This window comes from Lathyrus oleraceus, chromosome 4, assembly GCF_024323335.1.
Source record: "Lathyrus oleraceus cultivar Zhongwan6 chromosome 4, CAAS_Psat_ZW6_1.0, whole genome shotgun sequence".
Classification (NCBI taxonomy): Eukaryota; Viridiplantae; Streptophyta; class Magnoliopsida; order Fabales; family Fabaceae; genus Lathyrus; species Lathyrus oleraceus.
In genome coordinates, this window is record NC_066582.1 from 114,910,079 (window position 1) to 114,982,167 (window position 72,089).

General features: G+C 38.1%; 1 protein-coding gene and 1 long non-coding RNA gene across 2 annotated transcripts; one reads left to right on the top strand and one right to left on the bottom strand.

Annotated features, from left to right (window-relative positions):
- The first annotated feature begins 33,107 nt into the window (after positions 1–33,107).
- Positions 33,108–33,886, top strand: LOC127073870 (uncharacterized). The gene is made up of 2 exons (XR_007785886.1): positions 33,108–33,463; positions 33,593–33,886. It is a non-coding gene; the product is annotated as an uncharacterized LOC127073870 (long non-coding RNA).
- Positions 33,887–34,088: 202 nt separating this feature from the next.
- On the bottom strand, positions 34,089–39,683 carry LOC127073869 (pentatricopeptide repeat-containing protein At1g74850, chloroplastic). Its single transcript, XM_051015114.1, has 4 exons — positions 37,703–39,683; positions 35,423–35,737; positions 34,868–34,975; positions 34,089–34,616 (listed from the first exon to the last, which is right to left on the bottom strand). The coding sequence occupies exons 1-4, from the start codon at positions 39,526–39,528 to the stop codon at positions 34,280–34,282; spliced, it is 2,586 nt and encodes an 861-aa protein (XP_050871071.1). The 5' UTR covers positions 39,529–39,683; the 3' UTR covers positions 34,089–34,279.
- Positions 39,684–72,089: the final 32,406 nt, after the last annotated feature.

Genomic DNA, 72,089 nt, shown 5'->3' on the forward strand with positions numbered 1-72,089 from the left:
TTGGACATGTAATTTTAAGGAGAAAACCTTTCCATTTTTGACAATTTTGAATTACAAGTCACTTTCTATTTTTGGAAAGTTTTCATCTGACTTTATTTTCTTCATTCTTGATGTTTGAAATGTCAAATGAAACTTGTTTGGACATGAATGAAGTGTCTCTAACCCTCTCCCACATCCAAATCCATCAGTTGACCCTTGGTTGACTTTTTCTGACTGATAGATGACCTGGCTGTGCATAGATGACCTTGAGCCTCAAACTCCTGATGAAATGGCTCAATGATGAAACCCTAGCTTACATAAGCTCAATATAATCATATGATGATCCCCCATCACAATGAAGACCCCATCTCCTTACCAAGCCCTGATTGGCACAATGCAGATGATTAGGGTTGACCAGAGGTCAAAACCCTAATCCTGAGGTATCTGATCAAGCATAATGAATCTCTTGGTGATGATAATACCATGATGATGATGATGTATCATTTCCACCAAGATGAAGCTCAATCCCCTTGAGGAATCAAGAAACCCTAATTTGAAGCACAATCCTCAGATGGTTAATGATCAATCCAATGAATGAAACCCTTAGCTTGCATCTCTTAACCTCTTTATCTTCTGATTAAGACCTAGGAGGATGACTTGCTTGTTGTGGCCATATGATGTGCAAATATGCAATGCCTAATGACCTAAAAATGAAATTCAATATGCTAAACTAGTCCCAAGAGAGGAAGGCAAATTTTGAGGTGTTACAGTTGCCCCTATTCAATCCATTGTGAACCTGTCGATATGAATAGCCTCGGCTTTCAGATGACCAGGATGAAGAGTGATTGAATACCAAGAACAGACGAACAATTTGCACTCTGATGGGAAAATAATTAACATTGCCTGTCAGAATCGGCAAAGAAACAATCTTAGAAGAATCCGTCTGGTACGGAGAAAGTCGGCCTGAATACCGGAACAAAAACGTCGACCTGGATACCAAAATAAATGGTAACGCAGGGATAACCATGGCCTGAACACCATATCCGCTGGGGATTATTATCTCTTTTTAATGCTTTTCTTGAACCCCGAAAATTTTCTCTTTTTTCGTTTTCTTGTGATAATTCCGCTGGTAACGACGGAAATAACACCAAAACACCACTCTGATGGCGACATATCAGAGGACACTCGACCAGACATTGACTGATGACTGGGAAGAAACTCGACGTTTACTTGACATCGAACAATGATGTTTACTTGACACCAAAGAAAACTCGACTAGACATATACTGATGACTGGGAGGGAACTCGACGTTTACTGGACATCGAACAATGATGTTTACTTGACACCAAAGAAAACTCGACCAGACATATACTGATGACTGGGAGGAAACTCGACGTTTACTGACATCGAATAATGATGTTTACTTGACACCAAAGAAAACTCGACCAAACATATACTGATGACTGGGAGGAAACTCGACGTTTACTGACATCGAACAATGATGTTTACTTGACACCATAGAAAACTCGACCAGACATATACTGATGACTGGGAGGGAACTCGACGTTTACTGGACATCGAACAATGATGTTTACTTGACACCAAAGAAAACTCGACCAGACATATACTGATGACTGGGAGGAAACTCGACGTTTACTGACATCGAACAATGATGTTTACTTGACACCAAAGAAAACTCGACCAGACATATACTGATGACTGGGAGGAAACTCGACGTTTACTGACATCGAACAATGATGTTTACTTGACACCAAAGAAAACTCGACCAGACATATACTGATGACTGGGAGGGAACTCGACGTTTACTGGACATCGAACAATGATGTTTACTTGACACCAAAGAAAACTCGACCAGACATATACTGATGACTGGGAGGAAACTCGACGTTTACTGACATCGAACAATGATGTTTACTTGACACCAAAGAAAACTCGACCAGACATATACTGATGACTGGGAGGGAACTCGACGTTTACTGGACATCGAACAATGATGTTTACTTGACACCAAAGAAAACTCGACCAGACATATACTGATGACTGGGAGGAAACTCGACGTTTACTGACATCGAACAATGATGTTTACTGACACCAAAGAATACTCGCATTACGGGGATCGACACGACACTTACTAGTATCGCAAGGATTACATCCACATACGTCAAAACCAAGCAGACGCTTGCCGGGGACTAACTGGGAAATACTGTTGCTCCAAAATCACGAGGCTGAACTCCTCGGAGTGACACCTTCACCATCCAGCGAAACCAAATCTCAAGCGGTAACCACGGCTTGAATCGCGCTGATCGCGTAACATTTCCATCTCTGTCCGACGGAAAAGTCTCCTCCAGTATCGCACTACCGGGGAACACCATTGACCCAACGTCACAATGCCAAACTCCTCAGAGTAACATCTTCACTGACCGGCAAAACCCATTCTTGAATGGTAACCACGGCTTGGGGTTAACTTATGCTTGCAATGCTGATGTTGATCTACCAACTAGCGAAACCACCTCTCAAACGGTAACCACGGCTTGAGTAACACCTTCACCCACTGGCGAAACACAAATCTCAAACGCCAACCTCGGCTTGAGACTAGCTGATGCTTGCAATGATGCATGATTGATTTTTTCAGCGTAATGCTCCATAATCATGGAAATGCTACGCAATTTATTATGCAATATGCTATGCTTATTCTACATGATGAATGCATAACAAGTATCCCCCTCAAGGGACTCTTCTGGGGAGCTCGAGACACTCCGCTGAGGAACTCAACATCACTCCAACTCCACCCTGCTGGGGAATAGCGCTGCTGCTAGGAAAAGGCAACCCTTGCTGGGGATGACCTCCTTTGCACTCTGTGGGGAAACAACGGTCTCTGACTGGCTGGGGAATAACAATCCCGACTCTGCTTGAGAAACCACCGCATACAGATACCTCCGCTGGGAAAATTGCAACCTTCAGGCCTGGCGACTGGGGAAGCATCGATCTGAAACCTGCTGGGGATAACCATCCTGACCCTGCTAGGGAAGCCACAGACCTTGAATCTGCTGGGGAGTTAGTCCTCATAACTCTGCTTGGGGAGATGAGGAAATTCCGGTACCGAACACCCGTCGACTCGTCGAACCTTGGTATTCATATCCCACTCCCATGTCAACTTTCCAATTTTGAGAACTCCCAAACTCGTCTGGACTTTTCTGATTCATCACCTTGTATTCCCAACTGCTCCGCGCTCGACGGAGAGCAACCTCCTGGGATTTCTACAGACTTTTCAATCTTCAGACTTTGAAGAGTCTTCTTGATTAATTCCAAGGATCGTCGTATGTCTATCGTCGTCCTTTCACCTTTTCTCCATTCATTCGTCCCTGATCGGACTCCACGGGGATTGTTTCGTCAAAAGCTTCCACATCACAACCTGCAAGTGAGTGAAAATATCTAACAACACCTGCAAAAGAGAACGTTAGATAAAAACGTGCCCCAGGCGATTCAAGATTTCAACACTTGGGTCACTCAACCTTCCGAATAAGATTTCAAGCTTTCAATCTTATAAGCATGCATTGGAAGGGATCTCCATGTCTTAAAATGCAAAGATTCTTTATCAAAAATAACTGGATATTTTTGAAATCAAAGCGGTAATGAAAACAAAAACAAAATTATTTGACTGAATATGCATTCTAAAAAAGTGTGGCTCAAATGAGCAATACAAAGGAAGCAATTCCTGAAAAGAGGTAATTGCGCACAAAAGGAAAAACCTATCCTAATGGCAATGTGAAACCCGCGATCTCATCGAGTTCCAACCCGGTTACACCTCATATGTCCTCAGACTCTCCGCTTTCTGCCTTCTGAACAAGACGCTTCCGATTGATCCCTGCCGGGTATTATCCCTGTTGTATCCAAAGTGCAAACGATCATGCCAGACGCAGTTGTTCGTTTCAATCCCTCTTTTTCCTGGACCGCCCTTTCGGGTTTTCAGTCCACTGGGATACCCCTTTTTGCCCAAGTCGCCTTTTCAGGTTTTCGACTTGCCGGGTGTACATTTTCCACTTTATCCCTAATTTTTGCCCGAACCTTTTCATCACTTTTTTCGGTTCGCCGGGATGCCCATTTTTGCCTGGACTATTTTGTTCTTTTCGTCCAGCGGGTCTCTTTATACGAAGTATTTTTTAACCGCGTCCGCATTCACAGGGAATGGAAAATCCTCGCCATCCATGGTCGTTAACCACAAGGCTACGCCAGAGAAAACCTTCTTGACCACGAATGGACCTTCATAATTGGGTGTCCATTTGCCCCTTCGATCGTTTTGAGGAGGAAGGATCCTTTTCAGCACCATATCACCTACATGATACACACGAGGTCGCACCTTTCTGTCAAAAACACGCTTCATCCGCTGCTGGTACAACTGCCCATGACAGATGGCCTCCAGCCTCTTTTCCTCGATCAGGCTTAACTCTTCGTACCGGGTCCTTACCCATTCAGCCTCTTGCAATTTCACATCAGGACTCTCCATGATGAGGTCTGGACCTCCAATGTAGCACGACTTCCATCCCATATACCAAAGAGAAAGGCGTTGCCCCAGTAGGCGCACCGAGGTTCGATACCCAGGATACAAGCCTCGTTCTCAACCACCATTGTTGGTGCATTCAAATGCTAGTCAGGCAGTACAAGGAATGTGGGGATTTCTTTGGCGTAACCAAAGCAGCACCAACTCCGCTTCCATTCATGTTAATAGCCCCATCAGACATCAGAATCCGTTCGGATTCAGGGTCAGGCCCCTCCTCCGGGATCGGTTACTCTCAATCTTTCAATTTGAGCACCTCAAGATGTCCTCATCAGGGAACTCAAACCTCATCAGTTGATAATCCTCAATGGTCTGCTGGGCGAGATAACCAGACATTACACTCCCCCTTACTGCTCTCTGAGAGTATTACAAATTAGTCAACATTCTTTTGCTCTTTCTCAAACCCGTCCGGTCAATGCTGGCTTTTCAGATATGTACTTGATCAGATCCATCTTGGAAATCCACAAAGTGGTATGAACCAGCATATACTGTCTCAGTCGGCGAGCAGCCTATGCCAAAGTACATCAAGGTTTCTCGAACAGTGAATGCATTGTTTCACAGTCGGTAAACTTTTTGCTAAGGTAAATTGCATGCTCTTTTCGACCAGACTCGTCATGCTGCCCCAGTACACACCTCATAGACCCCTCGAGGGCTGTCAAGTACAGAATTGATGGTCGTCCCTCCACAGGGAGACGTCAGAATCGGAGGCTCCTGTAACTTATTCTTTTATCTCTCAATGCCCCTTGGCAATCATTATTTCACCTGACCGTTTGATCTCTTTTTTCAACAGCTTGAGTATAGGTTCACACGTGGCTGTTAGAGGAGATGTGAACCATGACATGTAGTTCAATCTACCTAATAGACCACGAACCTCTTTTTTGTTCTCGGTTCAGGCACTCCTTGTTTTTCTTTTCTTTTTTTTTTCTTTTTTTTTTCTTTTTTTTTAAAACAGGATCAACCTCGATTCCTCTCTTACTTACAATAAGCCCAGCAGCTTACCGGCCCGCACTTATTTGAATTCAACCTCAGTTTGAACCGTTTCAACTGGTCCACTCAGCTTGGCCAGATCTGCCAGATGCCCCTCTTCTGTTTGGGGACTTTGCTATCATGTCATCAACATAGCATTCAATTTCATGATGAATCATATCATGAAACAAAGTCACCAGGACTCTCTGACACGTGACACCGGCATTCTGCTTCTATAGAGGACAGTCTCCTCTCCATGATAGCTTGTGCACAACGGCATCGGTATCCGACCCTGGCATATCCTGACACAATCAGGCCAATGTATCCACATGCTCTTTCCACAGGGCTATCATTCTGCTTCCGACTCGCCTCTGAAGCGGCCCCAATTTTCGCTTCCTTTCTGACCTCGGCGGTATACAGGTTAACAAGCTCAACTCGCCCTTTGTGCAGCTGAATCACCTTCTCCTCTTATTTCAACAACCTGGCTAATTCCAGCAGATCACAATCTTCTTCGCCTTCTTCTTTGGCATGATAGATCGGATTGTCGAAGTCATATGAAGTGTAACCAAATTGTTATCAATGAGATCCGGAGAATTACTTTTCGAAGTCGAAACGAGACAAAGCAAAAGGAAAAGGGAAAAATGAAAACAAACATTGCCATTTTTATTTGTTTTTAAACTGCAAAAATAAATGAAAAACAGGGAACACCGCTTTTAATTTGAAAAACATCCGTTTATTTATGATGCAAAATGTTTGCAAAATGAAACACATGAGGTGGCCCTTACAATGAACCATTACGTGTCGGGCAACACGTATGGCTTTCATGCAGATAAAACTGAAAACAGAAATATTACTCTTCCGGATGAGTGACAGTGCTGATCTATTCAGGCCTTCCAGTTCTGGACTTCCACCCCTGGTACGCACGATTTTATCCAACCATCTAACTCGCAGTCACTGTCATTCTCTTCACCTACCGCAAAGGCGTGATCTGAATCTTCAGCAATGGCACCCACCATCGCCTGACCATGTGCCGGCATGGGGTTAGCATTAACATTCGGTGATGGTGCAAAATTGATGGCCTTGGAGTCTACCAGATCCTGGACAACATGCTTAAAAGCTATACAGCCCTCAATGTTATGCCCTGGTGTACTAGAATGGAATTCACACTGGGCGTTCTCATCATAGTTAGGAGGCCTCTGATCTGATCTTAACGGAACCATCGTCCTTGGTTGAACCAACCCAAGATCCATCAACTTCTTGAACAGAACAGCATATGTCACGGGCGGCTTATCGAACTGACGATCAATCCCTTTTCCCCTCACTTGGTACCCGGCTCTCTGTTGAGGTGGCTGATGTTGCTGTCGTACTGACTGATTACCAGCAGGGGTGGTTACCGCAGCAGTGTGCTGGTAGTAACGATCCCTACCGTGTCCTCTCTGGGCATACACAGCACTCGATTCACCCTCATTCTTCCTTTGGCCACTTCCGAAGGGCTTCTTCGATCCTGATGACGAAGCATTACCACCCTGGATCTTCCCCATTCTCAGCCAACTTTCGATTCTCTCCCCAGCCACCACAATGTCTGCAAAGCTGGTGACGGGACAACCCACCATTCTTTCAGCAAAAACCCCCTGCAGGGTACCCATGAAGAGATCAGACATCTCTCTGTCCACCAGTGGAGGTTGCACTCTGGCAGCCAACTCCCTCCACCTCTGAGCATATTCTTTAAACCCTTCACTTGACTTCTGAGACATACCCTGCAGCTGGGTACGACTAGGAGCCATGTCAGCATTGAATTGGTATTGTTTAAAGAAGGCATCGCCAAGATCCTGCCAGCTTTTGATATCAGAAGATTTCAGCTTGGTATACCATTCCAAGGATCCTCCAGACAGACTGTCTTGGAAGAAGTACATCCAAAGCTTTTGATCCATAGTGTAAGCAGAGATCTTGCGGACAAAGGCTTGAAGGTGAGTCTCTGGGCAGGAACTCCCATTATATTTATCAAATGAGGGCGCCTTGAACTTCTGTGGGATCACAATCCCCTCTACCAGCCCCATGTTCGACATATTGACAACTCCCGGAGTAGCATGGCTTTCCAGAGCCCTGATCTTTTCTGCCAGCACCTGAATTTCCTTGTTTGGCGGTTGGGCATCGTACTGACCGAACGGCTCATTGTGCATGGAGAACTGATCAGCTTCCCTGTCTTCCTCCCTATCATCATCAACCCCAAATAATGGAGGGAACAGATTGTCCTTCACATTGTTGCCCATCTGAACAGGTTGACCACCTGTGGCAGCACCAAAACCACCAGCATTATTCACTACACCTACGGTCGTTCTTTTTCCCCCATCTCTAGAACCACCCAGCCCCTGGTTGGAGACACCATCCAGGTTAACACCACTGTTGGCGGCTGAAGCCCGCTCGAGCTTCTCAACTTTGTCAGCCAGCGCTTTCTGACCAACTGCAAACCCTTGCATGATGTTGATCAGTTCGCTCATTTTATCTTTCAGCTCGAGAATATCTGTGTTAGGGAGATCCATCAGCCTAGGAGTGTTGCGTCTAGTGAAGTATCTGTGAGGGCGTGTTGAGTGCAAAGGTACAACTCTACGAGCACGAGCAATGATTCCTGCAGCAATCAAGCACGTTAGAACCCGACACCTGCAAAACAGCAAACAGGTTAATATGCATGAATGCAACGTCTATCCATACGAGGAAGCTTCTGTCTTTTGATCCTGGTTTCATCGAGACAGATAATATTTTGACAATAACAATCTGACATCAGGATGTCTCTCAACCAGAATCTTAATCGAGATTGTACCCCGAGTATGGATAGACATGAGTTAGATGCCGATGAATGCAAAATGTGGATGATGCTGATGCGTGAATGCGATGCACTATGCCATCCTCCAAGTCATCTGATCGTCTGTTGCACTGAGTTCCAGCCTCTGAACTGATCACCACCATCTGAAGGAATATGTAACCACAAATCCGACTTGGGAGTTCCGAAATAAACGGAATGGAAAGGTACATCACCATCATCATCACATAATCTCTGATCAGATAACCATAACAATCTCTGAATCGGCCCGGGGAATCCTGAAATAAACGGATCCCCACTGATAAATAACACGGACGGAACTCCGGCGTCTCGGAAATAAATGTCCATAAATCCGACTTATAAATAGGACTCTGATCAACGGAACCAATAGTCACCATCAAAGTTACCATCTGAACATGCATCTGTAAGAATCACCCTCCCCTCACAGGTAAATTCTAATCAGGTTATCCTAAGGCGGATAATGGTCTCGACAATCGGGCAAAGATACTCAACGGGTTTGCCCTTTCGGGTGTGCCATTGTAGCTCTCTTAAGATCGTCTAAACCAAAGATCCGGGAAAGATCGGTCACCGAAGTCAATAGCTCAAATGAAGTAACTCAACCAAAGTGGATACTCCACAAAGGAAAAGTTCCCTCAAAAGAACCTCGTCCGGCTTGTGGTACATCATGTTGCCAAACACATGTTGACCTAACATGAAGGAGGAAACATGAGACCACACTAATCCTAGGTGTGTACTCGGGCCTGGGTTTTAGCCCCACTCAGAACACCCACCCCAAAACAAGGAACCACCTGCACGGAGGACAGCAACATGATAGTATGATGCATGCAAATATTTATGCAAATATATACACAATCAGAATAATAAATGCAATAAATAAAGCAACACAAACAACCTAAACTATCCTAGAACGCTAGGAGAGACTCGCTTAGGGAAGATGGACCAGCAGAAAGGTCAACTTCTTAATTCCCCAGCAGAGTCGCCAGCTGTCGCATCCGCGAAAAACAACCGGCGGGCTAAAACAAAACAACACAGAGCCGCCACCGTGCGTTATTTATCCCAAAAGAGGGAAAGGAAACGCTCGAAGTAAACCTGGAAGAGACATGGTCTCGCGACCAAAGAGATGGGATCGGGAGTCGGTTATGCGAAGGGAAGGTATTAGCACCCCTACGCATCCGTAGTACTCTACGGGATCCACGCTCAAAAGATAGAACAAGGTTGCTAAAACAAACATCACACACACACACTGAAAACAACACAGGTGGGAAAGAGGGGAAAGGGCTCGCTAGGATATCGCATCCTATGCCTACGTATCTCGTCTGGAACGAGAATCAGAGCTACCGTAGTTCGGCTCCCGCACGCCAAACAAAACAAACACACAAGCAGGCAAACATGGAACCCGAACGCCAATTGCTGGACTTACATCAGCTTCCGAACCAAACAAACCCACACTGGAAACCAGATGCCACTTGATGGACTTATACCGGACTCCAAGCACACAACAAGAGGATACGGAATGCCAATTGCTGGGCTTACATCCGTCTACTAACTCACACACAAGAAGAAACAAGTAACAAGTTACTAAGGAGTCGGGAACTCGAGCCTAGCACCTGTCAAGAAAACACACACAAAAAGAAAAAAAGTGCCCGGAGAGATCTCGTATGACCTCCTGCCTATGTACCTCATCTGGTATGAGGATCAGGGCAACGTAGTTCCCCTGAACAGGGGAGAAAGACTAGCCTAACCAGATACAGAGGGAGACACAACTAGGGAGACTATGACTCGAGCCTAGATGTTATCATGCACATCATCCCTAAGTTAAGGTTTGCTATCTATCTTGCTCAGGCAGCAAGCTAATGCTAAAAAGGCAAAGCAAAGCATGCAAGCACAATCAAAACAAAGCAAACATTCACAATTAGCACACACTATATACAGACAAAGTGGGCTCACACAAGGATTAGGCTGCAAAAGCAAGCCAACTGTATCAGGCGATGTTAGCTCTTAACCCTAACATTGAGAGTTAGGGTGAAGCAGATGAAATAGGAAGTGAGGGGTGTGCCTCACAGCTCTTATCCCTGGCCTGGGAGAGCTTCAGACAAAGAAGTGTGGGTTCAGAAAGTGGGAACCCTTCTACACTTATGACTCTGACTCAACTGTACAACTGTACAAGGATCTTGGGTTAATATCCACAATGCATCAACACCAGTTGTGTGAGCAAAGGGATGACTCAACTGAAGAGCAGGAGATGGATTGCACATCTCTTGTATCTGCCAATTGCCTTATTCAAGGTCTTTTCCTGCTTGGGGACAAAGATAAACAAGCACAAGCATTACCTCTTAAGGAGGACTTCAGACAGGTGCCTGGCCAAGTAACAGGCCAGGTCTTCCAGGCTACATGGAGAAGAAATGTTATACCTCAAATGGTTTATACAACCAAGCAACAGCACAAGCAAGTTCAAAATGAACTATAGCAACTAAGGTACCTGAAATCAATCTAACACAATTAGTACACAGCTCAAACAGTCAAACAGACAAACTAATGGTCAACAGTTAAATGTACACAAGCAATGCATCAAGCAAAGCATAAGCCAATGCTCAACACAAATGACTTAGAAGCCACCTACAAAACAAACTCAATGTTAATCAACATCAATCAAGGCATTTAGTGCAAAGCATGCAATTTCAAAGCTCAAAGGACCAAACAGAAAGATCCAATTCAAATCAACTCAAAAATATTTCAATAAATCCCCAAAACATTCATGGCCAAACATCACTCATTAAAGGATCATCACACCAAATTTCAGGCCATTTGGACAAGTATAAGCAAGTTAATTAAAATCCCTAAGTCAAGGCAAGGCAAAACAAGCTCATACAAGGCACCAAATCATGCATCAACTTCAAGCAAGCATAAAACAGAATTGGCATAAGATAAATGAACCAAATCAAAGCCATGACAAACTTCAATATGTCTAGAATTACTCCATAAAATTTCAAGTCCATCCAATACATATCAAGAATTTCACAAATCATTTAAGATCATGACTCACAAAAAGTCCACAATTGGTAAAACAGAAGAGAAATTCTCAAACAAATTGGAAATGTAACCAAACAATCCACAAAAATTCACAAGTGAACCTAACATCCCTAAGCATCATCATGCAAAAATTCAGCTCATTTCAAGTTCATATGGCATGGTAAATAAATTCCACAAGTTGGACATGAAATAGTGTGACACAAATTGTCACACCTAGATTCAACAGCTCATATCTCACAAACCAGGAATGATAAAATCACAAACTCAAAGCCAAAATGTTCATTGAGATGTCTAGTTTACACATGTAAAATTTCAAGAATTTTGGATCAAGCATCATCATTTCACAATCAAAATACCAAGCAAAGTGCAAGCAAACACATGTTCACATAAACCCTAGGCAATTTTTAAATCCACATGTGCACAAATCCTGGAAAAATATTCATAAAATAGAGGACATTGCAAGGATCATGGCACAAAAAATCCCATGTGATTTGGACAAATGGTTTGTGAGTTACGAATTTTTCAATTGGAAGAAAAAATAAAAAATGTCATGGAGAAGCTTGTATAATCATGTGAGCATATGAGGAAAAAAATACAAAGCCAATTCATGGAATGTCATAGCAAGGAATCGAAGGGAGGGAGATTTCAAAAATCCAGCGCGCGCTACTGTGAGTGAGTGGACACGTGGTCCAATGTCTAGCGCTATAACACCAACAGCCATGCAATCAAGCGAAAAATGGATCTAAAGCAGAATTCTGGAAAATTTCTTAAAGCTTCATACGCGTTCATCACAAGTTCATAGCTCAAGAACAAATGTTCACCAAAATCAACAAAACGCATATCATTGGAAAGGTCGTCTAACGTACATCACAAATCCATGATCAATTAAGCCTAATTCGTTCTAAATTAAAAGATTCGATGACAAACATTTTCACATGTGAAACTTCCAATTAGCATAACTTCCTTGTTTCTCAACCAAATTCAGTGGTTCAACTTGCAGCATGACCTACTCTCAAAGATCTATCTAAAGCATACATCAATTTCAAGAATCATTAAAGTCGAAAACTCACCTTCCAGAAATTGCAGTGGTGAAATCGTGCGTTTTAGGCTTGAAGAAGCAAAAACAGAAACTCCTTGATGCTTGGATAGGTGAAGGGAACAAGGTTTTGATGTTGATTGCCTTGGATCTAGCTCAAATCCACATTTGCCATTGTTGCACACACTTGTAACAGTCCACGATTTGGCTTGAAAATGGTGATTCCTTGCTTCAATTCCACTCAATTATGCACATGGATGAAGATTAGATCAAGTATGATGCAAGGTTTGTGCAGATTTTGAAGAAAAGTTGAGAGAAGAAGTGAAGAGTTTTTTGGATCTAGATCTCGAATTCACCATTCTGTTATGGTTAATCAGAAAACAGTTATGATTTAGTTTATATATGTGATGTTAATGATGTTGGTAATCATGATTAGTGAAAATGCACATGATTAGACCAAAACCAAGTTTTATGCTAAATTTAGCATTTCACCCTCACATGTACAAAACCAATGTAACAGTACCAATGTCTGTTTTGAATCACTTGAAAATGATGTTTGTAAGCTAATGCAAGTGGAATTATGTGTATGCCATGCCTATTTTTCAAAATCACATTTTTCCCTCCAAAATTCAAAATAGGTTCACTTGAAAAATGCACTTTTTGTGTGAGAAAAATTCATGAAATGTAATGCTTGTTTTGGATAGAGGACATCAAAAGAAATTTGCTCAAAAAAGTCTCACTCCATTTGGCCTTGTGAATCAAAAGTTATGCACTTTTGAAATTCAACTTTTCTTAACAAAGATCAATCCATAACTTGCCAACCACAAAAGAGAAATTCATGTTCTTGGACTTTTTGGAAAGGTGAGAGCAAGATCTACAACTTTCATGTTGGACAAAATTTCATTTGAAGCATTTTTGGACATGTAATTTTAAGGAGAAAACCTTTCCATTTTTGACAATTTTGAATTACAAGTCACTTTCTATTTTTGGAAAGTTTTCATTTGACTTTATTTTCTTCATTCTTAATGTTTGAAATGTCAAATGAAACTTGTTTGGACATGAATGAAGTGTCTCTAACCCTCTCCCACATCCAAATCCATCAGTTGACCCTTGGTTGACTTTTTCTGACTGATAGATGACCTGACTGTGCATAGATGATCTTGAGCCTCAAACTCCTGATGAAATGGCTCAATGATGAAACCCTAGCTTCCATAAGCTCAATATAATCATATGATGATCCCCCATCACAATGAAGACCCCATCTCCTTACCAAGCCCTGATTGGCACAATGCAGATGATTAGGGTTGACCAGAGGTCAAAACCCTAATCCTGAGGTATCTGATCAAGCATAATGAATCTCTTGGTGATGATAATACCATGATGATGATGATGATGTATCATTTCCACCAAGATGAAGCTCAATCCCCTTGAGGAATCAAGAAACCCTAATTTGAAGCACAATCCTCATATGGTTAATGATCAATCCAATGAATGAAACCCTTAGCTTGCATCTCTTAACCTCTTTATCTTCTGATCAGGACCTAGGAGGATGACTTGCTTGTTGTTGCCATATGATGTGCAAATATGCAATGCCTAATGACCTAAAAATGAAATGCAATATGCTAAACTAGTCCCAAGAGAGGAGGGCAAATTTTGAGGTGTTACACAATGATGACAAATATGGAATACACAGTCATGGGGTGGGGTAGGGGGGCGTAAGAGTTTAAACCTAATTCTAATAATTGTTAAACCCAATGTGTCACGATTTTATCACGCATGCTCAGAAAATTGGATAGATGTCACCAGTGAGAATCACATGAAATAAACAAAAAGACAACCATTTAATGTAACAACTGTTCAGAATCGGGAAGACAAATCGATAAGACTACTTCTAATCAAAACTCTTTCTGATTCATGAAAACTTCCTTACTTCAGAAATCTCATGTTTCAGAGTCAACCATAAAAACATTCTCAGAATCTAATCTAGAGTTCTGAAGACTTAAACATTCTGAAATACATCTTTTCATTCTGGAAATAATTTCATAAATAAGTTTTTCAGAATGAACACGAATCTATCTTCAGAAAGGGGTTTTGTAAAGATATCATCTCATTGATGGTCTGTATCAACAAATTTTAAATGAAAAATACCTTTCTGAACATAGTCACATAGAAAATGATGTTTTATTTCAATATGCTTATCCCTAGAATTCATGGTAGGATTCTTAGATTAAAAAAATAGCATAAGTATTATCACATAGAATAGGAATGTTACTCTCTGATATATGATAATCTTCCAGCTGACTCTTCATCCAGAGTATATGAGTGATGCATCCAGAAGCTACAATATATTCAGCTTATGTTGTTGAAAGCGCAATTGTTGATTGTCTCTTGCTGGACCATGAGATCAGATTATCTCCTAGAAATTGACAACTTCCAGAAGTACTATTTCTTTCAATTCTGTCTCCAGCATAGTCAGCGTCACAATAGCCTACTAATTTATACTCACTTGATTTTCTATAAAACAAACCAAGGTTAGTAGTACCTTTCAGATACCTAAAGATTCTCTTAACATCTGTTAAGTGAGTTTCCCTAGGATCTGATTGGAAGCAAGCACATAAGCAGACACTAAATAAGATATCAGGTCTAGAAGCTGTTAGATATAAAAGAGAACCTATCATACCTTTGAATAGCTTCTGATTTACGTTACTGCTTACCTCTTCTTTTTCCAGAATACATGTAGGATCCATTGGAGTTTTTGCTAGCTTACATTCTAATAAGTTAAACTTCTTCAAAAGTTCCTTTGTATATTTGCTCTGATGAATATACGTTCCTTCTGGATGTTGATCGATATGGATTCCCAAAAAGAACTTAAGTTCTCCCATCAGACTCATTTTAAATTCTACTTGCATTGACTTAGCAAAATCCTTGCACAACGAAGCATTAGCAGAACAAAAATAATATCATCCACATAAATTTGCACAACCAGAATATAATTCTTAAAGGTTTTGCAAAAGAGAGTTGTGTCCACTTTTCCTCTAGTAAAATTATTTTCCAAAAGAAAGTTACTTAGTCTATCATACCAAGGTCTAGGGAGCTTGCTTCAGACCATATAACGACTTTTTTAGTTTAAAAATAAAGTTAGGATTTTGAGAGCTTTCAAAACTATGAGATTGATGCACATATACTTCTTCAGAAATATATTCATTCAAGAATGCACTCTTAACATCCATATGATACAGGATGATATTATGATTGACTGCAAACGAAATTAAAAGACGAATAGATTCTAACCCGGCAACTAGAGAAAAGGTTTATATATAGTCTATAACTTCTTCTTAACTATAGCCTTGTGCCACCAGTAGAGCCTTGTTTCTGACAACCTCACCTTTCTCATTGAGTTTATTTCTGAAAACCCATTTGGTTCCAATGACATGGAATCCTTTTGGTTTCTGAACAAGATCCCAAACATCATTTCTGGTGAATTGATTCAGTTCTTCTTGCATAGCCTGAATCCATTCATTATCCAGAAGAGCTTCATCAATTGATGTGGGTTCTATCAGAGACACCAACCCTAGAAGAGTCTCTTCAAAAGGTCTGAATGAAGATCTTGTTATGACTGGAGCATTCTTGTCTCCTAGAATCAGTTCTTCAGAATGAGAAGTTATTAATCTATTATTCTTCTGATGAGTTGGATCAACAGTTTCTTCTGGTTGAGTAGTTTCTTCATATTATTTGGCTTTTCCTTCTGAGTCTTTTTCTCCAGAATCAGTATCCTTGGATTCTGAAAGATTGATCTTCAGATATGCAAATTTCTCAACTAGTTTTAACTTTTCAGGGTCAAGCTTATCATTGACTCTAACAAGAATTGATTCCTCAACCACTTGTGTGTCTATGTTAAAGATTTTGTATCCTTTAAAGCATTCAGAATATCCTAACAATAAACACTTATGTGCTTTAGAATCAAACTTGCTAAGATTCTATTGAGTATTCAACATAAAACATTCACATCCAAAAGGGTGAAGATAAGAAATGTTGGGATTTCAGTTCTTCCACAATTCATAAGGAGTCTTACCCATAACAGGTCGGATAGAAATCATGTTCTGAATATTACAAGTTGTGTTAACTACTTCTGCCCAAAAATGCTTAGCCATATCAGTTTCTTGAATCATGGTGCGAGCCATTTCTTGCAAAGTCCTATTCTTCCTTTCTACAACTCCATTTTGTTGTGGATTTCTAGGACAGGAGAAATCATGGGAAATACCATTTGAATTAAAAAGATTTTCAAAATGTTTATTTTCAAATTCATCATCATGATCACTTTTGACTTTAACTATTTTATAATTCATTTCTATTTGCACTAGTGAGCAGACGGTAGAAAATACATAATGTGACTCATCCTTGTGTTTCAAGAAATTTACCCATGTCCAACGACTGTACTCATCAATAATGACCAATCCTTACTTTTTTCATTGATAGAATCAGTTTTCACTGGTCCAAATAAATCAATGTGCAGAAGTTCTAATAGTCTAGAGGTAGAGACAATAGTTTTATCTTTGAAAGATGTTTTAGAAAATTTTCCTTTCTGACATGCTTCATAAAAACCATCTGAAGCGAACTTCAGGGTGGGTAGACCTCTGACTAATCCAAGCTTATTTAGCTTTCTCATTCTAACATGCCCCGAACGTATATGTCATACCCATTGCTCCTTATTAACAAACATTAGACATTTTACATTTTGATCTTCAAGATCAGAAGTCTAATTTTAAAAAAGTTGTTCTTTTTCTTTCCGTTAAAAATGATTGAACCATATTTCTTACTAACAGCCTTACAGGACTTTTAATTGAAAATGATATCATAATCGTTGTCACTAAATTGACTAATAGACAATAGGTTATACATCAGACTATCAACTAAAAGAACATTAGTAATAGAAGGAAGTGTATTGTTACCAATGGTTCCAAAGTCAATGATCTTTCCTTTTTGGTTTCCTTCGAAACCAACGAAGCCTCCAGGCTTAAGTTCCAAATCTTGGAACATAGACCTTCTACTCGTCATGTGTCTCGATCATCCACTGTCCAGGTACCATGACTGGTGTTTCAGCTGAGCTGTTGAGGATGTCTGCAACATAAATTATTTTATCCTCAGGTACCCACTTTTTGGGTCCTCTCTTGTTAGTTTTCCCATAGTTTCTTACAACTTTGGGTCTTTTAGCAGAAGGATAATCATGAGAGATTTGTGCATGATACTTAGGTTTCAGAACATAGTTCTTATCCTCAGTATGCTTTTGTGTCTGTGCATAAGTATCAAGCTCAGTGCCTGCAGGCACGAAATGCACATAGAGAGGTTTTGGTTTTACCTTCTGACTTTCGTCAGGTTTTATAGATTTTGTACAACCTAAACCTTTCTTGTCATTTCTGCTAACTCCATAGATCAAGGAAGCCATTTTTATTCTATCTATGCTTTTAGCCAGAAAGTACTGGAATGCTCTGTCATATCTAATGACGCAATCGATACTAGAAGTTTCTAAGATTATTTCCTCCTCTAGTATTGAAAATTTACTTTTCAAAGTAGAGTTGTTACTTTCTAAAGAGATTACATTTTCATTTAGAGAGGAAATATCTTTCCCAAGCTCTCTCTGAGTTTCAGAAGCAATTACTTGGACTTGTTTAAGGTCCTTGTATTTACTCTGAAGACTCTGGTACTTTTCCAGCATTTCAGAAATACATGATTCAATATTAGAACGAGATAAGTTAGAAAATACCTCTTCAGAATCGGAGTCGAATTCTGATTCTGATAATACCATGTCTTCTGGTTCTTCAGAACTTATGGGATCCTCTGTAGTTGTTGTAATACCTAAGGTCGGAGAGGGCGAAAGGTGGTTACATGTAACACCTGAGGGCGAAGGAGTGGTTGTCGGTGCACGAGACATGACAATGAGACACCCCTAGAAACTTCTAGGTAAAAAACCAAATTCACATCGGAATGAGAGGGATCCTGAGACTATGCAGGTATGAGACTGCATGGTTGAAGGAAGGCTTATAAGGATTAATTGGTACTACCTATACCAACAAAATGCATCTTCTTTTCGGTAGCCTAACATATAAGAACTCTATAGTTAAGCATGCTTGACTTGGAGTAGTATTTGGATGGGTGGCCTTCTGGGAAGTTTCTCAGAAAGCGTGTAAGTGAGGACAAATCATAATGAAAAGACCCGTGTTGGTTTGTGGGGTCAGTCGGTAATCATGAGAGCAATTTGGGGTGTTACAAATGGTATCAGAGCCAAACCTCTTCCAGTACGATATGGCTCGGGGACGAACCAAGCGGAAGTTGGTGAGCATGTAACGCCAGAGAGGCCAAAGAGTGGTTACATGTTACACTCAAGGGCGAAGGAGTGGTTGTCGGTGCACGAGGCATGACAATGAGACACTCCTAGCAGCTTTTAGGGGAAAATTGAATTGAGAGGGATCCTAAGGTTGTGCAGGTATGAGACTGCATGGTTGAAGGAAGGCTTATAAGTATCAAATTCAAACCTCTCCCAGTACGATGTGGTTCAGGGACGAACCAAACGAAAGCTGGTGGGCATGTAACACTTGAGACCGGAGAGGAAGAAAGGTGATTACATGTAACACCTGAGGGCAAAGAAGTGGTTGTCGGTGCACGAGGCATGACAATGAGACACCCCTAGAAGCTTCTAGGGAGAAAACCAAATTCACATCGGAATGAGAGGGATCCTGAGACTGTGCAGGTATGAGACTGCATGGTGGAAGGAAGGCTTATAAGGATTAATTGGTACTACCTATACCAACAAGATGCATCTTCTTTTTGGTATCTTAATATATAAGAACTCCATAGTTAAGCGTGCTTGACTTGGAGTAGTATTTGGATGGGTGACCTTCTCGGAAGTTTCTCAGAAAGAGTGTGAGTGAGGATAAATCATGCTGAAAAGACTCGTGTTGGTTTGTGGGGTCAGTCGGTAATCATGAAAGTAGTTTGGGATGTTACAGTTGCCACCAGTGTAAAATTGGCTTTTTCTTCGTCAGAATCCTCTTCTTCAGATTCAGAATCATCTCAAGTAACCATCAGCCCCTTCTTGACTTTAGAGAAATTCTTCTTGGGCCTTAAGTGAAGGAAAATTACGATCCAAAACCCAGTGGAAATTACAAGTTTTCCTTTAGTGATCCTTATGAATGGGCATGATCAGTGATAGAAAATGTTACCTCTTGTGGCGATTGAAACCTTTGATGCAAATCTAAGGAGAGATCACGAGCATTGAATGATGACAACGCCTCTACTCAGTCCACGCGAACAGATTCCTTCAGTCTCGTGTTGGTTTGTGGGGTCAGTCGGTAATCATGAGAGCAATTTGGGGTGTTAAATATGGTATCAGAGCCAAACCTCTTCCAGTACGATGTGGATCGGGGGCGAACCAAGAGGAAGCTGGTGGGCATGTAACGCTAGAGGGGCCAAAGAGTGGTTACATGTTACACCCGAGGGAGAAGGAATGGTTATCGGTGCACGAGGCATGGCAATGAGACTCTCCTAGCAGCTTCTATGGGAAAAACCGAATGCACATCAGAATGAGAGGGATCTTAAGGTTGTGCAGGTATGAGACTGCATGGTTGAAGGAAGGCTTCTAAGTATCAGAGTCAAACCTCTCCCAGTACGATGTGGTTCAGGGACGAGCCAAACAGAAGCTGGTGGGCATGCAACACTTGAGGCCGGAGAGGGAGAAATGTGGTTACATGTAACACCTGAGGGTAAAGGAGTGGTTGTCGGTGCACGAGGCATGACAATAAGACACCCCTAGAAGCTTCTAGGGAAAAAACCAAATTCACATAGGAATGAGAGGGATCTTGAGACTATGCAAGTATGAGACTGCATGCTGAAAAGACTCGTGTTGGTTTGTGGGGTCAGTCGGTAATCATGAAAGTAGTTTGGGATGTTACAGTTGCAACCAGTGTAAAATTGGCTTTTTCTTCGTCAGAATCCTCTTCTTCAGATTCAGAATCATCTCAAGTAACCATCAGCCCCTTCTTGACTTTAGAGAAATTCTTCTTGGGCCTTAAGTGAAGGAAAATTGCGATCCAAAACCCAGTGGAAATTACAAGTTTTCCTTTAGTGATCCTTATGAATGGGCATGATCAGTGATAGAAAATGTTACCTCTTGTGGCGATTGAAACCTTTGATGCAAATCTAAGGAGAGATCACGAGCATTGAATGATGACAACGCCTCTACTCAGTCCACGCGAACAGATTCCTTCAGTCTCGTGTTGGTTTGTGGGGTCAGTCGGTAATCATGAGAGCAATTTGGGGTGTTAAAAATGGTATCAGAGCCAAACCTCTTCCAGTACGATGTGGCTCAGGGGCGAACCAAGAGGAAGCTGGTGGGCATGTAACGCTAGAGGGGCCAAAGAGTGGTTACATGTTACACCCGAGGGAGAGGGAATGGTTATCGGTGCACGAGGCATGGCAATGAGACTCTCCTAGCAGCTTCTATGGGAAAAACCGAATGCACATCAGAATGAGAGGGATCTTAAGGTTGTGCAGGTATGAGACTGCATGGTTGAAGGAAGGCTTCTAAGTATCAGAGTCAAACCTCTCCCAGTACGATGTGGTTCAGGGACGAGCCAAACAGAAGCTGGTGGGCATGCAACACTTGAGGCCGGAGAGGGAGAAATGTGGTTACATGTAACACCTGAGGGTAAAGGAGTGGTTGTCGGTGCACGAGGCATGACAATAAGACACCCCTAGAAGCTTCTACGGAAAAAACCAAATTCACATGGGAATGAGAGGGATCCTGAGACTATGCAAGTATGAGACTGCATGGTTGAAGGAAGGCTTATAAGGATTAATTGGTACTATCTATACCAACAAGATGCATCTTCTTTTCGGTAGTCTAACATATAAGAACTCCATAGTTAAGCGTGCTTGACTTGGAGAAGTATTTGGATGGGTGACCTTTTGGGAAGTTTCTCAGAAAGCGTGTGAGTGAGGACAAATCATGCTGAAAAGACCTGTGTTGGTTTGTGGGGTCAGTTGGTAATCATGAAAGCAAGATCAGAGAGAGAGAGAGAGTGAGTTGAATGATGACAATGCCTCTACTCAGTCCATACAAACAGATTCCTTCAATCTCAATGCTAGCTGCTACGAATGAAGGATTTGAGTGAGTGAGTGAGAGAGAGAGAGAGAAACAAAATTTCATCAAGTGAAATGCTTAGGGTTCTATTTATAGAACCACTTATATGGGCTGCAAGCTAAAAATCCCACTCAAGTGTATGTGGCCCATATCTTATGGTATACCGAAAATCACTTAAGCATTTGAGTGAGTGAGTGAGTGAGTGAGAGAGAGAGAGAGAGAAACAAAATTTCATCAAGTGAAATGCTTAGGGTTCTATTTATAGAACCACTTATGTGGGCTGCAAGCTAAAAATTCCACTCAAGTGTATGTGGCCCATATCTTATGGTATACCGAAAATCACTTAAGGGTGTGGTACCTTACTGTAGCAGTAAATTCATGATCATCAAACTATGGATAAACTTGACGTCGATAAAACCAGAGTCGCCACCGCGCTTTTATTGTTTCCAAAGGAAAAAGGCAAAAGTACGAACAGAACCCAAAGATAAGAAGTTTTCAAATCAAAACTAATAAAATGGCAGAGATTACAGGTAAGGGGGTTGGTTACACAGAGGGAAGGTGTTAGCACCCAAAGTGTCCTAGGTACTCCTAGGGAGCCCTTTTTGTGTGTAAGTGATTTGGTCTAAATGATGTTTGATAAAATATAAAGTGGGGGTGAGAGAAGAATTCATTGATTATATTTTTTTTGTGTTTGACAAAACCTTCGGTCTTGTGCCTACGTACCAACATAAAAAATGAGGGATCAAAATCCCGCAGTTCGTGGTAAAAATTTCAAAGAAGTTGGTGAATTGAGTTTTAATAAAAAAATTAATGAGAAGGCACAAAAGGCTAAAGTTTGAATGGGGTTGTTAGTTCTTTTTGTCTTTTTTTGAAATTAAAGTGAATATTGTTAAGTTCATTTACAAGCTTGATTAAGAAAATATTTTAAAATTCAACGGCATAAGCCCAAGGTTTCTAATCATTAAAACAAGTCTAAATTAAAAAACACAAACAAAGAAAGTTTTGAAAAGAAGGAGAGATTTTGAAATTTAAGAAGTGGGAGGAGATGAAGGGACTATCCTAGACAAGAGTTTAAAAGTTGAGAGTTGAAAAGATCTGACCAATGGGATGCAATCCAACAGACAGGAATGTCATATAGAAATCCATTTTCCCTTTGAACTTTGACAAGCAATAAACAATAAGCAATGAGCAATATCCAAGCATCATATGAATACCAAGGCATCAAATAAAGATAGCCATAATATCCAAGCAAGAAATCCAATAGCTAGCAGTCTTCAGTGTCTTCCCATGTAGCAGATGAAATATTCCTTGATCAACTCAGAACAAAACATCAGACATAGACAATAATAACAATTAAGCACAGAGACAAAGTGGTAGATGAATAAAAGAGATCCAAGGTCTTGCATCAGATTGACGCACAACCAAAGATAGCTCAGTCTCAGATGTTGGTATTGGCCAAGTCCTTTAGCATATGGAGTGTTGCCTAATTCTAAGTCCAAAAATTCAGATCAAGTCCCAACAGTCCAACAAATGTTTTTTAGGGTTTTTGTTGTCATTAGGTGTTTTAAGGTCCTAAGACCGCAAACAAAACAAAAGTAAGCAAGCAATATATGCAATCACAAGATATGGTCCAAGTGAGCAAAGTGAAAAGGACTTAAAACATATACAATTTGCATGAAATGTAAATGACAATGAATGATAAAGGTACTTGACATTTAAAGTGCATAAAGTAAATGACTTGAAAGTAAAGCAATATTAATTAAGAAGTTAGTTAATGGTTAGTCAAACGTTAGTGATGATTTTTAATTGATTAAGTCATTCTTTGGAGAACACTCAACCATTCATTCACAAGTATGAATCCTTAAACCAAGACATCTTCCATGAGAAGGGCTCCAACTTGGATAATTTAACAAGTATGCCACTAGCTCTCATGGAAGGAAAAAAGGTCAAGTTTCCACTCAATGCCATGAAGAATGGGAGACTTGCAATCTCACTTACAAGAATGTTATGCCTTGAGGGTCAAATTTAACTCTATGTTAAGCAATCGACACTACACATTTCGGTTTATATGACCTGCAGTAACAACTTTATTTGGTTTATATGACCTGCAATGCTTGGCTCTATTTTCATCTAGGAAAAACTATAAACTTCCAATTTTCACTCACGAATATCACAACATTTCGGCCAACACTTAACATTTCCAGCATCGACACTACATTGTGGTAACTTTTTTCAAAATAAGCTTCTTGTTGTTATTTGTGGTGTAGTGTTGATGATATTTGATTAAAAAAAATGTTTTGGTTACGACAGGTCTAAGCTTGATTTGCTTGGTGTTCAAAAGTTGTAAATAATGTTAAATGTATATGCATGGTACTGAGCTGCTGATTTGTGTTGATTTTATTCTCACTGCCTGTGTAGTCAAATTCAATCTGTGGTTTTCATGTTGCCGATTTTTCAGTATATTTATGTAACATCATATTTGCTTTGTTATGTTATGTTCACCGTGTGATATTCTGTTACGATGAATAATCTATTGTTGTTGATGTTTTGTTGTATCTCATGTTGGTTTCTAAGAAAGTAGAAGGGAGTTGGATGAATTCAATTCATTTTCGTTTTTGAGTTTTTGTTTGAATTTTGTTTTTTTTAGAATTAAGTGACACATATCTTTTAGACATTGGCCAATCTTAATGTTGAAAAAGTCAAACTTGTTTGTCTATTTACTCATTTATATAACCATTATATATTATTGTTATAAAAAGTGAATTAAGATTATGTATTGGGCTTTTATGTGTGCTAGGCCCATTAACCATTTTTTTCTTACACCTCCCATACTTTTTAAATAATTCTCAAACTATGTAAATAAAATTTATGTTGTTACTAATTAATTTTGAATCAGATTTTTGTCACGGGTTCGGCAATTTTATGCCGATACCCCACCAAAATTTTAATACATCGATAGAACATTTTCACCGTGTTATGATCTTACGTATGACACTAATCATGTTGTCATTTCGTGCAAACCGATTTTGAGCACATCATCGTCAATTCATACCAATTAAATTGATATCGTCACTCATTTCTTTTCTTTTAATTATAATTAATTAATTAAATTTTGTTTAATTAGCTAATTACGATTAATTAAGTTTAATTAACTTGATTATTTGATTCAATTAAATAATTTTGATAATTATTCTTAATTAACTTAATTAATCAATTTAATCAAATTTTAATGAATTAATTTTGATGATTAAATATTGATTGATTTCTTCCATCATCACAATTTCATAATCATTTCAAACCAAATTCATTCAATTTCATCATGGGTTAAAAACCATATTAAACCATTAAATCGCATAAGTTTTGATTCACTGTTGAGCCCAGTTTCCATACATTTGTAAGTCGATCGCTTTTAAGCATCGTCATCAATCTCACATAGTTTACTCTTGGGCTTTCTTATAATGAGACATATTCGATTTTAATCGATTAGATGATTGATGCACCAAATGTAATCCAATTTATTCGCGAACACACATTCAAACCTCGATCCAACATCGAGTATTTTTTCAAATCAAATTAAAATACCTAATCACGATTAAGTACCATTTCATTTAAAAATAAAAATTGGGATGGTTTTGAGCCTTCAACTCCTCTTCTCGATTGTTTGAATATGAGTTCTCTTACTCAGTTATTTATCTTAAAACCTTCTAAATTGATTAAATCAAACTTATTTTCACAATGAACTAAACAAAATGGGAGATGGTCTAGAGCATTCGATTCCTCTCCTTGAATACTTGGATATGAGTTTCCTTACTCAGTCATTCAAGCATTTGTCATTTATCTAAAAAATATCAACCATACGCAAACCTATTTTCATAATCACTTATATGAAAAAGTAAGTGGTATAGAGCCTTCTATTCTCATTCCTGGATACTTGGATACGAGTTGCCTTACTCGACCATTCGAGTATTCATCACTCGTTTAAAATACCTTAACTATCATCAATTCCTTTTGCAATTAAGGATGAAAAGGGAGATGGTCTAGAGCCTTCGATTCCTCTCCTCGATTATTTGGATATGAGTTTCCTTACTCAACTATCCGAGTAATTCTCATTCAAGTAAAACTTCCAACATATTAAATCCAACTTATCAAAATATTTTCAAAAGAACATTGTTTAATCTTTTCTAACGCGCATAACAAACTAGTGATTAAGCCTCCTCCGAGAGTAAACAAGTCAATGTTTATCCTTTAGAACGTGATCTAAATAGTTGTTTATTAAAAGACACCAACAAACCGTAGTTCCTCTAACTACGGATATTTTGATTTCCTTATTGCACTATAAGGATACGTAGGCACGAGATTGCGAGATCCTGGCGAGCACACCAATAAAAATCTCATTTTTTCCCTTTTGAGGTTTCCTTTCATTTCTCTTTTTATCTCTCGGAGAAAACAAATAGCATTATCTAACATTTAAATCGCAAATTAGACTAAAAAGTTCCCGTTGAGCACAACGGACGTGAGGGATGCTAATACCTTCCCCTTGCGTAATCGACTCCCGAACCCGTATATGGTTGTGACGACCATTATTATATTCTTAAAGGTTTTATTCATATTTTCCTATTCCTTCGTTGGAATAAATAAAGTTCGGTGGTGACTCAATTCAACTCATTTTTTCCGCGACTATCGCGAGGAATCATATTTTTCGAGATACGACACAGACAAATGAGCAAGAGTGGCTAGTTCTAGCTAATTGCGAACAACGGGTGAAATAAACGGTGGCAATCCCACATGGTCATGTTAATGGTTTTATTACGTTAATGATTTTATGTAAAACTGAATTACATCATTGCAATTGTATCGGTAAATTCGTGACCATCAAGCTATGGATAAGTTAGACGTCAATAAAACCAGAGTCGCCACCGCGCTTTTATTATTTCCAAGGGAAAAAGGAAAAGTATGAACAAAACCCAAAGATAATAAGTTTTCAAATCAAAACTAATAAAATGCCATAGATTACAAGTAAGGGGTTGGTTACACAGAGGGAAGGTGTTAGCACCCAAAGTGTCCTAGGTACTCCTAGGGAGCCCTTTTTGTGTGCATATTTATTTTTGTATAAAATGATGTTTGCAATAAATAGAGTGTGGGGATGAGAAAAGAATTCATTAATTATAATTTTGTGTTTGACAAGACCTTCGGACTTGTGCCTACGTACCAACATAAAATGAGGGATCAAAATCTCGTAGTTCTTGGTAACAATTTCAAAGTGGATGCATTGCTTTTAATAAAATTTTAAGTTTAACAAAGGAACCAAAGGCCTAAAAAGGTTTTAATGAGTGTTAGTTATTTTTGTCTTTTGAAATTTTAAGTCAAGTATAGTTAAGGTCATTTACAAGTTTGATTAAGAAAAGATTTTAAAATGCAATGGCATAAGGCAAAAGTTTCTAATTTGCAATATGGTTTAAGTTTAGAAAAATCAACACAAGCAAAGAAGGTTTTAAAAGGAGAGAGATATTTTGAAATTAAAGAAGTGGGGAAGAGATGAAGAGACTAATCCTAAGGAAAAATTAAAAGTTAAGAGTTGAAAAGATCTGACCAATGGGCTGCAATCCAATAGACAAGAATATCATATAGAAACCCAAATTTCCCTTGGACTTTAGAATCAAGCAATATCAATACACAAATAGCAAGATGAAGAGCAAGGCATCAAATAAAGATATCCACATCCAAGCTTAGCAACTCCATGATCTTCTTCATAATCTCTCATGTATTAGATGAACTCAAAGATAGGCACTAGGCACAAGTTCAAAATAACAGCTCCAATAAGACCATGTAGCAGATGAATTCAAATGGGATCACAATACTTGCTTCATATGAAGTCTCGATTCACAAGCACTTGGTTTCATGAAAGTTGGCATTGGCCAAGTCCTTTTGCCTAGGGAGTGTTGCCTAATTCTAAGTTCAATGTCTCAGAGCAATCCAACAGTCCACACAAATGTCTTTTAGGGTTTTTGTTGTTATTATGTACATTAAGGTCAAAAGACCACAAACACAAACAAGTATATACAATCACAATATAATCACAAGATAAGACTCAAATGAGCAAAGTAAAAAATGACATTAAAGTAAACAAGTTAAATGGTATGAATAATGGCAAATGAATAAAAACTTAAAAATTAAAGTGCATAAAAGTAAATGGCTTGAAATTAAATGTTAGTTGTTAGTTGATTAGAAGTTAGTATTGCTTTTGCTTTTCAATTGTATAAGCCATTCTTTGGAGAACACTCAACCCACCATTCACAAGCATGGATCCTTGAACCAAGACATCTTCCAAAGGAAGGAAAAAAGGTCAAGTTTCCACACAATACCATGAAAGAGGGGATACTTACAATCTCACTTACTAGAATGATATGCCTTTTGTGTCAAAAATTTAGCGCTATATTAAGCAATCGTAATTGGACTTATGTAGAAGTCACAACTATTTGAGGTCGGGCAATAAATTTTTTAGTGTTAATGCATATTAGAGATATGGTATTATGAACCATACTCCTAAAACATAACACACTTAAAGGAATATGCAAAAGGGGTGGACCTAATCTCATCCACATTTATGTTGATTTTGTAATCAACTAGCCTTAGGATATAGAGACATCATAGGTCCATGAAATGAATGAGAAGAGAATGGGATTGAGATGAAGAGGGAGGGGAAATGGAATCAACACAAATTGGTCAAAGGAGGACTTTTATCAAATTAAAATCATTCATTCATTTTGGGAGATGAAATGTACATTTCATCAATCCCCTAAATCCAATGATTTTAACTCAACAAAGTCAAATCAACTTTGACTAAGGCCCAACAACATAAGTCAAACTCAACAAGTCAATATCAAAAGCTCAACATAATTTATTTTGCAATTAAACAATTAATAATGCATTAAATTAAATTATGGTTGGTCAAAATCCTAAAACTTCATCAAAAGCCAAATAAATGGCCATGAGATTTATCATTGGTCAAACAAGGTCAAAGGACCTTGGAGAAAAAAATTCATTAATTTTGGAAACTTAAAACTGTTTTTAAATAATTAAAAATATTCACAAAAACAATTAAATCATGAAAAATATTAATAATGATCCAAAAAATAATTTTAATTCAGAAAATGAAAGAGAAATTTATTTTAAAAAATTTGGTGAAACTCTCATATTTTTTGGATCAATATTAAAATTAATATAAGTTAATGAAAATAAACCAAATAAAATGAAAATCAGAAAATGGAAAAAAAAATGCGGACCACTTGATCTCCCTCATTAATTGAGGTGGTAGATCAAGTGGTCCTTAGCGCGCGTTCCATGATAGACACAAGTCAAAGCGCTGTAGGGATGGTATGCAAAACCAATGCACGAGATTAAAACATTTCAAATGGATCATGTGTTTCAGATGAGCGCCAGCACACCACCGGAGCCAAAGCTCTGGTCTCCTTCTCCGGTGAGCTTCACCAGACTGGTTTAATCACAACCATCACCAAAATTAAAAAGAAGGACGTGAGTTTAAAGTAAAAATGCTCAGGAGCTCGAATCTGGCCTCAATTTCATCTAACTCCAAGTATATTGAAAGATACAGGAAGTTGAATTTTGAGGATCATGATCTGAGTTGCTTCGATTTGACCTCAAAGCAACTCAATCTTGTTACCTATATTGGTAGAACTTCAGACAACCAAAGATCAAGAAGAATTATGGAGAATGAGTGAGAATCAAATAGATGAAAATTTCTAGAAAATACCTTCAATGCAGGTCTGTATGAACTCGATCTTGCTTCCAATTGCTCTTGATCTTGCTTCGGACACTTGATGGAATGGAAATGAATCAGCAAAAGATACATGACTCTTGGAGATTTGAATCTCAAAATAGTGAGATTCAAACTCAATTTTCAAAGGAAATTATCAAGGTTATCCTTTGAATGAGAGGGTTTTGGAGATTGGGATTAAAAGCTGGCGCACAGGGTCATTAATTCTGATCACAAGGGTCTCTATTTATAGCCATATGATTGCTAAATGCACACTTGAAATAAAGATCCAAAAATAGCAATGTACATTGCATGGGTGCGTGGGCGTGTGATATGCCTATGTAATCATCTCTTCAAGTCCAAAAATGAGTACAAACATTGCTGAAGTTATATTGGTAAGCCATGCAATTGTGTATGAGGAATGCAAGTTCAATTATGCCAAATGGTCATCCATATTCAAGCCATGCGCAAGTCACTCATACTTTGTCTAAATGGGATGAAATTGGACTTTTTGGAAAGGTTAGATTAAGAGGAACAACTTTCATGTTAAACACTTTTTCATTTGAAGCTTGGATCATGATGAATTTTAAGGTGGAAGTTGGGAAAATCAAACATGTAAAAAAAATTCTAAGTGTCAAGCCATATGTTCACTAATTCCACCTTGGCTAACTTTTTATGTGAGCTTCAAATGAGAAAAGTTCCTTCATAAAAGTTGTATCTCTCTCAAAGCCCTTCAAAATGGTCATAAATTTGACCTCGTTTGAATTTAATATGAAGGAGTTGTGCATTTTTGAAGTTGAGGAAAATCACTTGTTCAATGGCATTGGTCCAAAATGACCTATAATGTATCCTCATATCACATGCATATAAAAGTTGAATTAGCTCATCCTCCAAACATAAAAGTTGAAGTAAACATCTTGATTTTTATTGTTCAACTTGGAAATATTTCATCTCATAAAAATTGAGCAAGTTATGGCCTTGGGAAGTTGACCTCCAAATTAGGGTTTAGACAAAATGACCTATAATCTTTCACCATAAAAAATGACTTTCCAAGCAAAACAAGCTCTAGACTTCAACATGAAAGTTGTTTGGAATGTCATTTAGAGTAACATTTCTCTTGGAATCATTTTCATATGACAAAAAGTGTATGAGATTGGGTCTAGGGAACCCCATTTTTGACAGATGAATTCCTCTAGTCAACCACCATGAACCAACTTGCTAGCTTGCTATTCTCTTGACTTTTGGGACTCATGGAGGATCATATATGCATAAGATGATGAAATTTTAATTATCCCTTGAAATATTTGATCAATGGTTAAAGAAGCTTGTTGAAGAAGTTACACAAGATACCCAGATGAATTAGGGTTTCCAAGGCAAACCAATTTCAAACACTTGATGAATTCTTGATCAAAATATAATGTGAAGATCATGGAGATTCATGTATGATGCTTAGAGTCATAGTAAACCAATTTTTGATTGAACTCCTGGTATTGAGGGTCTTAAACCCTATATGTGAGCTTGATAGATCAAAGGTGAGCACATGCCCTACCTACAAAAGAGTTAGTTTATACAAAGACATAGTTTTGGTATTTTGGTTAGTAAAGATGATAAAATACAAAGTATGATACAATCACATGATGCTTAGTGATCTCTCCCAATGCAAACCCAATGAATGAGGGGTAAGGAGGATGCCAAGGTGTGACCTCAATGCTAATGCATATGATGAAAATAGCATGAGGGATCTTAGGGTCAAAATTGGGGTCTTACAGCAATGTATCATGATATTTTCATTTAAAGAAATAAAAATATCCTTCTTAAATATCTCTTTTCTTTGTGATTGTGAAAGGTAACGACGAGTCTGGGTTACGACTAAGGAAATCGAAGTCCCTCCACAAAAACTTAAGGGGTGTTGTCATAAATGCCACATGTGTACGCCTAAAGCAATCAAAACTCTCACAATACAAATCACACACATAAAAAATGGGGTATGATCAATGATTCGAGTCAAAGAATTTTATGATTTGAATCACACTAACATGACCAAAATCTAGAATTTAAGGTGAATTATTGATTCAAATAAGTCTTTAGTGTGATTCAAAACAAGCTTGCTCCTGATTCTAACGAGTGAAAATTGTGATTTGAATCACAATGGCAAAGGAAAAACTTGATTTTCACATTCATTTATCGATTTGAATCATGCATAACCTTGATTTGAATCACACTTCTAAAAAAAATTATTTTAAGAAAAATGAAGTGTTTGATTGAATCTAAAGCTAGTATGATATAAATCATGCATTCATGCATTTCTTGACAAATATTCAACTAATTTAACTTCAACAATTTTGCATTGACTTTTGCCTAAGATTTTGATTTATGCATGCAAAACACGATTTAATGAATTGCATTTGCTTCTAAAATATGCGTAAAATCAAACCTAAGAGAGACTCAATTACTAAAATGATAAACGACAGAAGATAGTAAACGGGACATGCAGCAAAACCAAAACTGTATAGGGGCATAACAACTTCAATGGCAGCCTCAAAACACATTTTTTTGACAATAAATGAAGTAGAAAACATAGTATTTGACCCTAGAGAACGATTTTCAACAACATATTCAACTTGTTCATTATATGTTCAATTATGAATCCCAAGAAAAATTTGTTTTCAACCACTATAAGGTCCTTGTTAAATACTAACATTGTTGTCTCTTACTCATAATGGGAACTTTCTAACAATGGATGTGAGTTATGACATCTTAATTCCTCTAACTTTGGAAGAAAGCAACTATAAATGTGAAATTATGCTTGTGGCTTGGTTGTTTGAAGATAGCTTGTCATTAGAGGAAAGTCATGGTCACACCATGGGACCTAGAGAGATTCAATTTTGTTATGGTCACGATTGCTTAGGGACTTTGCTGGAATAATTATCCCATAATCTACGACTTTCATAAACTTGTATGTGATATGGGAAAGATTTATTCCTCAAGTTGTGAGGTGCAGTTATTGTCCCACTTTAGTTCCTAAAGCGATCTGAGTCTTATGTGTGTCTCAAGCGAAATTAAGGACCTAAATCAACTAACCTTGAGGATAATGTTGTTTATAAGAGTGTGGCTTTGACGGGATCCATTATGAGAAAGACCCAAATGGATAGGAGAGTTATGAGCTAGCAAGTTAGTTACAGATCATGAAAGGAGTTACACCTGAGAGAGAGTATAAGTGTGTGAGAGAAAAATATGGGGATTATTCTATATCCTTTTGTATTATAACATTAGGCTATCTTTGGATTGATGGAACATACCGGAGTGGAGCGGAGCAGAACATAGTGGAGCGGAGTGGAATATAGATCTCATTTCCTTGTTTGATTATTTTATTAAAAATATCTCATTCCATCACATACACCTCAAATTAGATGGAATAAAACATTGGAATTGGATGGATGAGATGAAATGGATTTCATCATGTTCCATTCCATCCATTATTTGCAAATCCAAACAATGAAATCGCATTAGCTACCACTTCACTTCATTCAATTTCATCTTATACCACAAATTCAAACATACTCTCAAGGTTGGACAGGGTAAAATTTCTTCTTACTTTAAAGAGTCTTACTCTTGGATTATAGGAAATTTATTCTCTCTAATAATTTCTTTTTATCATTAATTATACTTTTCCTCTTCTATCTTGAATTAGACTTCTAACATCGTGTGTATTTTGGAAAAACTTCTTTCCACCTTTTTGTCACATGTAATGTGACGGCTTCTCTTTGATATAATTTTTTTTTAAGTGGTTAGGTTGGAAATTAATTTTATTCAAGAAGTTAGACTTGCTTTTTGAAGTTGCTATCTTGGAACTACTTCTAAAGTTAGAATTGGCTTAACTTTAGTGTAATATTTTGTAGTGTTGGCCAGATAAAAATCTTGTATTGAGTCTATTACGAAGGAATTAGTGGACATGGCTATTTTATTTTATTTTTTTTAAAATGACATCTCCGTAAGACTTCCTCTGCATTCTGCCCTTTCTCAAAGTGATTGACGAATCTTGACTTGTGCTTGAACGAACTAGTAGCTGTTTTTGAGGGTTTGAAATACTCAGCTTTGCGGTTGCATCTTGGTTGGGATGCTTTTGGTATTTTTTATTTTTTCTTTCCGATCTTTTGGTATTCTTTCCGACAATTGTTTAGCTTGGTTAGAAGGCTTGTTTGTAAGGCTGCATTTTTTTTTCTAATTTTTGGTTTTGGTTTTTCGTTTTTTCAAGATTGTAGAGTACTCCCAATGATTATTTCAATCCTTTATCCGATTATGTTGATGATGATAAAATAGTGTGGCATCCGAGTCAACACGAAAAGTATATCGTTCAGTCTGCATATAAATTATGCATGACAACAATGTTGGATACTTTAGAGCTGCGGGAGGAACGGAATCTGAAGGTTACCCCAAAAGTTAAGAACTTTGTGTGAAGAGTCGTTAGAATAGAAATGTGTTAGCGAGATGAGTTTGCCATTTTGTCTACCATAATCAAGTTGGAATAGAAATGTGTTAGCAAGATAAATTGCCTTTTAAGATGGATGAGCAGACACAATACATAAATAACATTATTAGTATAATTACTATAGAAAAAAAAAAACTGAATGCATGGGAATAAAAACATTAGAATCACCGATGAAAAAATGGTTTTACTAGATAAAATAATTTCCTAGTTAAAACAACAGGGTCTCCAAGAGAATAAAAATTCCCGAGATTTAAAGGAAATATGATTGAACTCACCTAGTAACTTGATGTATTTATTTATGGTGTCTACAGTGAAAAAACAATAAATAAGTACTACCTTGAGAATATATTTACCAAAACTTTGTAGACCAGAAAGCCAGCCCCAATCCTAATTTCAAATGAACCCAAACAGGGCGAGGAAATGTGGTGAATATAATTTCTATATTGCTCTAATTTAAACTGCACTAATTAGAAGCTCTGTTCTAGTACTATTGGTTCTAGAATCAACACCATTAGCTCTACCACTTTGAACATCAGATTTGGATGTTATAGCTCCTGAAGTAGTCAATGAGCTATTACTTAAAGATACTAATTTATCCACATTTTTTCTACTTGAAGATGATCCGGTGCCCGATAGAATTTGCCTGAGTTGTAACTGCTGACAAACAATGCGACCTTTGTTCCATGCGGGGTAAGTAAAAGAGGATGAAACATTATCCTGCAGGAACGAAAATGCAGCCTTTGCGATGGGAAAATCTTGGGCATCTGTGCTTTCCTCCATTTTACCCCGACTGATTAAATGGGAAAAATATATTGTTGTTAGAAAGCTCTATCTGGTGATCAAAATCAGGTGCTAGACAACCGTTTTACTAAAAAAGGTAATGCAGACCAATGCATTGTCTTTGTCCGCCATTAAAGACCTAGGCGGGTCAGACATGGTACACCCGCGGACCGGTTTTATACCATTTCTATAACATCAATGGTGTGTGTTAAAGAAAACATACAAGATAAAATAAATAGTTTAGATATTAAAGCAACTTACGCCACAACAACGGCTGCAAGTTCAGGAAGATTCTTGCCCGTCGTGAACATCTCCTGCATATCGTTCAACCAAATTGACAATGCTGTTAATGCACCACCTTCAGACATCCTACATGACAATCAAGCTTTAGTTTCACATAAATCATTAAAAATGAAAATGCATAAAACCATCACATTTTGGAGGCTAAGAAATTAGACTTCTCAACTTTCAACTTCAACAATTAAGCCCCCTTGAAATTGAAAAAGGTTTTGATAGTTATATTATATTTATCCACTTGCTAGTCATTTCATGTGAACTACAATTCTTGGACTTAAACTTCTTCTACTACCAATTTATTGTTTGATTTCTGAGATATAGGGATTGATAAATAGGAATTTAGAAACTAAAATTAACCTCTCAAAATCAACTCATGCTTCTGGAGAATACACATAATGGAAGAGGTTAATTGCCTGAATTGAAAGTTTTAGGTTCTAAACCCTAACTTCGTTGAGGCTGTGTTTGTTTTCCTTCATTAAAGAGTAGTATAAGTTTAAAAATAATTCATTTTCACTATACCTGTGTACATCCACAGACCACACGAGTTTATTTTTACGAAAAAGTTCAGGGAAAAGCCCTCGCTTTGATGCTTCATTGAGCACTCTGGCAGCCCTTTCTCTTTGGCGCATCCACCAAAGAGCTTCTAATAGTGCATTGTAGAACATAATTCCAATTCCACATCCTTTAGAATTGAGTTTATCAAAGATGTACTCCACAATCGGCCAATTAGACTCGTCATCAAAATCTCCCTTGATCATTTGTCCAATCACTTGATGAATATCCGACACTCTTGTTGTGACCATCTCATTGATTAGATTGTCGGCATCATTTGACCTGAAATCAAAAAAGTTAGAAGTAAAACGCAGTTAATAGGCGATCAAAGTTAAATCAAAGACCCAAAATTAATTTGGTCTTTACCTTACACAAGAATCAGATATAAAATTTCAAAGAGAAGTAAAAAAAAATAAAAATGGTTCCCCATTCACAATTAAATGGAAAAGGCTCTACAAATGATCTAATCAGCGCATAAATGTGCAAAAAGTCATTAAAAGTTACATCACAGATAACTTTTGTTGTTAGACCTTGAATTGTGATGGACTCATGGACATTGTTCCGGACAGGGCTTTTGGCCAACCCAAGCCCAATACCACATCTTCAAAGCTATATAAGCTTAACATCATCACCTCTCAAAGTACACATTATTCTAGCCCTAAATACCTCTCACTTACGGCCGCCACTGACTTGGGCGTTGGAGTATTTTCAGGTACACATTATTCGTCAGGGGCTGAGGAGGGAGGTTCGACCAAGCTCCATCACCCCTGATAGTCCGTAGTCGACATTGTGAATCTGAGTGCTATAACAGAACAGACATTCATAGTCCATACTTGAATTGTTTTAATTTTGGTCATGGAGGAGGTTTATACCTACTGCGGGGAGGGAGACAATAGGCTAAAAGTGAAAGTAAAGCAACTCAGCTGGAATTAAGGGATTGAATACTGCAATCACGTAGTTAACAAAGGGACTTGGTGCCTCCTGAGATAAGGCTCTATGGCAATTTTACATATAAAATTGTCAAAAGTCTCAGACTCATGTTACTATAACAGTAATTGATGTGATCCTTATGTGCTTGACAAGAAGAATCAAGCAACTCACCCAATAAAGGAAGCTTGGATTTGTTGAAAAACTTGGGAGTATTTCCATGTTAAGAGTGTCTCTCTCTTTGGATTCTTCATTCAACCAGCCCTTTAATCTTACCTAGAAAACAAGTTTTCCTGTGGTGATTATTCCCCAAGGCTTATCACTTCTTTCTCCATAAAATCAAGGGTCTGACACCACCCCATTTCTTTCATCTCCATATTTTTCTATTTCTTTGTTACAATTTATTTTTTCTTGTTCTTTATAATTCAATAATTTCCATTCTTGTCATTTTATCATTTTTGTTTATCAAATATGCAAAGCAAACTGAAATGCACAAGGATCGACAGACCATACAAATTGGATAGTCGGGAGCAACACTCACAAGTTAAATTCAATGAATACAAGTACACTAGGATATGGTTTTGTTTTGTAACGTGTATCAGCAGGTGAGCATAATTACAAATCATACTGTTACATGAAGTTTTCTTTATCATTTATTGGGACCATTTGCCACAAGAATGTTCTATATTTTGCTATTAATTGCAACCATGACATTTCATTTTCACTTTGTTTCATGATTTCTAAGATTTGTATAAGAAACAGTTAAAATTGTTTTCATTATTTCGTATACAAGTCTTTAAAAACAAGAATCATTTTGTAATTGTTAGTGAAAATGGAAAATAAAAACAAAAACGTTTTCACAAACCAAATAAGCCCTTAGATGTCTTCATTACTCAAGTGTTATTTCATCTGATATTTGATCTAATTAATTCACAATCTTACTGGTGGAACGTGCTTGAGATCCTCTTTTTTATAAGCAAGAGATGTAATATCAAGAGTGCAAGGGATACTTTGCCCCATATACAAAATATCAAAGGTTAACCAGATTAGCAACATTGCTTCATACATTCAATCGTTCAAGTAAACCAGTCCGGAAAAAAAGGCACCCAACTTTTCCCACTCTTGCCTTAAACTAAGACCAAGATTGAAATTTAATTTGACCAAAAATACCAATCAAATAAAAAATTCTGCCTTGAGAAAGAGAATCTTATTAAGCATGATCTATATTGACCATAAGCACCACCCAATTAGTGTTAGAAGCATTTAAATAATTTAAATATAACAGAAAAAACACTGTACTATAAATGAAAGAATGTTTACCTATCATTCTTTGCGTAAAGAGCTAGCATCATGCAGTAGCACATAACACTGGGAAGTATTCCTGAAGCTTTAATTTCTTGAAACTGCTCCTGACTCTCGTCAACAAGACCAGCAGAGCAGTATATCCATAACACTGCTTCAAGGGTCAACTCATTAGGATCACAGTTTGCTTTTTCCATCTCAACGTGAGCTTTTACCGCCTTTTCATATTGACCGGCTTGCCTAAAAGCTTCTATCATACCATTGAACGAATGCACATCTCGTGGTAAACCAGACTCACCCATCCTGAATAAAATTGCTTCTACCTCTTTGTACAGTCCCCCCCTTGCAAATGAGCGAACAAGTGAATTGTAGGTCGCAGTAGTTGGGTTGCTTCCAATTTCATTCATTGTGTTAAATGCAACCATCGCTTCTTCATACAAAGCTGCCTGTCCATATGCTTCAATCACCCCGGTATAAGCCTTGGAACTCGGAACTATTCCCTTTTCATTCATATGAAGTAAAATTTTCTTAGCATCTTCATAAAGCCCTCCTTTGCCACAGGCGAATATCAAACCTTCGTAAGTCTCCATGTTTGGCTCAATATTTTCATCCACCATGTCATGAAACAAAGTGACAACTTCCTTAAAGTACCCACCCTCCCCAAATACCTGTATGAGGATATTATAAGTACCCGCATCAGGGTCAGTGTTGCTCACTTTCATTTCAAGAAAAAGATCGCGAACATCATCATACCTCCCATGCTTTCCATACAAATTCAACAAAATACTATAAGTGGCCGCATTCGGCACACACCCCGCCTCCTGCATCTGCCTAAACACCCCAATCGATTCTTTGATGGACCCCAGCTCTGCATAGGCCTCCAACAGAACATTATAAGAGCTAACATCCGGCAAACTACCACCGGACTCCATTTCCCTAAGAAGCTCCGAAACCTTCTCAAGTTCATTCAACTTACCAAACGTATGAACAAGATAACTATAAGTATTAATATCCGGAACAACCCCACCATCATTCATAGTCCTAAACACCATTTCAGCTTCATCACCCAATCCCCTGTGAGCACAAGCACTGAGCAATGTATTATAAGTTACAACATCAGGTAGTATCCCTTCATGTCTCATTTCAGCAAACAACCCTAACAAACCCTCCCAATCCAACCCACCCCTAGCACAAGCATTAATAACAGTGTTATAAGTCAATATACTAGGAGAAACCCTCTCTTGTTTCATTCTATCAAGCAACTCAAGTGAATTCTGAAACTGACCGTTCCGACCATAAGCATTGATAACCGCCGTATAAGCAAAAACACTTCGAGGAACACCTTGGCTAGGCATTTCATCAAACACCTCGCGACACTTATCTAACAAACTTTCCCTACCCAAAAGAGTGATCATAATCGTGTAAATATGCTCATTCGGTTTACACCAAATCTGTCTCTGCATGTATTTAAACAAACGAAGCGAACGCTGCCAATCTCCGCGCTGAGCGAACTCCTTGAACACAACAGCGAAATCATTAAGCGAAAGCTTGTTCTTGAACGTGTCAAGGCAACGAGCGATGCTGCCACGTGGAGGTAAGCTACTGATTCGGTTGATTAGGGTTTCGATGTCGTAGCTGTATTTTCCGGCTTCTACTGTTACCGATGGGTTTCCGAGGACGAGTTCTCTGGGCTTTGCGTGGGCTTTGAATTGGAGTTTCCGGTGGGTTTTAGATACGGAGGATGGGAAAGAGAGTTGCCGGAAGGTGGTGTTCGGGTCGAGGAGTGTGGGGATGAAAGGGGATGGGTTTGGTAAGTGGAGAGAGTGTGAAAGTGAATAGGTCATTTTGTTAGAAACGGTTTTCAGTGATTCAGAAAACGGTTACGCGGTAACATGCTGTTAGAGAATTGGTGTGTGTTGTTTTGGTTTCAGTGAGGAGGTGGAAGAAGAAGACTGAGAATGAGATAGCTATGAAGGGGACTTGAGAAAACGCCACGTGGTGTTTCTTTTTGTGGATAACGGTTCAAAAAATGGGAAGAAAAAATGAACCGGGTTGTTTGAGCCGATAAAGCCCATATGAGTTTCCGCGGTGCGAAGAAATGGCTACGTATTGACGGATTTTGAACCGGGTCTGGTCCACCGCGTTAACGGATTTTCAAATGAGGTTCGAGCGGGAGAAAGGAGTGTCACGGCGTCTCCCTTTTTGGTCATGTTCTCCATGGATTGCTCTCGTTTATAGTTGTAGTTGTTAAATGTTGTAAATTTTTCTTATTTTTTGGTTTTGTTTGGCTAGATCAATAGTTGAATTTTTTTTTAAATAATTATTTTTTTAAAAAGAAATTCAAAAATAATAAATATTTCAAAAAAAATACCAAAATAACCACTTTTAGAGGAGGATGCGTCAGATGAAATGGCGCATCCCTTAAGCTAGCAAAGGAGACGCTCAAGGTATTGACGCACGTATTGGGCTCCTCATGAGGGGGCGCCAATAGCATTGGCCCTCATGAGGAGGCGCCAATAGCATTGGCCCTCATGAGGAGGCGTCAATGTCATTGGCGCCTTAGTGTTGCCTTAAGTGCAGACGTCAATGCCTCTAGCGCCTGCATGTTGTGTCATGTTAGGCGTCAACCCTCTTGGTGCATGCATTTTATGTCCACTCTGTATAAATATCACGCCGTTAATCCAATACTTTTCACACAGAATCATCTCCTACTATCATATTTTCTCTAATTCAACCTCACTCACCTTCAAGTTTTTGACTTTTAACAATGTCTGCATACATTCAGAAGCGAAATGTCGATGTAGTATTTTCCGTCGTTGCGGCTCCGGTACAGATTCGGCTCTGGAACACAGATACGTTTAAACGTCTTAATCGGACGTTGTACAATTTGTTAGAGGGACAAATTGGAGAGGGTGAAAGGATTAGAAGAATACAATGGCTTGTGTCCACGTTCAACCAAAATGGAGATGTGCGCAAATGGGTGGATATTAAGACCGACCAAGACGCTCGTAGGATGATGCATTACATGTTCAAAATTGTTTTGATGGTTGTAATCGCATAGTTCTTATATTCTAGTTGTTTTAGTTGTTTGTGTTATTGTTTATGTAATGGTACTTTTATCACAGACGTCTAATATGAAATAAATTTAGTTTTTCATATATTGCAATAGAGGTGCATGTGAATTTATCTGATTGTGCTCGTTCCAACACTATGACAGTTATTACGATTGTGACTTGGCTGACGGTATGAACTACATAATCTAACCATTGTGCTCGCCGTATCCATTTCGGTTCGAATCCGATACTGTTTGGGTGACCCTTTTTCTTCCTTCGCATAACTTTGTTGTGCCAGACGATGTCCCCTTGATATTCTGGCCAGTAATCCTCTTTTACCACTACGGAAAAACTAATTTTATAAACATTTGATAGGCTGATGACTTTGTAAACTTCATATAGCAAGTAGGATGGATCCCTTCGAACCTTTGAGCATGCTGCATTGACATAGGATCAGGGCGTACGAAAGGATTGGAACTTTTCGCAATCGCACCAACCTCTATCTAGTTCGACTATGTACTATCATATCGGCATGCCCTCATTGTGATTCATTGACTCGACAACACTATACCAACCTTTAGTATGGTCAAACATCGTGACTACATGTGTGTTTGTTTTGGTAGCCTCATGTCTAATGAATTTCATCGAAGCATCATTGAACAACTGCCCAGATTGCAACATTGAACTCCATTTGGAACGTCGACTCTCAAATAGAGCCCCTAGCCTGAAATATATTGACTGCACCAAAGCGGTTATAGGTAGGTTATGGATGCCTATGAAGACATAGTTCATTGATTCCATAAGATTTGTTGTCATGTGGCCCCAATGTTGATCGTTGTCGTATGCCCTAGTCCACTTCTCCAATGGAATACTATCGATCCACCGTACTACATCTTTGTTTGACAATCTTATTTCTTCGCGGTACTATTTGAAAGAAGGTTCTGATAATGCGTAACTTGCATTGACAACCTTCTTCTGCAACGTCTTATCTTTAATTTCCCGCATGAAATTATGAGCAATATGTCTAATACAGAAAACATGCATCGAAGGAGGATTTTGTCAGCTATTATTAATGTTATTATATGCACTGATGATTGAAGGGTGTCTGTCGGTGATCAAACATAAGTTAGGCTGAGGTGCAACGTGCAATCGGAGATTTCTTAGGAAAAAAATTCATCCCTCAGCAGTCACCCCTTCAAATAGGGCAAAGGCGATTGGAAAAATGTTGTTGTTCCCATCTTGTGTCACTGCCATCAGTAACGTTCCTTTGTATTTCCCGTACAACCATGTACCATCAATTTGTATAATTGGTTTACAGAAAGAAAAACCTATGATGCATGGTTGATATGCCCAGAAGAGACGGTGGAATATTCCATTTTCAATAGCACACGTCTCGTCTGGTGTATATGCGGGCAATGTTTCCAACTTGACAATAGTCTCGGGAGCATATTGTTTTATAGCCAACAGGTATTTTGGAAGTTGTTTGTAAGACTTCTCCAATCTTTTTTTGATCTAAGATGGTCAGTAAGGGGGATAAACTATAATAGGTGTTTGAAACATGCTATTGTAGTCTATCGCAATCTATTGGACCACATTGGACATGACGATGTAATACTCCTACACAACTATATTATAATTTAAAATACTTATCAAATTATTTGTCATATAATCGTTTTATATTATTTTACAGTTTATCTGGAGGCCATATCTGGGTCTTGATCATGATGTGAACCATGACGATGCTGCAGTTTGAACAACGAAGACACCGATTATCCGATTCAATACGGTGGAAATGCAATAGAGTGACCGGGTCAAACTGCAGTTCGGCATGCTACAACATATTCTAGAACATCCCACGTGTTTGGGGAATTGACATCAAAAAAGGGTTGACACACAATGGGATTATTCTGACTGGAGAGACTTTGCAAAAGAGATGTGTCGTCAATGGAGGAATCGACGACAACACATCTGAAACAAACCAGTCATCCATGGTGCAAGACCAACTCAACAATATATGGCATGGTTTAGATCGGTAACAACTCAATAATTTGTATCTGAGCCACGGTATTTGATGGATCCACGCCAACTAGCTTCGTCTTCGTACGCCCCATAATAATTCCCCACCCAACACCAATGTCAACCCACCTAAACCCGACAACCAACCTCACAATATCAATCTACCACATACACACAACAACCAAACACCCAACCTCGCAACCCGTTCATGCCATCCACCCAACAATGAACCATCCAACATCGTAATCCATTCATACCACCCACCCAAACACAAAACCAAGAATCAAACCCTGCAACCACAACCGTCTATAGCCCAGATGATTCATATGGGTTACTTCATCGTAGCCCCCCACCAATGACCACCCAAACATCCCACACCATAACACCTAACCATTGTTTAACTATATTATGCCCCAGGAACCATTGTTTCGTTTCCAAAATGATTCAATGGCCCAATTTGGGCAACTATATCATCCCTAATCCATCCAACCCCAACGACCTAACTACGATGACATGGGCATCGAACTCCATTATGGAAGCGTCGTTGGCCAGAGTCCCTCCGGATATTGGGAACAAATGATGACATTGTTTACCTTGAAAAATGGTAAACAACCGCCGATCTTCCAAATTTCTAAATTTGGTCACTTACAGGATCAGATTGATCCTAGGACATGTGCTAAATTTCTGGTAAGCGTAATGTTGATAAATGATTGAACTAAACGTCGAATCGAAGCGTTAAATACAAATTAAAGACAAAAGAGTGACTTAAACAAAAGAACAATCTTAAATCAGTATTTAGAACTATTAAAGAAGAAGTAAATGACGGGAATTGTAGAAGGATTGAAAGCAATCGAAAAGGTTGGTAAGTGTTCGAATCTTTAAGAATGTAAGGTAAAAGTTTAAAGTAACGAAAGGAACTAAAGATCTTTAAACTTGTAAATGACGAAGTAAGAAATAAAGTTTTTGAGAGTAAAGAGCAAGGAAAGATATTTCTGAAGAGAAAGTAAAGATAACTTTGTAATGCTTTAAAATGATTAAACAATGGTGTAGACAATGTACATTATGCGTTTTACAGTTCTTCTCCACACGAATACTTAGTAAATTTGCAGGTTTTTGTACACAATTTGACACACACTTTTCTAACTCTAAGACCCTATATTTATACTAGATTGAAATAACCGCTCTGAGGGTGCTTCAATCACGTCGATACACATGGCGTCTTACATGTGTATGTTCGCTCACTCTGCTTCCACGTGTATCCTTGTGGTTTCTACCGAAGATACTCTTCCCTCCTTTATTTAAATTTCAAATCTTTGATCGAAACCGTTTTTTAACCGCTCTGAAGTTTCAGCTATAAGCTTGATCTTTATTTAATCAGCTAAGTCAATCTACCTTCAGCTGGTCGAATCACCTCTTAATCGAAGCCAATTGTACATGCTTTCCAATTTTGGTAATTTGAAGTGGGCGTCAAAAATTTGAGCTAACAGATTGCCCCCCAAAAATGTCATTTTCGACATACAAGAGAAAAATACATTTTTTTAGACCTTACTTCGACGCCTCAATGGTTGATACCGCCACGTGTCTCAATGTTGGCAAAACCTTCCAGTTCCTCCATTTGTCTGGTGACGTCGGCGTCATCATTGTTTTTTCCTACCCACGTCTTTTCAGCCTACAACAAAATCTTTTCCACTTATCACGTTTCCTAGCTCCTAGGAAATCATGGTTATAACATTAATTGCCATTTTCACTACACTACCCAAGGGATACATGTGTCCCATTAACTTGTCTACCATTAATGTTGATTTGAAACGTTTCCTTGTAGGTCTATAAAACCCAATTACTTACCCATTTCAGAACTTCCTCACATTCTATGCATTTTCAAACGCTCAAGCCTTCTTTTCTCCCAATCCTTTCGAACTGAAACCCAGATTTTTGCTTTTTCAAACCTTAACGATGAATGCTTCAAACAGAACTCTCAAGGGAACATGAGTTTCTTTCAAAACTACTGACAATAGGTCCAAAGCTCCGAAGAAAATTTCTGAACTTTCGTCATTTGCTACTTTATCCGCCCTCCTTGCTGTTGGTAATCGTCAGTACCTACCAGAACCTCAGATAGAGGAACAACGGCAGATTTATGCTTCTCAGGTACTCATTCATGTTTCTGTCTCTAATAAAACTTACACCTTATATGGACCTCTAGTAGATTTAGACACTGATACCAGCAAGCTTAGAGAGTTTTTCCCGTCTTACCATAAATGTAAACCCATAGGACAAGCTAAAAACCCTATGACTTCTTCCAAAAACACCCCGACTGAAAATGTTATAGATTTGAGGTTTATGAACAATGGTTTTAGAGCCTTTTGTGCCACCCCAACTTTCAAAGATCCCACTGATTAATCCAATTGGCTAAACAAAATAGAGAAACAAAAATCTCAGGCTTGGAAAGATATAGGGATATACGACCTTATTATGTTGTCGAAATTGGACCTGGATTATAGTAACCGTATGTTAGTTTCTTCGTTGTACTTTTGGGACAACACACACTATACCTTCCACCTGCCTTGTGGAATGGTCACCCCCACACTTTTTGACATGGCCGCTATCACAGGACTGAAACCCATTGGCCACACTTATGATCATGATGTTAACTCCATAGATACCATTGCCTTTTCGACTACAAGAGTAGCATATTCAACACATATAATCCACTATCATGATAAAGACACCAAAATTGTCTCTGATGTGAAGCATATAGCTTTCCTGGCTCTGTGGCTGTCGCACTCTGTGTTTTGCTCGAAATCACTACAAGTGGCCTAGAAATATCTCACCTTGGCTAATCAACTGCATACGGGGCATGATGTCTGCTTAAGTGAGATGATTTTGGACAACCTGTACGAATCCTTGAGCAACGGAGTGGCTCAACTAAAGAATTTGGGGGACAAAGGGACTCTTCTATTGTATGGCCCTTTTTGGTTATTACAACTTTGGCTCAATGCCACGTTCGAGGCTAATCTACCCAACAAGGGCCTCGTCGACGAAGATACTGAAGAAATCAGGCGTAGGAGAGTCGAAGGACCGAGGTTAGCTCAACTAACCCCCAGGGACGAAGGACAGGCTCTTTAATCAACCTTCATGAGTTACATCATGATGTTCGCTAAAAGTCATAATTTTACTTTGAGTATGGCTCTCTTCGCTCTAAGGAAAGTTGGCCCTAGATGGTTTACCAGGACTTTTCCTTCCTTATCTAAAAAGCAAGAGATAAAATTCTTGCTAATTTGGGAAGCCTTATTGACGCCTCAGATCCTTACCCTTTGATTTAACCCTTCGAAAGTCCAAGTCACACTGATAACTTACCAGCCCAACCTTGTTGCTCGACAATTTGGGTTGGTCCAGGTCTTCCTGAAATGCCTATACGACCAGAAGAGTGGCCTCCTCCTTCACAATGTCGTTCATACTGAAACCACGGCTTTCAAACAAATAGCCAAGTATACTGGCAGGACCCAGTTGACTCCATTTCATTTTTAGCCTAGCTTCCTTTGTAGTTGAGAATTTGGGATGTGGTGGTCCAAATATTACATCGAGGAATTCTGCGATGTTACCTCCTTTATTCAAATGTTTGACAAAGCTTTTCTCCTTGTGCAAGAAAGGACCAAGAAAGGTACTTATACGCTTATAAAAGAAATTCAAGCTTTTCAAAACTACTTTGAAACTGCATATCGACCTGATGATCTTAGTCAAACCATCCGCGAAGCAGCTGTTATGCTCAAAGAGAAGCTTTCAAAGAAAATGGAAACTTTAAAGATTCCCTCATACGCCCCCTGTGAGAAACGCTATGAAATGGCTATTAAATTATTTTCCCCAAAGTTTCCTCCACTGCAAAATGCTGACTTCGCAGTGGCTCTTCCACCCCCATTCCCAAATTGGTTTATTTGTGGAGATTCCATTAAAATCCTTCGACAACAATCTCAGAAAAAGGCCCAGCGGGTGGTTGCGACTAAACACACTTTAGGCAGTTTCAACGGGCATCTTCATATAGGGATCGAAGATGTCTGAATCGAATCGGACATATATGAAGGTGTGATTCAGGGGACTTCCGTCGAAGTAGATTCCCTTTGACTTGCTTTTAACTAACGTTGGCCGTTTCTTCTTGTTTTTTGTCTAGCTATCAGGATCCTCCCCAAAAATCACACCAACAAAAGACTCATCAACTCGAAGATTTAAGGAAGTAGCAAACCTGCAAAGGTACCTCTCTTTCTTTGTTCCTTTGTCCTTGTTATACATTGCTACCCCCATCGTCGTGGACTCTGACGAAGATGACTTATCGCCTGTTCTGCATCTCACTTAGAGGAAGAGGAAGCCACAACCAAAACCCATCGACCCCTCAAATCAACCGAACACAAAACTCTTAAGAAAAAGGCTCGTTGCACTTGTTATCCAAGAATAGGGGTGTTCGCGGTGCGGTTTGGGCGTTTTTTTCGATAAAAATCACCCGAACCGCAAGAGAAAAAAGCATGTGGTTCGGTTTGGTTCGGTTGACTTTTAGAAATAAAACCAAACCAAACCAAACCAAATATATACGGTTTGGGTTGGTTCGGTTGGTTCAGTTTTTTATAATATTTTTATTGAGCCATATATACTCCTATAAATAACGACATAACTTTATGTTTAGTCATTCATATATTACTAAATAACATCAAAATTCATCATATTTAGACAAAAACGTTTCATTCAATATACAAAAAACCAGATTAGACAAAAGTGGAATAAAAGACAAATATAAATAGTAGCATAAAATAATATCAAAGACATTATAATAAAACATAAAAAAACATATGAGATGAGAGATTAGAGAAGATGAAAAAAAGAACATAAGAGATGCGAGATTGAGAAGAAAAGTGCAATAAAAACGTAATTGGAAGAGAAAATAGTAACATAAAATATAAAAAAGAAAGAACATAATAGAGGACTTATTAGAGTAGAATAGGCGAGACCTACATGGAAAAGAAGATGAGAAGAATGTGTGATACTACTATGAGAGATTTAAGAAGGTTGAAATTGAAACCCTAAGTGTGATTAAGAGAAAATCGTTTGTAATTGTAAGGTTAAGGCTTACTAGGTTTGAGGTTTAGGTTGGATGTGGGATAAGTGAACTTTGGGTTGTAACATAATGCGGTTTGGTTTGGTTTAGTTCGGTTTGCAAAATACAAACTGCAAACCAAACCAAAGCGTGCGGTTTTATTAAAAAATGACCCAAACGAATCTGAACCAAATGCGGTTTTTTGCGGTTTCGGTTTGGTTTGGTTTGGTTTGCGGTTTTCTATTGGGTTGGTTTGGTTTTGAACACCCCTATCCAAGAACCTACTCCTGAAGAAATGGAAAGAGTAGCAGCAACTCAAAGCGAGAGCGACAATTCTAGCCCCGGGGTCGAAGGTTATAAGGTACCCCCCACTTCTTTTCACTTTATTTCACTTGTTTGTTTCTTTTAGTCATTTATGCCTTCTGCTTGTATTGACTTTATGGTGACGCGAGCATCATCATTCCTCCCAAGAAAGTTGCCTCCTTCAAGCCTGCCTTTGTGCCAGATGTTTTGAACAGCGCTGGCAAACCTACCTATCGACCATCCTCTGAAAAGGGGTCGATGAGCGAGATTAATCAACCTCCAACCGGTACCCTCGACGTTTCGCCACCAAAAACCACCACTCAACATTCTCATACCAATGACTCTGGTCATGAGACTGACTCGAGCGAGGAAAATGAGGCCCAAGGTAATCCAATCCCCATGGATGAGGATGAACTAGCTGATGATGAAGAAACCCCCGGGGCTGGTCTACACACAACGACTGAAATAAATGAGCCTCAGGGCGAGGGATGGGGCGTCGAAGATATGGTGGTAGAGGAAGCGGATGAAGGAAATCTGGCGACTAACCCTGATAACTTCGAGAGCCAAACAAAAGGAAGAGCCAATGTGGGTGAAGAACATGCTCGAACTCAAACCCCTACAATGGTCGACAATCCAACGGTTGGCGTTTCGTCAAGTAGCATTGGTGCCCTTTCTGCAGAAAAGTTGGTTATCTTAAAGCGAAGTCAACCACTGGAGTATTTAAAGGAAATGCTAAATTACAGGGAGAGTTCTTCTGATCAAAGTCATAACACTTCAATGTCAGAAGATCAGCCTTCGAGCACCTCTGCAGGCGAAATCCTTTCTAAAGTCAAGGACAAAGTCTTTAAGGGTGATTTGTTTCTATTGATGCTGGTTGATCCTTCTGCCCTTTTAAATCTGAAATCTCTTCTTAGCCAGGTTAACTTTCTAGAAGCCTCCCCTGAAATGGCGAACGTTATTCTGGAGATAGGGACCATGATCGACCAAGTTGTCGCTGATCATAAGTTGCTACCTCACCTTACGGGAGAGGTAGAGAAAAAATCTGGTTTTGAGGCTGCAGCTTGGGATGCCGCTACCGAATATACCAATAAGTCCATGGAGTCGGAACAGACGAAACAAAAGAATAAAGAGAAAGTCAATGCTCATGATCGTAACATTGCTTCCTGGAGACAACAAATATCAGAACTGCAGGCCAAAATCTCTGATGCTGAAAAGGACAAGCAACAACTGTTGGAATTTGATGATGCTTCGATGGATCAAGATCTATCACTTGGCATGGAGTTTGTCAAAAAAGCTCGACATCTTGAATCTAACGTCAAACTCCTTCGCTCAAAAAGATCTTTGTGCGAAAAACGGTTAGAGCTCCTCAAAGCCAAGTATCTTCAGATTAAAGTCAATCTTCCCTTTTAATGTTATTCTTATTTGTTTGATGATGTAACAAAATTTCTCCTTGTAGTAAATATTGGTCTTTTGGCCTTATGACTTTATTATTACCATTTTGGCATTTTTACCATTTTGGCTTTTACTTTATTTACGCGGTTACTCGTCTCTTATTTTTACCTATTGGATTGTCGGTTGGTATTTTTTCAAATACTTCCCGTTTATTCTTAGAATCCTCTTATCTTCGTCGAGCTCTTCGATCTCATAGGCACCATTAGAAAAACTTTGCAGAATTTGGAAAGGGCCTTCCCACTTTGGGGACCACTTCCCCAAGGCTCTATCTTTTCGATCCATTGGAAGGATCACTTTCCAGACCAAATCTCCAGGCGTAAAGCTTTTAACTTTAACTTTCTTATTATAAGAGACCTCTATCCTTTTCTTTTGTTGCCTTAGCAATTCTAAGGCACTTAACCTTTCCTCGTCCAAATCAACCAATTCATCCAACATCATGCTCCAATATGATTCTGTGGGGAGTTCATGCTGCCTCTGAATCCTTAGTGATTGCAGATGGATTTCTACTGGCAAGACAGCATCATGGCCAAAAGTTAGGCGAAAAGGGGTTGACTTAGTAGCCTTTTTAGGGGACGTACGACATGCCCATAAAATTTGGTCCAGAGTCTTGTTCCAATTCTTAGGTTTTTTTCCTACATGTTTTTTAATCAAACCAATGATCACCTTATTGGCAGCTTCGACTTATCCATTAGCCTGAGCATAATAGGTGTCGACGTTACCAATTTGAAACCCATGTCTGTGGTGAACTCCTTCATCTTCCCACCAGTAAATACTGATCCTTGATCCATTGTGATTGTTTCTGGAATTCCAAACCTATAAATAATATACTTTTGAATGAATTCGATCATATCCTCTTGGCTCACATTTGACAAAGGTATGGTTTCAATCAATTTTGTGAAATAATAAACTTCTACCAATTATATCTTTGACTTTTTGATGAGGGAGGTCGAATTTCTCCAATCAAGTCCAAAGCCCAACCTCTAAATGACCATGGTTTGATGATAAAATGTAATTCATTTGCAGGGACATGGTGTATGTCTGCCTGCACCTGGCACTCTTGACATTCCTTCGTGAATTCAACGCAGTCTTTCAACATAGTAGGCCAATACACTCCTTATCGAAATAAAAGCCATTTCATTTTATGAACGACTTGGTGTGCCCCACATGTTCCACTATGTACAGTTGAAAGGGCAAAGTATGCCTCTGACTCACTAAGGCATTTCAGCAAAATGCCTTCCGGAGATTTCTTAAACAACTCTAAACCTAAAAGAACATAACTTAATGCTCGATACCTGGTTTTTCAATCAGTAGATGATATGGGATTCTGTAGGTATACTACTATTGGTTTTCTCCAGTCTTCATCTGCCAAGCTGTCTATCGCCAATATTTTGAAATTTCCCTCATCAATACATCCTAATCTTGTATGTTCTAAATCCAGGGGAGTTAATCTGGTTGCCAATACCTTTCCTCTGACTTCTATGACTTTGTGCAACTTTTCTCTCGAAATTTTATACCCAAATGCAATTTGGGCTAGGTCATTAGCTATCATGTTCTCTATTCGTGGTATATGTCGAATATAAACCATTTCGAACTTTTTCAACAATCGACTGGCGATTATGAAATACATGATCAGACTCTCCTTAACACACCTATATTCTTTCGTGATCTGTTTTATGACTAGCTCTGAGTCTCCCATTATCTCGACCCGAGTTACCCCCAATTCAACAACATTTCAAGTCCTGCTATGAGGGCTTCGTATTCAGCTTCGTTATTTGAACAAATACCTTCTACTTTATATTGGAATGTCGTTGGAATTTTATTTGGAGAAATAATTACGACTCCGACACCTGTGCCATTTTTATGGCTAGATCGTTGAAGTATAGCTTCCACGACCCTAATTCAACATAGTTCAAAGCGGCGGCGTCAATGGAGTGATCGACTATAAAGTTTGCTACTACTTGGCCTTTCACAGCTTTTAATGGCATATATGTTAAGGAAAATCCAGTCAATGCCAATGCCCATTTCCCAATTCGACTATGCAAAATTTGTTTAGATAACATATGTTTAATAATATCATAATGAGATGAAACATACACGTCAACAGGTTTGATATAATGCTTTAATTCTGTACAAGAGAAATATAAGCATAAACATAACTTTTCGATCATGATATACCTAGTTTCTGCATTGTTTAAAACCCTGCTGAGGTAACCATTATCATCCTCTTGCGCTAACATGCTCCATAAGGTTTTATCAGATGCAGAAATATACAATCTCATACTTTTATTTTTACAAGGTGGCGTCAAAATTGGTGGGTGTCTCAAGTACGCTTTGATCTTATCGAACGCCACTTGTTGAGCTTTCCCCCATTCGAACACTTCCTTGTTAAGTCGAAGCAAAGGCGAAAATGCTTGCGTCTTCCCACTAAGGTTTGAGATAAATCTCCTTAGGAAATTGATTTTACCCAGCAGTGACTGCAAACCTTTCTTTGTTGATGGCGTTTTCGCTTCCATGATGGCTTTGGTTTTATTCTGGTTTATTTCGATCCCTTTTTTATGGACCACAAAACCTAAAAAATCCCCAGCCTGCACACAAAAAGCACATTTTAGAGGGTTCATTTTTAAACCATATTTTCTCATTCGTTCAAAAGATATTCGAAGGTGTTTTATATGACTCTCCCCCGAAATAGACTTAACAACAATATTGTCTATATAGATTTGCATAAAAGTTTCTATGAAATTATGGAATATCGAATTCATCGCCCTTTGGTATGTTGCCCCTGCATTTTTCAAACCAAAAGGCATCACTACCCATTCTTAGGTACCTAAGGCTCCAGGGAAACGAAAATGCCTTTTTTGGGACATCTTCTTCAGCAATGAATATCTGATTGTACCCAGAATACCCGTTGAGCATGCTTAAATATTCATAACCTGCGGCAGAATCGACCAACATTTCCGCCACTGGCATCGGATACTCATCTTTTGGGGTTGCAGTATTCAAATCTCTAAAATCTATGCAAACCCTTAACATACCATTCTTTTTTACAACTGGCATAATGTTAGCTAACCATTCGACATACCTGGCAGTATGAATGAAGTTACAACGGAGAAGTCTTACAACTTCCTCCTTGATTTTCGATAATATTGCTAGGGCAAATAGTCTTGGATTCTGCTTCACCGGCTTCTTCCCAGGCTTGATCGACAGTATTAATTTGACCAACTCCCTGATTAAACCAGGCATTTCGTCATAGTCCCATACGAAACCGTCTTTAAACTCTCTCAGCAACTGGACCACTTCGATCTTAAGTTGAGGATGGATGTTGGCACTGATGTAAGTTGGCCTTTTTATTACCCCATGTCCCAAGTCTACTTCTTTGAGTGGATATTGAGCCAGCATCTTAACATTGGTTGCTAGTGGGTCCTCCTAGAAACCTAAAGACTCGTCATCGTAGATCGCGTCAAGCCTCTGGTCTCGCTCTTCTTGACCTTCGCCAGGTGGTCTTGGGTCAAAATCTTTTCCAAGACCTTCTGGTGGAGAAACTTCATTGGCTTCGACAACCATGTTTTTTATTTCGGCCTCTAAGGCCAATTGCTACTTGTTTTTGGCTATGTAGGCTGAAATCCTCTTTAACACTACGAACTCAGTCATCATCACTGAATTCACTTCCCCACCCCGTGGGGTCAATTCCGTTACTCCTAAATATCTGAAGTTGCCTTCGCCCACTACCTCTATATCCCACCGGAAACCATAGTGGGGGTGGAGTGATAAAGAACAGTAGGCGTTGTCATCAGAAGTGAACGAAAACTCAGCAAAATCACAAGGGGTTATAGTAGCTAAGTGCTTGTCAAATTGGCGCCTGTCGACATGATTAATAGGGGTTTTGAAATATCCCTGATCTGCCTCTATATTTTCAACAATTCCATTTGGACGCCAAATTATAATCCTCTGGTGCATCGAAGACGGGACTGCTCTGACTCCATGAATCCATTCTCTTCCCAGCAACATGTTGTAGTTTGCCTTTGTTTCCACAATCATGAACATTGTGGACCTAGTAACTGTTCCTACAGTCAATTCAACTTGGATAGCCCCCAGGGTGGAGCCTACTTTGCCTTCATAATTGGTCAACACCATATTATGAGGTTTGGCTATGTCATATTTGCCAATTTTCGCCAACATGCGATGGGGCATCAGATTCAGAGTCTCCCCACAATCTACCAGTATTTTGTTAACTGGGATGTTTTCGACTTTTCTGGTGATGAAATGGGGTTTCAAATGGCTCTTCATGGTGTCACTGGGTCTTTCAAAAAAAGCATTCTGCTCTTCGACACAACCATTGTTCATTATATAGTAACATACCAGTTTGTGGGCGGCCATTTCCCTTTCAGTGATACTGTCATTATCATCGACTCCGGTGATCCGATTGAATTCTCTAGGCATCATGGATACCACTCCGACCAGAATGTCTAAGGAATCCTCTGAACCAGAGTCGAAGTTGTCAGTTAATAACTCGTCTTCGGCAGCCATCTAATTTTCTCCAGCCGTCTTATTTGAAATCTTGGAATCTCTTTTGGTGAGGTTAGGGCCATCCCTTTTCTTCACCATCACGTTGGTACTTGATTCAGCATGGTTCATTTCAGAAACTTCTCTTTTGGCTTTTCGCCTTCTCTGCTCTCTTCTCCACTGGGACCTCGTCATGGTATTCTTTCCTTTATAGTTTTCGGACACATGTGTGGTCCTTTTGTCGGATCGGAATTCCTGGCGATAGGCTAACGATGAACTTCTTTCAACCTCAAACTTCTGCCACTTGCCATGGCCATGTTTTCTCCCATCAGTCTGTTTGACCCACTTCCCCTCTGACCCTTCGATGCTTGGTTTAAAGGTCATGGGTTGGAAGTTTCACCCAGCTTATTTGGTTTCAATCATCTTCACCATAGGGCGCCTAGGATCAGGATATCTTCTGGGGTCGAAGAACCTTTCTGGCTTACCCGCTTGATTATTGTGGATGGATTTATGGCCATTTTGGTGGTGCACTCTTCTAACCCTCTCCAGATTCTGAGCTTCCTTTTTGTCGAAGACAGCACTGCACCTAGGGCATAACATCACCTCTGATTTCTTCTTTTGGCACCTTCGAAGGAAATCTGACAATGTTTCTTCTTCCTGAGGAGAGGCGACCTTATTGTACTCCTCTTGTTTGTCTTCATCATCGACTTCCATTGAAACTTCTCGAGATACCTCCACCATATTAACTTCCATGTGGATATCCTTAGTAATAGTCAACTTTTGGAATTGTTTTTGAAGACCGACAGTAGCCTTGTCCAACTGAACGAAAGTATCAACAGTCTCTTTAGTGATCATTACTAACTTTGACTCTCTAGCATCCTCAATATCTAAGGCTTCAACATTTTCCTTCTTGATGTCCTTTGTTCCCCTTAAGGCAAAACCATCACGAGATGCCTTCTCGAAGTGCTCATGTATTTTAACCATGACAAGCTCATGGACGAAGTCTTCAGTAACTTCGGTCATACAGAAATCATCAGCAGTTTTAATGAAATTCACCTCCTCTGGCTCAGTATAATGAGCTTCAGCAATTTGTAGAGGGTCGGAGTCGATTTTCATCTGGCTTCGTGGCTTATCACCGAACTTGAGTCTTCCCCCCTGGATTGCATTCTGCACCAGATCCCTGAAAAGAAAACATTGAGACATTTTATGACCCAAAAAACTACGGTATTTAAAAAACCCATGTTTCTTTCTTCGTTCTAAAGGAGGTACTTTAGCACCCATAGGTACTATCATTTGACCAGTAAGTTGAAGATTTCATCACATTTTGTAACGTCGAAAGTATATGTTTTCTTAAGAAACCTGTCATTCTTTTCAGGTTCGACAGGGTTTCTCCCGTTCGAAGGGGCCAAAACTTTGCACACATATGGTGGCCCCTGTGTTAACTCAGCAAGATCGATCTCAGTATCGTCGAAGTCTGGAACTTCAAGGCCTGAATCTTCACGATCTTTCCTAAAATCGACATAGGCTACCCTTTTACCTTTGTTTGTTCTATCCTTTTCCTATTTTAAACATTCTACCTGTTGAACTTTGTCAGCCAACTGGGCCATATCCCTTAGGTATTGAGTATCCAATTTCTTTCTAATCGAGTAATCAAGGCCCCCGACGGCCATTTCGAGCAACTCATGCTCTGGCACTTGCGTAAAACACCTGGCTTTGAGTAGTCGAAATATATTCAGGTAGTCGTCAATTGGCTCAGTGAATTTTCGTCTGACACTAGCCAACTCTTTCAAACTTATCTTCGTTTGCCCCATGTAGAACTGTTCATGGAACATTCTTTCGAGCTGGTTCCATGAATGGACCGAATTCTGGGGCAAAGTTGTGAACCACGTAAAAGCATTCTTGGTAAGAGAACTTGGAAAAAATTTTCATCCGAAGATTCTCGTTATTTGACATATCTCCATCTTCAATTAGGTATCTCGCCACGTGTTTGACAGTAGACTCAGTAGTATCCCCAACAAACTTGGTGAATTTGGGAATTTTGGTCCTCAGGGACGCATCTGTCTATAAGACATATTCTGCCAAAGGCGATGTATAATTGGGTTTTCTGAGACTAAAATTCACCTCATTTCGAACCATAATTCTCTCGACTATATCGGCTAGATTATTATCTGTTACCACATCATCATGTCGAACTTGCCGTATGATATCATCATCATTTTGGTTCCTATTTACCATTAATACCCTTGGTTCCCTGTGCATGTGTGGTTAGATCCTAAGAGGTACTACTATTCCTCCTTGACTTTGTGTGATCTGGTTAATGGTGAGGTCTTGCTCAATCGTGGGCTCCTGATTCTCTCTTACCCAATCCCTGGGCAGGGGACGCTAGTGCTGAGGTATACCAAGAAACTCAGACATTCGAGCCACTTGTGTTGTCATCTGTTGATTCAATTGAGTTGTATCCTGAATCAAAGGATTTAGCATAGTGGCCAAAGTTTAAGTCAACACCTGGACCGTTTCATGATTGCTTTCGTCCATTTGTTGCCTCCATGCTGCCGCAAAATTATTGGTAAGAGTGGGTAGTTGTACTGGGTGTCTTAAACCTAACGCCTGATTGGTTCGACCCACGTTTATCCCGGACCCTTGTACTGGTGAATTTATGTTAGCTGCTGGTTCCGAAAAAGTCGAACCCACATTCTGTAGATTGGCCATCATTGAAGTTGGCATTCCATACGGTTGCTCTCGGCTGCTAAATGGTATTGAAAAACCAGGGGGTACCAATGGCCTGTTTGGGATGTCCCTAATCGGTGAAGGAGTATGGGGAGGTCTCCTAGGTCCAACATAAGTCAGAATTGGTTCAGAGTGGGAGATCGAATGCGTAGGCATCAAACTCACCATAGACGAAACTATTTCGGGCGTATGTGTCGTGCTCGTATTTCCCCCCATCGAAGAAGAAGGAGGCACTATGCTGCTAGTTGATGGGTTTTGAGAATTTTGAGTTTCTGGCGGATTCATATTCGCCATCCCCGTCTGTGGTTCTCTCCATGTTCATCGTTCGTCGTTTATGGCTATTTTACCACTTCTTAAAAGCATACAACAATTCTTTTCTAAAAAAAACGTAGCAATCAAACAGAATATTAGCACTTGTCCCACTGGGCATGCCAATTTGTTTACCTTGAAAAATGGTTAACAATCACTAATCTTCCAAGTTTCTAAATTTGGTCACTTACAGGATCGATCAGATTGATCCTAGGACATATGCTAAATTTCTGGTAAGCGTAACAGTTGATAAATGATCGAACTAAACGTCGAATCGAAGCGTTAAATAAAAATTAAAGACAAAAGAGTGACTTGAACAAAATAACAATATTAAATTAGTATTATAACTATTAAAGAAGAAGTCAATGACGGGAATTGTAGAAGGATTGAAAGCAATCGAAAAGGTTGGTAAGTGTTAGAATCTTTAAGAATGTAAGTTAAAGGTTCAAAGTAACGAAAGGAACTAAAGATCTTTAAACTTGTAAATGACGAAGTAAGAAATAAAGTGTTTGAGAGTAAAGAGCAAGGAAAGATATTTCTGAAGAGAAAGTAAAGATAACTTTGTAATTCTTTGAAATGATTAAACAATGGTGTAGACAATGTACATTTTGGGTCTTTCAGTTCTTCTCCACACGAATACTTAGTAAATTTGCAGGTTTTTATACTCAATTTGACACACACTTTTCTAACTCTAAGACCCTATATTTATACTGGATTGAAATAACCGCTCTGAGGGTGCTTCAATCACGTCGAGACACGTGGCGTCCTGCATGTGTATGTTCGCTCACTCTACTTCCACGGGTATCCTTACAGTTTCTACCGAAGATACTCTTCCCTCCTTTATTTAAATTTCAAATCTTTGATCAAAACCGTTTTTTAACCGCTCCTTAAGGAACTGCTCCGAAGTTTCAGCTATAAGCTTGATCTTTATTTAATCAGCTAAGCCAGTCTACCTTCAGCTGGTCGAATCACCTCTTAGTCGAAGCCAGTTGTACATGATTTCCAATTTTGGTAATTTGAAGTGGGCGTCGAAAATTTGAGCTAACAGACACGTCTGTCAAATACCGCTGGAACTTCTGTCGGACCTTCCCACCAACAATCGTTCGATCAGGTGAGCACACAAAGACCTCAAACACCTCAAGCAAATTGTGGGAGACCTCAGAGACAAACTAACGCACTTGGATATGGAATAGGAGGACGTTTTGATCGGACCGGTCATTAGTTTATTCTCAGTCCAATGTAATCAATTATTACCACATGAATAATTTTTTTTATATTATTCTTTTTTATTTAATAAATAAATAAAATTAAAAATTAAAAAAATAAATAATACAAGGCGTGTATGCGTCAGATGAATTGGTGCATACACCATATGCACCACTAAGGCGCCAGGGACATTGGCGCCTCCTCATGAGGGCCAATACATGGCCAATGCTATTGGCGCCTCCTCATGAGCCCAATGCATGCGCCAGTGCCTTGGGCGCCTCCTTTGCTAACTCAGGAGATGTGCCATTTCATGTGACGCATCCTTTTCTAAAAGTGGTTATTTTGTTTTTTTTTGAAATATTTATTATTTTCAATTTTTTTTTGAAAAAAATGATTATATATTTTAAAAAAAATCTCAACAGTTTATTATTAGGCTTATGTTAAATTGTATTTCAGAAACACAGGATATAAAATAGAAAATTAAAATTAAAATAATATATTTTTCTATTTTTGGAAAATTGAATAGAAATTTATAATATTTTTACATTTGATTTTTCAGCATACATTTTAGAACACAAGTTAGTATTATTTTATTAGTATAATGCATTGAAAAAAATTAATTAAACATGATGAATTTTGGATATTTGTTGAATCTGCTGATTTTTGGTTTAGCTTCTATGATAATGAGAGGTATTTTAGAGTGATTGTGCAACTCATTTTTGAGTTTTTTGTGGGGCCATTAAGCCATATTATCTTAAAACATTTTATTAAATTTTTACTTCTGCAATTCTAAAAAATATATACTGGATTCCATATTTCTATCTCATATATTAATATTTTAATTATATTAAATTTATTTTAACTCAAAATCTTAACTTAAATTATTTAAACCAATATTAATGTGAAATAAAATAAATAAATCTAATTAAACTTAAATTATGTAACATTAATTAAAGTAAAAAAATATTATTAAATTGTTAAATTAAAATTAACATTTATAAAAAGTAAATTATTTATAAAATTATTAATATAAAATAAAATTAATAAATAAATTATTTATAAGCAAATATTATGTTAAAGAAAACATTTGAAAAAGAAAAGAAAGAAAGCAGCATAACGTTGTTAATTTTATATCAATTTATTACTTGTGTTAAGTTGAAAAGTGTTGCTTCAAAATGTAATGGTTGACCAGTGTGGCCAATTCCACTAGTTTCCAAAAAGAAATTCATGTTTGCCAGCTTAGAAAAATCAACTGAGAACTCTCATTAGAGTTACTCTTAGGGTGGGAATGTGTGTCCTTGATTAGATGTCTTATTTATCTTTTTATATCAGGTTTTAGGGTCTTGATGGCCTAAAACCTTCTATTCGAGACGGTTATCCAAAAGTGATAATTATCATAATATTATTTGTTTGTGATCTAACTGTCTTGCTTCAATCATTTTCCCTAATCAGATGTCCTTTTAGAGGAGTTTCATGCTTGGTCTCAGTGTTCTAAAACCTTCCTATGAACCATAATTTCAAAGGTGACATCTTAGGTCGGATGTCATTCCAATGACGTCGGGATTCAGTGATTCTCATTCGATGACCTATTATCTTCTTAAAGGGTTGAAACATTAACGAGATTTCGTATTTGGTTGGACCATGGTTATTTTTTGGCTTTATGTCTTGGCCGAAACATTATCCTCAAAGCATGGCTCAGTGAAACTGAGTCGAGAGTTGTCTTTATCTCTTTCGAGAAATGGTCTGCAATTAAAAATCTGTTTATCCTTGATCTTTATGGATTGTATACAACTCTTTATGGATCATAGTCTTTGAATATTTTTCTTCTTTTTTCTTTCCATTTTTGCCAATCTTATTATGTGTTCTCGTTTGAACATTCAACTTTTTCCCTTTCTCGTGCACCTTATTTTTTTCCATGTGTTTCTTGACGCAGTTAATTCTTGTCTTTGCCTTCTTATTTGTTAGTTTTAGCAATAGTAAATCCACTCAAAGTTGAACTTAACATCAACATCCTTTTATGATAATTATGATGTAGTCTTACGTCTTTACATTATGCTTTATACTTATTTGGGTTGGCCTTTATCCCTTGATTTGTTATCAAAATTATTAAGGAGATTTTTTGTATGTGCTCCGAAGAAGCACTGTGTTGGGTTCAAACATATAATGTATTTCCTTACTAAGCCTAGTATATATTCTAAGTCTTCATTATGGTTGTGTCTTTCTTCAATCTTGACTATAATATCATAAATATACACTTACAAACTTTTTTCTATCTTTCCTATGAGAATCGTGTTCATCAGCTATTGGTATGCAACATTAGTAATATTAAGGTCAAAAAGCATGGCCTTAAATGATTAGCACATAGATCTTGATCGGTTCATCTAGAGGACTCCTCTTTATATGGTTGTATTTGGAGTAAGTTCCTATAAATACCAAGGTTTTATACCCGAACGCCCCATCTATCAACCTCTATATACTTGATACAGGGAACAAGCCTTAGAGCATACCATGTTGAGGTTAATGAAGTTGACACACATTCACCATTTTTCAATTACCTTATTTACCATCACAATATTTGCAAATCACAAAAAGTATTTTATTGCATAGATAAAGTTTAATTATCTTAGCTTGTAGACCTCTTCTTTTATCGGTTTCCTTTGTTTCACTCTCATCAAGTGTTTGCTCTAGTACATAGGCCTCACGGTTGGTGTAATGGTCAACTTGTGACTTATTACGCTATTATTTATGTTGGAAATGTCAAAATATTGCCAGGAAAAGAGGTATACATTCTTCCTTAATGAAGCTACAATCAGTCTTTCTCATTCCTCATCCAAATATGTCCTCAAATTGGTGACTTTATGGGGGTCATCTTCTCGTGGATCCAAGTCATCCATATACCGTACAAAGTTGGTATCTTTGAAGTTGGGCATTACTGAAGGGATAGTCTCATAGCCATTTTATTTTTCAACTTCAAGATATCATGGTATTCCAATGTGAAACACAAAAATGAGTATGACGTTGATGATGACCATGTAAAGGGTACCTACAAGATTAACACTCCAACGCTCGAGTCAGCAAAGTGAGACAGAGTCACGCTTATATATGGATGATGGTCAGAACCATCACTGATGGATAAGGCACGAGATGTAGAGTGTTATTATATACACCCCAACCATTGAGATGAATGCAAAGCTCTTCTTTAGTGTGGTGCTTTAGTATGAGCGTCCATCAGTTCATTGATTGAATAAGCACCTTATAATTGAATTGAGTCTTCTTACTTGGACGATCTTATTGGGTCGTTGTCTATTATATAACACATGGTATCACTTTCTAGATACCTCCTAGTATCCCTTTTATTTCCCAACCTCGTTGTTGTGTAAAGGGTATTAAAACATTAAATATAGAGTGGATAGGGTTTCTCCTTGCACATTGAAGGTAGGGCTGCTAATTATGGTGATGTATGAAGATAAATGGGTGTTTACTATAAGGTAGTCACCTTAATAATATTGGAATGTATGCCTTGTCCAAATATGGTATTTAATGTGATATGAACCCTCACAATCGTTTATTCTAAATAGAAATCCACCAGACTTCCTCGATAGAATTGGAGTTTCTTTGGGGGTGAGTTATAGTCTTTCAATTGTGTCTCAATACAAATGCATCAATTGGGATTGATGAAGAACATTTACATGTCCCACTTTAAAACATGCACCTTGATCACCATCAGGCCATATTCACGGGGGAATAAGTTATTTGTTAGTATGCATTCTATCAAGTTTGTATATACTAAGCGTGAAGCAAAAACCAAGGATTTAGGCCAAAATTGTGTTATTTAATGTTTTAAATAGAATAAGGATGATAATTAGTGGTCATTAGATTGTTGTTAGTTGTAGTTTGGTTAAGGGAAAGGCTAAGCTCTATAATTTCTAGAGGTTGTTTATTAATGTGTCAGTTATTTCCTTTAATTGGTAATTACACGTTAATATTGTGTCTGTAATAGTTTCCATTGAATAAATATACTCTCATTATGCAAGTGCTCTTGCATACAACAATGATCTTATTCTGTCAAATTCTATCATTAGTATCAGTGGCACCGATCTAGTACATGGTAGTTACAAGATTAAAGATGAAAGCAAGATTGGAATTCCTCGAGAAGGCTTACACGACTAAATGGCACATATTATAGATTTTTAGGAATTTCAATGACACATGGAAGTCGAGAAATCAATTTCCCAGTGGCCCATTCATAAACTATAAGAGATTGTTTGTGGCCTTACATTTGCTACCCCTGCTTACAACCAGACCACTTCATCTAATAACAAGTAATGCTTCATCTCTAGAAACTCATACTACTGTAATTATGCACGAGAAGAAAGGTGGGGGGAATTTTTGTGGATCAATGCGATTGCATGTATGAAGTATGCAACAACCTAATGATTTGGTTTTTATGTTGACAACTCTCTTAAGAGAAGTTTTCATTAGTCTTGATGTTTAAGGCTTGTTGGTTCAAGTGATGGTGCTTGAAGATTAATGTGTCATTTAGTATGATCAAGTGGTGTTTCTTGATATTAAGATGAAGCCTAAGATGTGTTGATCAAGATGAATCCTGAAGATCATATGATACATTGATCAAGTGGATTGGTGTGAATATCAAATGGTATTGATCTAGTTGTGTTTATCATGTTGTGGTGATCAAAAAAATTGTGCTTGGAGATCAAGTTATTTGTCCTTATCTATGGAGACAACACCTTATGTTAAGTAGTGTGTGGTGAAGTCAACAAAGTTCTTTGATCAAGTGGTTCATTGATAATAATGGTGTTTATCTTGAAACGTTACCTTAAACATCATACGAAGAAGATTAAAGGTACCAGTGAAGGGTTAAAATCCAAGATAATGTAGCAAAGAACCAAAAGATTTTGAGTTATGAAAGAGAGAAAGTGTGAAAGCTCATTGAGTCAGTGTCGAGTGACCAGTGTATGTAAAGGTAAAAGGCTATGTGATAATTATATTAAGGTAAATCATACACGCACTTTCATGCCTATCTCTTCCTATAAAAATCACCAAGAAATCATTTTGTGCCTAGCTAAATTGGCTAAGAAATTGACAAGTTATTTTTGAAAGGTTTTTACACTGAATAATCAATTAGCCCTTAAAAATAATCGATTATTTTTTTCGTAACATCTCAATAATTAACTATTAAGGTAATAGTCAATTATGCAATGACTATTTTAAAACCTTCCATTTCTATATCTCATAATCAATTGTTGGATGGGCAAAATCGATTAGGAGCTTTTAAAAGCTCATGAATTATTTCCATATTTTAACCACCTCTGGTCCTATAAGTAGAGGACTCGTTTTTCATTTCTAAAATACCAGAAAACATATTTCACATAACTTTCTCTCACTCTCTTTTTCTCTTATATTTTCTCACATCTGCCTTAGTACTTTTACGAGTGAAGTAGTATATTTGTGATGGGTTTTTTGTATGGTGTAGGGGAATTATTGTGATTTCTCACTGGGATAAATTTTGTTTTAGTTGTGAGATAAACCAAAACAAAATCTCTCTCTTTGTTGTTGAGGTAAACCAGTTAAAACATCGTTGTTGATTTGGGAGATCTTTGTAGTTAAAACTCTTAGCCAGTTTGTGAGCTTAGCCTGTTGTTAAAAGCTCTCAGTTGGTTGTGGAGGTCTTCTTAGTTAAAACTTGATTTCTGGTTTGGAGTTAGCCATTTTAAAACTCAAATCCTTTTAAAAGGAGGTTCAAGGGAAAATCCTGTCAAAATATCTCATTATAGTGGAAACACTCAAGAAAGAACTTTTAGGGAGACGAGTAGGTCACTTCATTAGACTGAACCTCTATAATTATTTGGTGCACTTCTCTTATCCCTTAACTCTTTAATTTAAATTTTATTATTTCTATTTCTTTTACTCTTCTTATTTTACAAAAGCCTTTTAAACTTAGTTTTTGTGAAATATTTTGTTTTGAAATGGATTTTTAATCCCACATAATGCAACCTCCCCCCCCCCCCCCCCAATCGTGTTTGGATTCTCATGTCCAACAAGTAGCATCAGACTCTAACTCCTATTTAAAGACTATTATTACATATGATTGAAAAAATTTATAGTAATATATGAAGCAAAATGTTATGACAAGTTGTGGGGCATTCTTTATTTTCATATGAAGTAAGAAAACAACATGTTTGGCATAACATCAATAGTCCGTAAGACATCTTGTCTCACCTATAATAATTTTATGTTGATTGATTCTCATGCTGTTTAAGGATTTTTTTTCCTTGTTTATCTAATCAATTTTTAATCCTTTGTGCATTTTTTGAAATAAGGAAGTTTTTCCAAATATCATTACAAACCCGACTAAAATTGAGGAATTCTCATATAATCAAGATTTAATCAATCATATATTTTCAATCAACATAATGGAAGATCGGTTACTTATGCTTTAAAGATGTTCATCCGCATTGATAGACAAAAACTCCAATGGGCGTTTATTCCTGACCTTGCTGTTATTTAAGGAGGAGTTCTCCATTGTAAAGACTTAGACCATGCACAATCAAGTTAAGTGTGTTCTTTTGTTTGGAGTCTCTTTGTAATATTGTGTTCTTTAGTATAATTTCTATGTTAAAGGAATATATTAGTTTGAGTTGTAATTTTGTTTCATCATTCATAAACACTTGTAACTGTCCAAACACTAGGGAAAGTGTTTGAGTAAAAGTGAAAGGGGTTTCATATTCAGGGAAAATCCTAAATAGAAATTATCAAGGAGTATCAGGTAAAGAAGCATTGAACTAGGACAGTTCAAATCAGACTAATTGGTACTTCTGATCTATTAAGAGTGAATTTCCTTTCATTTAGTTAACGCCCTCCAGATGTAGGTGGCTTTACACCGAACTCGGTCACCAATTCTTATGTTATTTGATTACTTGCTTTTATTTTGTTGATTACGCTTTATTATTGTCATACACATTATTACAACATTGTTTCTGACATCTTGTCATTCGAAGAACATAATTTCAATTGGCATAAGAGTAAGTACCGTGTTCTAGTAGGATGAGCTCTAGGGGAATTTTATATTCTGTTTAAAATTGGACAGTGCTAAAGAAGTAGGATATGTAAATCGACCATGTATTTTAGATCGTACAAACTATGATTATTGGGAAGCTTGCATGGTTGCTTTTCTCAAGTACATAGATAGTAAAGCTTGGAAAGTGGTTTGAAAGGGATGGACACCCTAAAGGTTACAGTTGAAGATGTCACATAATCCCTGAAGCCTAAAAGTGAATGGTCAAAAGATGAAGAGGAAGAAGCTCATGTGAACTCTCGTGCCCTTAGTGACATTTACATGGAGTTGAAAAAATATATATTCAAGCTGATCAATACTTGTTCCAATGCCAAAGAAGCTTGGAATACCCTCCAGATTGCACATGAAGATACCTTTAAAGTTCACATGTAAAGACTATAACTCCTCACTATAAAAATTGAAAATTTGAGGATGAAAGAGGATGAAACCATTGATCACTTCTGACTTTGATTATTTTGCAATTCATTTCTGTTCGCACTAGTGAGCAGAAGGTAGAGAACACAGAGTAAGACCCATCCTTGTGTTTCAAGAACTTTACCCATGTCCAACGACTGTAGTCGTCAATAATGACTAATCCATACTTCTTTCCATTGATAGAATCAATTTTCACTGGTCCAAACAAATCAATGTGTAGAAGTTCTAATGGTCTAGAGGTAGAAACAATAGTTTTATCTTTGAAAGATGTTTTTATAAAACTTGCCTTTCTGACATGCTTCACAAAGAGCATCTGAAGCGAACTTCAGTTTGGGTAAACCTCTGACTAATTCAAGCTTATTTAGCTGAGAAATCCTTCTCATGCTAACATGACCCAAACGTCTATGCCAGATCCATTGCTCTTCATTAACAGATATTAGACATTTTACATTTTGATCTTCAAGATCAGAAAGTCTAATTTTATAAATGTTGTTTTTCCTCTTTCCATTAAAAAGGATTATGCCATCTTTCTGACTAACAGCCTTACAAGACTTTTGATTAAAGATGATATCATAACCACTGTCACTAAGTTGGCTAATGGACAATTGATTATGCATTAGACAATCAACTAAAAGAATATTAGTAATAGAAGGAAGTTTACCATTACCAATGGTTCCAGAGCCAATGCTCTTTCCTTTCTGGTTTCCTCCGAAACCAACAAAGCCTCCAGGCTTAAGTTCAAAATCTTGGAACATATAACTTTTGTCCGTCATGTGTCATGAGCATCTACTGTCTAGGTACCATGGTTGGTGTCTCAGCTGAGCTGTTAAGGATGTCTGCAACATAAATGATTTTATCCTTAGGTACCCACTTTCTGGGTCCTCTTTTGTTAGTTTTCCCATAGTTTCTCACAACTTTGGGTCTTTTAGAAGAGTTATGACCATGAGATATTTGTGTATGATACTTAGGTTTCAGAACAGAGTTCATATCCTTATTATGCTTTTGTGTCTGTGTAGCAATATCAGACTCAGTGCGGGCAGGCACGAAATGCACATAGAGAGGTTTTGGTTTGACCTTATGACTTTCATCAGGCTTTGTAGTTTTTGTACAACCCAAACATTTCCTACCATTTCTGCTAACTGCCTAAATCAAGGAAGGCATTTTACTTATATCTATGCTTTTAGCCATAAAGTATTGGAATGCTCTGTCATATCTAATAACGCAATCAGTACCACAAGCTTATGAAGTTATTTCCTCCTCTAGTTTTGAAAATTTGCTTTTCAAAGCAGAGTTATTACTTTCTAAAGAAAATACTTTTTCGTTTAGAGAGGAAATATAATTCTCAAGCTCTTTTTGAGTTCAGAAGCAGTTACTTGGACTTGTTTAAGGTCCTTGTATTTGCTTTGAAGACTCTGGTACTTTTCCAACATTTCAGAAAGATAAATTTCAATATCATAACGAGATAGATTAGAAAATACCTCTTCGGAATCGGAGTCGGATTCTGATTCTGATAAAACCTTGTCTTCTGGTTTCTTAGAGCTTGTGGGATCCTCAGTAGTTTCCATCAGTGCAACATTAGCGTTTTCCTCGTCAGAATATTCTTCTTCAGATTCTAAGTTATCCTAAGTAGCCATCAACCCCTTCTTGACTTTAGAGAAGTTCTTCTTTGGTCTTTTGTCCTTCTTCGGGTTGGTACAGTAATTCTTGTAATGTCCCGGCTCCTTGCACTTGAAACAGATAACTTCTTTTCCATAAGTTTTCTTCTTTTGACCAGATGACGATTTGAAGCGGCCATCAGTCCTTCTGACTCCTTTGAATTTACCTTGACCATTTTGCTTATGTTTCTAGAGTCTGTTGACTCTCTTTGAGATTAGAGACAACCCATCATCATCTTCTAAGTCTTCATCATATCCTTCTAATTCTTCCTCAGATTGATATGCTTTAGTCTTCTCAGGCTGGGATTTTAGAGCTACAGATTTACCTCTCTTATGAGGTTCATCTTCTTCTAGCTCAATCTCATGGATTCTTTAAGAACTAACAAGTTCTTCAAGACTGACGTTGTTGATATCATTAGCTAGCTTTAATGCAGTTATCAAAGGTCTCAATTTTTTTGGAAGACTTCTGATAATTTTCTTGACATGATCAACTATAGAATACCCTTTGTCCATAACCATAAGTCCTGCAACAAGCATCTGAAACCTTGAGAACATAGTTTCAACATTTTCATCATCTTCCATTTTTAAAGCCTCATATTTCTGGATTAAGGCCAAAGCCTTTGTCTCCTTTACTTGAGCGTTTCTCTCATGAGTCATTCTCAAAGAGTCAAAAATGGATTTGGTAGAATCTCTGTTTCTTATCTTCTCATACTCAATATAAGAGATAACATTGAGCAATATGGTTATGGCCTTATGGTGATTTTTGAAGTCTTCCTTTTGTTGATTGGGCATAGCAATTCTTGCTAAAATATTTCCTTCAGCATTTAGTATGTGAACATAGCCATCAACTACGAGATCCCAGAGATCAACATTTAACACTACAACTGCTTTTGCCCAAAAATGCTTAGCCATGTGAGTTTCTTGAATCATGGTGCGAGTAATTTCTTGCAAAGTTTTATTCTTCCTTTCTACCACTCCATTTTGATGTGGAGTTCTAGTATAGGAGAAATCATGGGAAATGCCATTTGAATTAAAAATATTTTTCAAAATGTTTATTTTCAAATTCTCCACCATGATCACTTATGACTCTGACTGTTTTGCAATTCATATATGTTTGCAATAGTGAGTAGAAAGTAGAGAACACAAAATGTGACTCATCCTTCTGTTTCAAGAAATTTACCCATGTCCAACGACTATAGTCATCAATGATGACTAATCCATATTTCTTTCAATTGATAGATGAAATTTTCACTGGTCCAAACAAATCAATATGCATAAGTTCTAATGGTCTAGAAGTAGAAACAACAGTTTTCGCTTTGAAAGATATTTTAGAAAACTTGCCTTTCTGGCATGCTTCCCAAAGAGCATCTGAAGACTCTGGTACTTTTCTAGCATTTCAGAGAGACATGATTCAAGATCAGAACGAGATAGGTTAGAAAATACTTCTTCAGAATCTGAGTCAGATTCTGATTATGATAATACTTTTTCTTCCGGTTCTTCAGAATCTTCGGGATCATCTGTAGTTGCCATCAATGCAACATTGGCTTTTTCTTCATCATAATCTTCTTCTTCGGATTCTGAGTCATTCCATGTGGCCACCAACCCCTTTTTGCCTTTGGAAAAATTCTTCTTAGGCCTTCTGTCTTTTTTTTAGCTTAGGACAATCATTTTTATAGTAGGTCGGCTCCTTGCATTCAAAGCATATAACTTCTTTTTCAGAACCTTGCTTCTTCTGTCCAGACGAAGAATTAAAATGACCACTAGTCCTTTTGGCTCCTATGAAATTTCCTTGACCATTTTGCTTGTGCTTCCACGGTCTGTTGACTCTCTTTGAAATTAGATATAGCTCATCATCATCTTTTGAGTATTCATCAGATCCTTCTAATTCTTCCTTCGCTTGATAAACTCTTGTCTTCTCAGGCTTAGAATTTAGAGCAACAGATTTACCTTGCTTCTGAGGTTCATCTTCCCCGAGCTCAATCTCGTGGATTCTTAAAGAACTTACAAGTTCTTCAAGACTGATATTGCTTAGATCCCTTGCCAACTTCAAATTAGTTACCATAGATCTCCATTTTTTGGGAAGACTTATGATAATCTTCTTGACATGGTCAGGTGTAGAGTATCCTTTGTCCAGAACTTTCAGTCTTGCAATAAGTATCTAAAACCTTGAGAACATAGTTTCAACTGTTTCATCATCTTCCATTTTGAATGCCTCGTATTTATGGATTTAGGCCAAGGCCTTTGTCTCTTTTACTTGAGCATTCCCCTCACGAGTCATCCTCAGAGAGTCAAAAATGGATTTGGCAGAATCTCTATTTGTTATCTTCTCATACTCAGTATAAGAGATAACATTTAGCAATATAGTTCTGACCTTATGATGATTTTTGAAATCTTTCTTCTGTATATCAGTCATAGCACTTCTTGCTATAATATTTCCTTCAGCACTAACTGGATGAACATAGTCATCGACTACAAGATCCCATAGATCAACATCGTAACCATGAAAGAATATTTATATTCTATCTTTCCAATAATCAAATTTCTCACCATCAAAGATTGGTGGTTTTGCACTGTAGTGATCTCTTTCATTATTGTTGACAATGTTAGCAGCGACCATTGCTTCTCACATAAACTGGATCGATACTGAACACGGTGAAATGTTGATAAAACTTTTATCACAATCAGAACCAGAGATCTGATGCCAATTGAAGATGTGAAAACACAAGAAATTGGGGGCTTGAATTGGGTTTTACAAGCAAAAGCTTTTTCTAAAACAAGAAAACCACTAACAAGATGATAACAAAGAGATAAAACACACAAGTATTTTTATCCTGACTCGCTTGAAACTCAAAGCTACTCCAGTCCACCCGCCAAGGTGATTTTGGCTTATACACAAGGACTTAATCCACTATAATCAACAGATTATAATAATCACAAAGAATACCCTTCTTTGTCTTCTCAAGGATCCAATTATACCCTAGTCTCCTTAAGGGACTCACAAAGAATAACCTTCTTTGTATTCTCAAGGATAACCTCCTTAAGGAATCAAACAAACAGTTTGAATAATATTTTTTGTGTTACAAGCTACTTCTATACAAGCCGATTTTACACAAATGATAAACAAACACTTAAATAAAAATTGTGTATAAAAGAATGATAGCTCTTCACAAAGAAACAGACTTGTCAAAATATTGTAGCACTGACGGCTTTTCTTCAAGTCTCTAAGTGTCACTTATATAGCATAAGAAGAAGACCGTTAGAGGGAAAAATGGGGAAACCTCATATAGTGGCTGTTCACTGTTGGATGGTGAAAGGAGTGATGTTGCATATTGTCCTTCGCCCACAAAATCAGTGACATGCGTGATGTATTATACTGTCCTTTACCCATGAAATCAGACAGTGGAAAGGATATTTGATTTGTAGTATGTACTATTTAATCATATTCCTGTTTGATCTTATCTTCAAGTTCATTGGCTTCTGATGAAAGTTGATGAAGCATGAAATGAAGAAACATAGTGTTGGATTCAGAAACTTCAGAATCTTTCGTCAGGACCTTGACAGCGTCAGTAGTCTGGCTTGAGATCTTCAGTATCTTAAGAATCTTCAAAGTCTTCAGAATCTAAAGTCAGAACCTTGATAACCTCAGTTGCCTGGCTTGAGATCTTTAGAATCTTCATCTCCGTAACACAACTTCAGAAGCTTGCCATTCTTTAGAAGTTTTGGTGGTCAGAGTCACATCTAGAAGCCCGAGCTGAGAGAACATTACAACAACAACATATCATTTCCTTATAAGCTTCTCAGGAGTGAATTAACAGAGGCAGAAAGATCATTGTAGTAGCAATATTGAATATCTTTCAGAACTTCTAGTAACTGGCGCAAAATCGATTTTGGAACTCATTATTCAGAAGTTGATGATGTTGCACGTCATATACTCAGAATCAGAACTGGTTGTTAAAGCTACACAATAACAAACCATTATGGTGCCAAATTTGTTCTCACACAAATACAACATTGTTATAATCAAAACTCAAGGTATAGATGCAGAACCAAATCTTGTTCTGATAATCGTTGCATCAGATTGGGAACTACCTTTTAAAATAATGTGTGATGCAAGTGATTACGTAGTAGGTGTAGTTTTGGGGCAACGTCGTGAGAAATTCTTCCATGCAATTTACTATGCCAGTAAAGTTTTGATGAAAATCATGTGAATTATACCACCACTGAAAATGAATTACTATCCGAAGTATTTGCTTTGGAAAGTTTTTTAGCGTATCTAATTCATTCCAAAGTGATTGTTTTTACAAATCATGCAGCATTAAGGTACCTTTTAAGCAAAAGGAGATTCAAATCCAAGGTTACTTTGGTGGGTATTCTTGCTACATGAGTTTGACATGGAAATCAGAGATAAGAAAGGTGTTGAAAACATGGTAGCAGATCACTTGTCTCAATTAAAGAATGAAGAAGTAATGAAGAAGGAAAAAAACATCAATGAAGAATTTTTGGATAAGCACTTGACGACATTCAATGAACGCCCATGATTTGCTAATATGGATAACTATAAGGCTACAAAAAGTGTGCCAGAGGACTATACTTCGCA

Coding starts and splice junctions, on each gene's coding strand:
- LOC127073869 (XM_051015114.1), bottom strand. CDS start 39,528: ATGACCTATTCACTTTCACACTCTCTCCACTTACCAAACCCATCCCCT. Junction 34,976..35,422: donor TGGTCTGTGGATGTACACAG/GTATAGTGAAAA, acceptor ATTGTCATGTAG/GATGTCTGAAGGTGGTGCAT. Junction 34,617..34,867: donor CTTGCAGCCGTTGTTGTGGC/GTAAGTTGCTTT, acceptor CCATTTAATCAG/TCGGGGTAAAATGGAGGAAA.